The sequence below is a fragment of the Dreissena polymorpha genome, chromosome 1, assembly GCF_020536995.1.
Source record: "Dreissena polymorpha isolate Duluth1 chromosome 1, UMN_Dpol_1.0, whole genome shotgun sequence".
Classification (NCBI taxonomy): Eukaryota; Metazoa; Mollusca; class Bivalvia; order Myida; family Dreissenidae; genus Dreissena; species Dreissena polymorpha.
The window spans coordinates 52399521-52463610 of record NC_068355.1 but is presented as its reverse complement, the minus strand read 5'-3'; the positions used below and the strand labels follow the sequence as shown (position 1 = coordinate 52463610).

Here is a 64090-nt window from a genome sequence, read left to right as displayed (position 1 = left end):
ATTTGAAACATGTACTTTATACATGTACACTAGAGTTTCAGGAACAGAAATTCAAGTAAGAAAGTACAAAGTAAACATATCATATATTTGCGCCCGTGTTATTATTAAATATAAGATTTACAACAGTCATTTCGTTTAATATATTGAAGTTTGAAAAGAAATGTTAATAAATCTTTCGAAAGAACCATATTTTGAAAGGAACATTCCACAATTTACGAGGATTTCATAACTAAATGACCGCCATGTTTTCAAACAGTTAGTGACGTTTTATTCATTCTTTTGCAATCAAACAATGAAATAAAGAGCATGATTAATCTGTTTTTACCAAGTTTGCAATGTCTGTAAATGTGTACAACAATATGAGTGAATGTATTTAACAAAGAAAAAAAAAATTACGGCATGATCAATTCCAATAACAAGAATATCAATTTTGTGTTGCTTATCGACACATTGTAAATAAAACTCGAAACGAAACTTACTTGAAGTAAACTAACTTAACAACTAAATTTGCAAAATATAACTACTTTTTTAAGCAATTGTTTTCCATATGTAATTAGTAACCATCCAATATTTCAGTCAAGGCCAAGAACAAAGAAGTCGCACTTTTAATCGATTCAGAAATTGGCAGTTGCTCCCGCTGCATTTCACACACATGTTCTAGGACGGGTATGAAGTCATCTTTACACCCAAACTGCGGTTTCTTTACAATGTATTTCTCTTGAATACGATCAATGGGTTCCAATTCGCAAGGAAGCCGAAATGAAAAATTTCGGGTTACATACGCCTCAGGCTGGTAGTATATTACCATCGGTATCCCATTTGGTGCTTCCACATGTCTTTGCTGCCAAATCCGATGAGAATTCCATAGATGGGTGAAAGAGTTCAGATCACGTTGTATTAATGGTATGAAACAGAATCTCAAGCATTCTAAATGCACAGGATCATCAATCCGAAGCAAGCCGCTGTCCACCATATCCTTAAAATAGTTCCTCCAGTAAAACTAACTCTTAAATTCACCCAAAAATGTTCAATTCTTTGATTGCCAGTGGATCTCCCATTCATGTAACTGTTCAATCCAGAAATGTTATCTCTGTCATTAAACCTAAACGCTATCTGCATAGCCCGTACCCAAACGTTTTCTGTCCCTGCATCGCCACGAACCAGACTTGGAACGCGACCAATCCGTTTCAAAACGTTAACAAAGAAGCCCGCGATAATTCGAGGGTCGTTATTCGAATAACATGCCTCCAGCCATTATATGCATCTGGAAAATCCATCAACCACCCCGTGTATAGCAATTCCAAAAGGCTTTAGCTTATCATACCCATTAATGTGTATAGTAAAATTAGGACCTTTATTGGTATAGACTCTGCGTCGCAGTCAATGTGCAGACCTGAAAGCGCCACCCTCAGGATCAATTACCTTCAATACACATCTTGTTGTTTCTTGGGTAACTTTGACATTTGTGATTGTGTTGACCAGTTTCCATATAGTTTTATAACCACATTCAGCCATCCCTCTTTCATATACTGAACGAATCGCTCGTATAACGTCTGGAAGAGGAGACGACGCGTTGCGTCTTTTGAGCCCTAACCTACGCAGTAGCCGTTTCAGTTGACCCTAATTGAGAGCAGTGTTGTGAAGGAAAAGCAAAAATCCACATATATCCGGACGCGTATAGCCCTGTATGTGATAACGCGAAATCAAAACATCCCTTTCTTGATTTGAAAGTACAGCTAACGATGAGTAAACATATATCAGTGCCATTGACACACAAATCTGCAATATAAAAAAGTTGTGAGTCGTTAAACACACGTTTTGCATGTATTAGTAGAAGAGAAATATCTAAATGAATCAATTGAGATTTAAGCTCTCTAAATGCTCATATAACCCAACGAACACATTAATATTTATTTTTTGCAAACAGTGTATGTTATTTTTACCTTTATATCAAGCATTCCTGCTGTAAAAATGGACTGTCTGAGGTTTTGCGTGATTCGAAAGAATATACCAGAAACTCAAAATCTGTACGACGCCGGAACCAATGTTGCAATAAAGTGATGATGTCAAAATTCTACGACGACATGATATGAAAAAGGTGTCATGGCGTAAAAAATAACTCATCGTGTCGACTAAAACTATGATGGCAATTCATTTTCACAAGAGCATGACGCCAAAAAGTATGTAGATTTGTCGACTTAGATCATGTCGACCAAATCTATTTTCGGGAAAAGCCGGAAACATTTACGTAAAGACTTCAACTTAATGTCGTTATGACGAGTAGAATTAAGGTGGGAAAAGCTATAAAACTATGTCGACATACCATGTTATTTCACAGTAAGTCGACATAAATTATTCCGGCATGACCACATTATTGTGGTGTACCATATACGTTTCCGTAGGTACGCGTTGACCAATCTAGACGTATTTACATGCTTACAGTGGAAATTGGCAGTTCTTAAAAGTTACTGTTGCAAATTTGTATACTTAAGTAGATCTATTCACCTTTGTAAAGACGCGTTAGAGTTGTGACTAAGTTTTGTGCGTTGTGTATGCGATTGGAAAAAACAAGTTAATGTATATTTTACATTTTGAACATTTATTTTTTTATTCATTGAACAGTTTTAATTGGACAATGCACAAGATGAACATATGAGATTTCTCCACCTTCAAAATTAACATTGTTGAAAATTGAAACATCAAACCTTGTTTATTTGAACGAATATAATTTGACATGTATGTATAATCTATAATTGCAACATGGAACATATCAGCTGAATACTCAACACGTGCAACATTTCTGGTGATAAATATTATTGGCGGCCTTTCCCTTCCATAATCAGATAGGTACAATATATCGGCATGGTTTGATTTTATCATTAACACAATCTTAGGCCCTCACAATAGACATTTTGATCCAGGATAAATGATAAACCTAATGACTTCGAGTTAAACAAGAACTTCATATTAAATATTTACATTTTACTGTACAGAACTTCATTGTTATCAATTAATAATAGTTGCAAGCATTATTTCGCAAAAATGTTTTCGTAAAGTTTGACTTAAATATAGCAAAGTTAGTATTATGAGTATATAAGGTAATAAGTAATATAAACCAGGTTTTCTTGGAAAAAAATAACACAATAAATTGCAATTATTCATACAAGTAATGAATGTGTGAACTTGCCTAATATACATTAAATGTAAATGTGACATTGCGGGGTTATGTTTATTGATAAGATATTGCATTTAACAGTATTTGTATACAGTATTTTAACATTACGACAATTTATGCATGCACTCTGGCTAAAAATTACCAATAAATGTATGATTATTGATACAGCAAACCATCATTAGTCATGTCCAGGCCATACAGCCAAGGGGGTAATGAAGCTTTCCAAAGCGGGATAAAACATAGAGTCACTAATTAATGAGTGTAGTATGATCAGCAAAAAGCTGATATAATGCATAATTAATTACAAAAAAATTCATATGAATGCTGTGACAGGATGCAAACAACTTTCACTATGACTATTGACATATTCTGGCCATGAGCACGTTCTTATTCAGCTTGCAGTGACCCTTACAAAAAAACTGGCTGTCAATATATATATATATATATGAGCCGAGCTCTATGAAAAAAGGGGTTTAATGCATGTGCCTTAGGTTTCTTTCAAGATTAGCCTGTGCAGTCCGCAAAGGATAATGATGGGCCACACTTTCCGCTGTTATGGTATTTTCTGTTTAAATACATACTCTACTTAGCAAAAATCCAGTTTAGGCAGAAAGTGTTTTCACTGATTAGCCTGTGGGGACTGCATAGGCTAATCTGGGACCACACTTTACTCACATGCATTAAACCCCCTTTTCACAGAGCATGGCTCGTATATTTGTGGCCTCTGTTTACTGTTTACTTCAGAAAGGCTATCTTTTCTATAATCGCTTAAGAATTCATTCATAAGAAATTTGTAACGCTAGGTTGTGTGTGTAGAGGGTAATAATACCTTCTTTTTTAAATAATCTTAGTCGATTTGTTAGCTCTTATTGAATCATGCACCCACTTAAATGTTCAATATTTTCTTTGCTTAGGTCGTCATTCCTATATCACTAAATTTTTGTATCGGTGGGTTGTTATTTATGGTTTCTTGTTAGATAAAGTGGCTGTGTGCGATACTTGTGGTGAAGATAAGTTTGTTTATTTTTATAGAAGGATTGGCATTCCCTATTCAGGTGTGAAAGACGTTTAATGAGATATGTAGATGGCGTAGACAAAAATTTGGTTATGTGTTTCTTGATCAACCAGGCATGAAGTCAGTGTCCCATAAATTCTTATTGCAGTATTGATCTTTTAGGAAACGCATTTATATACACATTTATTATAATAACGCAACGACCTACATTGCAATAACTTTCAATATTTTTTTCTTTCACCATAAATGGTAAACAGTTTTGATCTCTTTATCAAGGTCTTTTTACAGGCATTAACATTTTATAAAAACAAACTACAACAACACTTGAATATATTATTGTAATGGAATAACATGCCGACAATTTATAAATGTATTAAGTTATTACATTATGTTTATTATTAGATTCACTATGTACATAATATAAATTGCATTTTTATTATAAGCGCATTAATTGTATATGCTCTTTTTCATATTAATGTTTCATATTTTAACTAATGTACCTTTTTCTTCTTTTTACTGTTCTTTTTAAAATCCCATTTATACAGAGTAAAATTAATATTGTTTGAAATAGTCATTTAAAATAATGTTAGCTGTAATATGTATACAGGTGTCTCTGCATATCAGCCTTGAAAAAATTAAAGCCAATATAGGTATGCAGGCTAAGTAGGTACTGTTTAACTCCATCCCACTCAGAAGCAAAGTGAAATGGCTATGTGCAAACAGCATAACACCAGAACAAGTTCAGGTTGTATGCTGTTTGCTGCTCAGCGGTATCTAAGGGTTGGAAATGAAGCCTTATAAACTTGAATCTAGTAAGAAAGTCTTAATTAAATTGAACTTTCAAAGGGATAACAATTGCGTCAAAAACGTATCTAAGTGGTAACGTTTTATGTATTTCGCCACCATTAAGTCACATGAGGGTCAAGCCTCTTTGGATCTCACCTCTTGAGACTTGGGAGAAGGATTACCCATAACAATCCCACCACCATTCATACACAATATGATTTAACCTTTGAAACCTATCAACATTGGTCGTTATTAATGGAGCATACTATTATAAAGAAATCAAAAATTCTATTCAGAAAGAAATTTGGGCTAATAAACTTGGTGCTTAACGAATCATTATCAAACCATTTGATATATGATTTATTCAATAAGCACTGTCACACTTTATGAGGTAAACAAGATAATTCATTACAGCAAATGCCATCCTGTTTAAGTAACTACCTTCTCGCATTTACTTGCTTTAAACACAGTGTGATAAGTCAACGTTTTAATACTCTTTTCCGTAGTGACTCATTCCTTTTTCAGATTTTCCTGCAAAATATTGCATTCTTAAGCAATTTTTTACATAATGGGACACATTTTACTGTCAACAAAAAAAAATTCGTAGAGCAGTCATGTATTCAGAAATGGGAGAACTTTACAACTGAAGATTGCGATTTTTGAAACCCTGTTGCTTAAGTTTTATAAAATATGAGTAAATAACAAGTTGAAATTAAAATGAAATATTATAAACTTCATAATCTCAATAAATTCATAAATACAGAAAATATTTCAGTCAAATGGATTTCTAGATATCTATTGAAATTATTTATGTTAAATTGCTTTCTAGTTACAGTTCTCGCTCAACAAATATCTATTTATAAATCCTAATATTTCCTTCTTCATGTTTAGTATAGTGCATAATATGATAATCTTATTACAGAATAACTCTTTTGATGTATACCTTTGTTGATGTACTGGTTCGAGTCCCAGGAAACGACGAAGGATTTGGTTTGTCAACAACTTAAATTGTCGCGCGCGAACCAGGTCCCTAGTTTCAAGGTCAATGTCACAATCCAATTTCATTTGTCAAGTTTAGCTATCTTAAGAGCATGAATGCATTTGTATGGAACAGGCACAACCGTAATTATTATATATAAAATGGTACATAACATGTTCCTTGTTTAAAATCTTTTGCTAGAAAATGTATAGTCCATTATCTTCTAACCCTGTTACATTCTTTGATTTGATTCTCAACAATATAGATTAACAAACGCAAAGCGCTATGACCTTTTTGAACATAACTATAAGGGAGCGATATAACAGTGTTTCGTACACTATTATTTATCATGTATACCGACGCGGTTGATTCAACAATACAATACCAGCCAAACTGTAATAATAGGTACAAAATATACGGACATTATTTATAAAATATAAAACATTAATTAAGTGTATTACATAAAATATATAAACTATAATTTAGTTATGGCATCTCTTGCTTGATTCTATTTCGAAATACATTCTCAGTAACACAAAATAAAAAAGAAAAAAAAGAGTAGATTTTGTAAAATTAAATGTATCGGCACAGTCCAGGTCATGTCATAACATGTTTAACAAGTAAAACTAGTTGTGCACTCACTTTCCAACCACCAAGTTCCGATTTCGGCGAAACAATGGTATAAGCAACAAACGTTTTGGGATTGAGACATAAGCACAATATAATTTTAAAGCTACAGTGCGTTTTAAAAATTTCGCATTTATCGAATAACAATCTATCTAGATTTTTGTGTATTCGACAATGCAGAATACAGAAAAGTCGCGCAATAAACTGATGTCATTTTGTTCATTTTCATGACGTAAATTGATGTTTCAGTGTTGTTTCCAGCCAATTTTATTTTCGAATACATTGCAGTTATTTACGTTTACCAAGGGTTTTCCCTTTAACATGATACACATTTGATTTTTTTTTTATTATTTGAACACCATTGAACAACTCGTTACAGGCAAATCTTTTAATTGCGATGATAAGTCATTGAAACTGTTCAATACTTGTTATTATGAACGTATTGTTCATATGGTTGCTGATTCCGGAAGTGAAACGGATTTGTTGGTTTCGGCCACGTGGTAATTTTACAACAACCAAATTCCATTTGTTTGTACACGCGAAGCTCACTTAAGTGAACCGGGTTCGATCGCCGTTCCGGGAAGCATGTGTGTTAAGTAGGTGTTCACAATATCGTACAGGTGGGGTTTTCTATTGCTAACCCGGTCACCCCACTCCAACAAAACAAGACTACACTTTAATCGAAAATCCTTCAACTAAGCAACTAGATAGCCGGAATTTGCAGATATAATTGAAAAAAAATGCCACCCAACTCTTGTGAGTCTAGTAATTAATTAGGTAGGAATTACGGGACACATTCCGGACATTTATGTAATGCAGCTTTATGCATTGGAGTACCACATTAAAATTCGAAATACACACACCATGGCGACACTATAATCTTCTTAAATGATAACGTTCAAATTCGGGGATTTTGGAACGTTGATAATAGACATCTATTTGATCTTGATTAGTTTATAAGAAAGTAAACCGTTAGCTGACTCGAGTGGTTGAATATATGCATGCGTTGGATAAAGAAACAAATTACTCTCGACATAGATTTTTTCACCATAGTAGAAATCAATTAACTATAAAGGCAACTCATTAACGACCATGTTATTAATGTATTTTTTTTCTATCTAAGTGGTTGCTGTAGTACTATTATGTCAACATTAATATTGCAATTTCATTTGTTTGTAATATATTATACACTATTTATAGAAATCGCCAGTTTGTCAACTGGTGAAAAGGTGTCTTTAATATGTGATACTCAAGAACTTTTAACATGTTTGTTCCTTTTACATCAGGAAGTCTCAATCTACTTAGCGTTTAAATTCCGTTAGGTCGTGGTCTTTACAGACCAAGTTTTTGTGAGATCATACATTCTTAAAAAGATGATTGGATTTTTGGTAAACGTTTTTGTTTGTGATTTACATTTACCAATTATTGTATTTAAACTCTCACAATGTTTTTGTTATATTTAGTTACTTCTGTTTTTATTTGAAACAAACGTACTCTATGTTTAGAATAAGATCGTAGTGGAGATACTATTCTCACATCAGATTCCCCGATTTTGAATAGACACAGGATACAAATAAAATTGTGTATATATTAATTTACAAAATTCCTTAAATGACCATTAAACAAATATATTTTTCTTTTTAACTGCACAGAAATGTAACGTCATGTAATAATCACAATAGTTTTCTAATTATCGTTAGTTACAGGTATAGAAACATCTCAGTGTCTTTGATACACCCAGCCCTCGAAAAATATGTTAAGTCGGTAAGTCAATAGCTGATTACTTAAATAACTTGAACTTAAAACTTAGTTTTCGTCCATAAAATAAAACTGTGTCAGATGTTGAATTCAAGAATAGTAATCTTAACCTGGGCATCACACAAAGGCTGACAACAAAACCGACTTGTAGGTGAGTAGTATAGCTCTAACTAATTGGTGAATATTCAAGCTATACACGGTCATTTTTATGCCTGTTTTCTGCCAGCGATAGAAAATCAAAGCGGGCTTTATAAAAACAAACGTGGACCAGCCTGAGAAATTAAACGTTTTTATATTTGCCTAGCTAGATATTTGGGATGGTGGCCTTATAGAAATTTATCGCGCAAGGTATACACGAGTTGAGCAGTGGCATAAAAAACATCTAGACATGATAAAGTTTAATAAATAACACTCAATATGTAAGCACGCTATGAAAAGATAATGCCACACACAGCGTTTTTTTGATGGAAAATTGGTAAATGGATCAGAAAAACTATTCATTGTATGCTGTTATTGCGCACGTAGACTCTTTAATCTTTGTTGGTTTATACTTGTTCACTCTTGATCATTTTCAAAATAACAGAAGAAATCACAATCCTACGTTTGCTTTTACATCAGCGTAAACTATGATGACTTTGAATTTGTATTTTTATATTGAACAATCACGAAGTAGTCCAAGCTTAATTACTCACTCGTGTGCATGTTTTAGATAGTTTTATGTTTATTTGATAAAACAATAGACAATAAGCCACGAGTATACATGAGATGTCACATACAATATACATAAAACAAAGTCACTGGTCATTTAAATTATTAATATAAAAAATAAACCGGTACATTTAAAAACAAGTATTGGGTATTTAAGAGAAGACAATAAACAGCGAGAGGCTGTGCATATATATATATATATACAGAAATCCTACCATTATCGTAATATGTATTGTAAGTATTTCTTATTTCCCATGCTTTATAAATAAACATAGCTAATTTTTTAACAATATTATTATTTTGAGAGGTCAATTAATAAATAAACTTTAACATATTTGGTCTTACGTAATAACATGGCTTTACATAAGCTTCTTTCATCAGTATATAATGTACAATCCATAACAAAGTTGTTTTTATCTTCTTAAACATAGCATAACGGACATTTTCTTTCTTCATAAGGAATAGCTATTGTTTTTGCCATCTACCCGTTTTAACTTCAAGCAAATGTGCAGAGACTCTTAATCTAGAGACAGCCATTCTGTACTTTGGAATATTAACATCAATTTAATATGATTTAAATTTAAAATCGGATATTAATATGTATGTTTTTCTCTAGTTGATTCACTCAATTTGGTTTTCCAAATGTTTTAAAGTTTGTCTACATCCCCTACCCTTTGATACAGCCACACATCGTTAAAACCATAATTACCTAATAGACGTTTTACCATGTAGACCAAAGATCTGTTATAGGGGTATGTTTCTAATTCTTTACTTTCTAATTATTTACTCCTCTGCACGAGCTGAACCAAAAATGAATAAACTTTTAAAAATAATATTTACGTTATAAAAACGCACTAATTTTCAAATCAAAAGCCAAACGTAACCATGGTAGACATGCTGAGACAGAGAGTCGCGCGCAAGAACATGGTCAATTGGCTGAAGGTCACAATTCAGTACATAGGTCAAGTTTAGGTATTTTTCACAGCATTGATGCATTTTCATTTAATTTGCAATAAGTGATAAGCTTATGAACAAGGCCACCAGGAACTATGGATATTTAAGGGTGTTATTCTCGGTAAAAAATAATTCAATCTTGACTATTATGATTTGACAAACACACGTTACAAAGCTACGACGTCATTATGCAATAACAACTGTAGTTTATTTTTTAGCTCGACTATTATGTATGAAATATATATATAGTGGAGCTATCCTACTCACTCCGGCGTCGGCGTTAGCGTTCCCGTTAGCATAAGCGTTAGCGTGCAAATGTTAAAGTTTGCGTACCACTCCAAATATTTTAATTGTCCCTTGACATATTGCTTTCATATTTTGCAAACTTCTTTACCAACATGACCCCAATCTATAAACAAGAGCAGACAACCGTATCAAGCATTTTGTAAGAATTATGGCCCTTTTTTGTCCTAGTAACTGAATATTTTGTTAAATTTTGTGTTTAGATCCACTTGACTTCTAAAGTATCAAAGCTATTGCTTTTAAACTTCAAATATTTTCTTACAATCATGAGGGTACTGTTCCTGCCAAGTTCAGTGACCTTGACCTTTGAATGACCTTGACTGTCAAGGTAAAGAGTAAATTTTAGTTAAATTGCCATAACATCTTTATTGATGATCATATTTTATTAATACGTTGACAAACAACACTTACCTGAATACCAAAATGGACTCCACCCAAACAATACCCCACGCCCCAGAATCCCTGCCCCCCCCCCCTCTCCCTTCCCCCCAAATTTTCCTTTTTTATTTTTGAAAGATCATCTAATAAATGACCACAGCCCACATTATAAACCCCTCTCAAGCATTCTTGATTGGACCTTCTGTAAAAAACACTGAACATGTCATTTTAAAGGACTTTTCTGCTATACAATATATAATCGTCTTTGTAATAAGCACTTTTTTACTGATATTAATTAAGAAATAATTAGTGTACGTTATAGTTTGTTGTCGAATTACCCACGGCCGGAAGTTTAGATGCGTAGGGATTAAATCATGTGTGCGAAGCACGAGTGATTTTAAACCACGCGTCTAAACTTCCTGCCGTGGGTTATTCGACAGCAAACTATAACGTTTACGAATTATTTCGATTCTAACTCGGTTTTTACTAAAGCTTTATACAATATATCTTATTTTTCTTGTGTACTATGTTATTTGAAGTTCCCTCGTAAATACGCCCATAGTTTGTTGTCGAATAACCCACGGCCGGAAGTCTTCTCATTTTATATGAAATTTAGCACGTATCGTGTTAGAATTTTAAATACTCTTATGCAATAAAATTTTGTCATGCAAAATTAATGTTCACTGTCTCTGTATCTCTCTTTTCAATAAATCTTTAAAGCAGTGTGAATTATTTTACTTTAAAGAGACACCATTTTTGCGGATGCTTAATAGAACTCACCCTAGCTCCATGTCTCCCATATGTTTGTTGTTGTTTTGTCCGTTCATAACTTCAAACCGTTTACGATGTTTACTTTAAAGATATACATATCTCATTAAGAAGAGAGCAGTACTCATAAAGGCTTCTCTAGACTTAACAACTTTTGTATTATCTATGTTTGTTTGTTTTTATTTGGTCGCGTTAGCGGCCGACTAAATTTACAGACCATGTTTTGCCAATCTTTATGTGCTTAGAAGCCTTAGCTACGCTAAAAACCGTAACTCACTATGCTAGGAACGATTACCGCTGCGTGTCTGCACTGCAGACGACGAATGCTTATGAGCGTCTGCTCTACTACTCAGTGAGTGTATTTACCAGCTTGTAAGACGACATTAGCCAGTCTAGTGTTTATCATTGAAATCTATACATATTGGCTGCTTTCATGAAAAACGGGGTAAAATGCATGTCAAATAAGATTAGCCTGTGCACACTGATTAGCCTGTGCAATGCGCACAAGCTTATCAATAACGACAACAGCAAACAACTTCAGTGCCTTCAGCGCTTTGATTATACTTTGGGTTTTGCCTGGATGATGACGCAATGACTATACACAATTGAAACTTTATATGCAGAATTGTGTCACTGAAGAGAAATACGGTCCAAAAGAAAACGTAACCCTTTTGATTAATCTGTATGTTACATTTACATGTTTGTTAGCGTCAAATTCCATATTGTTATGCGTTTTTTCTTTCTTTCTTAAACTTTATAACATAAAGCTATAACCTAACTCTGGTTTTATCTCATTCTCTTTTTAGCCATTACAATTGATATTACTTGAAGATATACCCCAGTAGTTTATGACACATTCAGCATAGTACAATTGCAATTAACGTTGGCATTAAAAAAAACAAAAACAAAAACACAGGTATGATATCAATTAATTATCCAACGTATTTCATCTTGTAAAACACAGTATTTCGTGAGAGAAGATTCTGAGTATTATAATGAACGAAGAAAAGGTTTTAAGGTGAAAAGGAATTAAATACATTATACCGTTTATGTAATTTAAAACAAAGTAGACTCCACTACAAAATTATCATCTACTTCAAACATGATTTTGTGTAAATCAGTATTTACACATGCATGAAAACACTTAACGCCTAATATAGATATAAAAGTAAACAATGCCGGTGTAAATCTAGTAATAACATGCAAGTGGGTGTATTTCTATGAACAATAACTAAACAACATATTGTATAAGCTTCACAAAACTTGCACATCGAGTAATGTGCATGACCTTTATGGGGGGTTTGTCCTGACCCGAGGACAAACCAAGAGGATGCAGTTAGGGTTAATGTCTAATATACCGTTAATATATATTTTGTTAACTTTCAACTACATTTTCATTTTTAACAGTAACATCCTGTATTGGTGACGAATATCAATAGAGTACGTTCACAAAAATACATAATGTTTTTATTTATCGCTGTTTTATTTTTTATATACACTGTGTTTTCCCCGCCTTTAAAGATGTTTTAATCATTATTATTAGTGTATGTTGTTAATAATCAAATCAGATTGAAACGCCAAAAGCATCAGACACCCTTTTTGATGGTATCGTCAAGGCACTACTTGTGCATCATAAATGCGCTCATACATAATACGCCAAGATGAACAATATATTATTTATTTTAAATCAGTTCCGAGCCCTCATGACGTAGCAATTTATATCTAACTCGGATCGACGTGTGCTATGAAATTACAACAACAGAGAAACAGCCATGTATTTTGTATAAACCAAAACCTTTGAAGGATTTGCTAAATACTGCTAAATAGTTTCGTCCTGCAGTCCTTCAGACCTTTGTTCCGTCAGAGAACGTATCATACGCAGGGTTTTCAACAAACTTTATAGTGTTCCGGTTGGACTCCTCGGCTGTATTCACGTTAGCACCCATTTGGATGTTATCATCAAGACCTTGCGTCTGGTCGTTGCGTTTAAGTTGACGGGACCTATAGAGTTATTGAAAAAGGCATTACGTAAAGCAAATGAACTAAATTATATCATATACATAAACTTGTTATCGATAATATTGAATAACCAGTAAAAACATAATTACATGTAGTCGATACAAAAACAAAACGAAATCAGAATGAGAGAAAAATGTGCATATGGGCGTTTTATATAGCACAGTAAACCCATACAAATTCTGGTCATTTAAGAATGTATAATGTTTAAACCGACCGTTCTAAAGGCTCACCTGTAACATCTGTAGCTGACAACGACAATAACGATAAGTAAGACAACTCCGACGACTGCACCAATAATCGGCACATAACCTATACAAACAACGCGCTCTTTATTATAAAACGGAATAAGCTGACGAAAAATAGTACAAAATACAATAACAATTTTTGAATCCGGTAAAATGTACGTTATTACTGAAACTTGAAATAATGGATCATATCTTAAACTCGACATTTTTGTTCATGGTTTAAGACACGGCAGAAATTAAAAATACTTTTTCATCAGAACTAAAGAAAAAGAAACAACAACAACATACCATTGGAATCTTTCTTCTTTTCGGTTTGAGAATTACTTTTACCTTGCTGTATGTTCAGGGTCGTACTTTTGGGAGACAATGTGTTTGAAGAAAGATATGAAGTCGTTGGTGCCCTATGAGCAGTATGAGTGACTGGCAATGCTTTACTAGATGAGTCTAAGGGGGATATTGTTGTAGAAGACGAATATTGATTTGACGACTTCGCAACGTTTGTTGTCAAAACTTCTGCAGGAGAAGCTTTTGATGTCAACGAATTTGTAATATTTGTCGTGTTAGGATGTAAAATCGTTGTAGTTTCGATTGGGGATTCCGAGGATTGTGAGAGGGCTTGCTTTGTTGCGTTCATTAAAAGTGTGCTTAACGTAGGTGTTAGAGTGAACCGCGAGTGTGCTTGTGTTGTTTTAGACTGTGCAGCCATCGAAGATGAATTTGAGAACGGTGGCTGCGTTTCTTGTTTAACTGATGTATCAGGTTTGTTTTCGGTGGTCGAATCCGGCAATGTTGGTGTAAGAGATGATTTAAATGACTTTGTAGTTAGTGTTATATAATTGACCGGTGTAGTTGTAGTTGATGATGATTTGGTTCGAGATGGATCTAACGTGGAATTAAATGCTTCGGATGTCGTATCGTTTTGCATAGAAGTCTTCCTGGTTGTGGAGGAAGTTGTTGTCTGAATTTCTGTTAATGGTAAACGCGTTGTAGTTGTTGAAAGAAGTGGCAAGCACTTATAACTTCCATTTGTATTTTCACAAAACGTATCACTGTTGCAAGTGCCTTTTTGCAGACATTCATCAACATCTTTCTCACAACTGATTCCCGTCCAACTTTTGTGGCATTGACACTTAGCGCCTGAAATCGTCTCTATACATGTTCCATCATTATAACATGTGACGTAACTACATTGATCAACATACGTGGTGCATCTGCTTCCAGTGAAGGATTGTGTACATACACAAGAAAAAGAACCAGGTAAGTTTATACATGTTGCACCGTTTTCACAAATATTTTTATGTTCACATTCATCAACATCGACATCACATGTATTACCAGTCCAAGCGGAAGGACAATGACAACGAAACCCACCGCCCGCAAACTCGCACGTTCCACCGTTCGCACACTGCTTGCATTCTTTAATATCAACATCACACAAGTTGCCTGTCCAACCCGAAGTACATGAACAACTAAAATTACCGTTATAGTTCTGGCATGTTCCATTATTTGAACAAGGAGATGACAAGCATTCGTCTATATCTGTTTCACACACTTTCCCTGTCCACCATTTATGACAGAGACATTTAAAATCAAGATGTGACTCTTCACAGGTTCCATCATTATAACAAGTAACGGTGTTGCATTGATCAATATAGTTTGAACATGTCTTGCCAGCGAAGTACCTGCTACATTCACATGAAAATGAACCAATAGTGTTATGGCAGGTACCATTGTTTTCACAAACAACGGACTGTTCACACTCATTTACATCAAATTCACACCTATCTCCTTTCCATGCCAGTGGACAGTTACACAGAAATCCGCCATCACAATCGTTGCAAGTTCCGCCATTAGTGCATTGCGGTTGTTGGCATTCATCAATATTTACATCGCAACGTTCACCTGTCCATCCAGAGGGACAAGAGCAATTAAAACCTCCGTCATAGTTCTTACAAATAGCATTATGCAAACATGGTGATGTCAGACACTCGTTTACATCGTTTTCACATAATCTACCAGCAAATCCCGTTTCAACAAAACACTGACAGTAGAAACTTCCGTTGGTATTGAAGCAAACACCACCATTTTTGCAAGGTTCAGTGAAACATTCATTAACATCATTTTCACAACTGTAACCTATCCATTCTTTCGAACAATTACATACATAGCTTCCAAATGTGTTCATACATGTACCGTTATTATCACATATATGAAAGTCAGTTTCGCATTCATCGACGTCACGATCGCAAACGCGTCCCTTATATCCTTGAGGACATGAACAGTTCAAGAAACCATCTGCGTTCGAACAATTGCCACCATTTAGACAAGGCATGCTTGTACATTCGTCAACATCACGTGAACAATTTGATCCCTCCCAACCGGAGAAACATGTGCAGTTATATCCACCATCATAATTTTGGCAGATTCCATTGATACACACGTCTTTTCTTTCACACTCGTCGACGTCAATGCTGCAGTTAACTCCGGTCCAGTTGTTCCAGCAAATGCAGTCGTATCCGCCCTGTGTGTTATTACATACCCCATAATGCTGGCATGGATTAGGGGCACATTCGTCAATATCCTCGGAGCAGTTCTTCCCTTTCCACCCTTTTAAACAATCACATATATAACTTCCATTGGTGTTAGTGCACGTTGAGTTATTGATACACACTTTTTGGTTACATTCATCAATATCAGATTCACATTTTGCACCTGTCCAGCTACTAAGACAACTACATTGATAGCCCCCTGGTGAATTGTTGCACATTCCATTTCCATTACAAGGTGATGCAACATTACATTCATCAATATCTACATCACACTTAAATCCTGTCCAGCCACTGTAACAAGTGCATGAAAAGTTCCCGGGAATATTTGAACATTCACCATTGTTGTTGCAGGGCGTCGAAACATTACATTCATTTATATCAGTTTCGCAACCAATACCCGCCCAGCCACTATAACACTCGCACGAATAGTTACCGGGCATGTTTGAGCATTTTCCATGGTCACTACAAAGCGTAATTTCTGTACATTCATCAACATCTGTATTGCACACCATTCCAGTCCAACCAATGTAACACCTACAAGTGAAGTTTCCGGGCAAATTTAAACACACACCATGTCCATTGCAGCGTAAAGATAGATTACATTCATTCAAATCCGTGTTACACTCAAATCCCTCCCATCCTGGTTCACAATCACATGTATAACTTCCATTTGTATTTGCGCAGCTTCCGTGTGCACAAACTGTTGAATTTGAATCACATTCATCAATATCTTTTTGACAATGTTTACCCGACCACCCAGAAGGACACAAGCAACTATAATCACCATCAATGTTCATGCATGTCCCACCATTTTTACAAAGATCTTTCCTTTCGCATTCGTTCACATCTATTTCACATTTAATACCACTCCAACCTCGTCGACACATGCATTTGTAACTGCCTGCAGTGTTATAGCAATTACCATGGAGACACACATCATGATGACTACATTCGTCCATATCCTCATCACAAATTGTTCCTGCCCAACCGGTATTGCATGAACAATTAAAACCTCCTTGTTCATTCGCACATATGCCTTGTACGCTGCATGCTGAAATATTCTGGCATTCATCAACGTCTTCTGAGCAGTTGAAACCTTTCCACGCACTATTACACAAACATATGTAGCTGCCGTTAATATTAGAACATTCTCCATGCACGCAATGATTTGGGCCATTTTCACATTCGTTAATATCCGCAGTGCAATTCGGACCTTTCCACCCTGAATCACATGAGCAATTATAACCTCCGTATACGTTCGAACATTTGCCATGTTTGCATGGATTTGAATCCGCTTGGCATTCATCAATGTCTTCACTGCAGTTCTTCCCTTTCCAACCATATTGACATACGCAGCTATAGTCTCCGATCATGTTATTGCATGTACCGTGAAGACAAGGGTTTCCTTCGCAATTCGTGAACACAACATCGCAGTTTTGACCATGCCAACCGTAATTACATTCACAAATATAACTTCCATCGGTGTTTCTACATTTTCCATTCCCGCATATATTTGAATACTGGAAACACTCATCGATATCCAATCTACAGTGATCATGCGGATTCCAACCAGGTAGGCAAGCGCACTGAATTCCTTGATTCACTGTATAGCAGGTACCACTATTATAACACGGTGTGTGTGCAATGGCACAAAAATCAATTTCTTGATTACAACTTTGACCTTCAAAACCTTTATGGCAGGTACATTCAAAACTTCCTTGTGTATTATTACATGCACCATTTACACAGAATTTCGGTTTATTTGCCTCACTACACTCGTCAATATCACGACGACAACGACTCTGTGGATCCAAACCAGGGGGACATTCACACAGAATAGTGTTATTCTCAAAATGACACGTGCCTCCATTTGCACATGTGGTGTTAGAATCTACACATGGGTTACGTGTTATTTCACAATGTGTACCGGTATAAAATCGATAGCACATACATGTCGATGTATTAGTACACAGACCATGGTTACCACACACCACCCCATCAATTGAACAAGGGTCATCCTCCATCTCGCCATAACGCAACATGCTTTTACATTCATAACTTCCGAACGTGTTGAAACACGTGTCTCCATCGCACATATTTTGATTATCAGAATCATCGTTGCATTCATTAATGTCAATGCAGTCGTTTCCAGTAAAACCCGGCTTACATGTATATTTGTAGGAGCCCGGTATATTAGAACATGATATGACATTCACAAGTGGCGCGGTTTCACATTCGTTGATGTCATAAGAACACGTGGAACCGATCCAGCCATCTTGACAAGCGCAATAGAAGGATCCGATTGTATTTGTACACGTTGCACCATTTTGGCAAAGTGAATTGTTCGAGCATTCATCAGTATCCGCACATCCATGTTTCGCGGCTGAAAATCCTTGAAACAAAACAATTTGATTATTTTTTATTCATATTAGCTTGATCCATAAATAGTACGCCGACTTATAAATGATACATTAATAACATGTTAAAACACAAACAACGAACACAATAAAACCAGATTAAACTTATTACATTGAGGGTGAAGTATATTATACTCGTGAACGTTCCATACAATTATACTTTTGCAACATTTAACCAAGTTGAAACAGGTTATTTTCATGAAAGCATTAATTGTTTCATATCACGTAAATCGGCAAATTGTTTTTGTTTTGAAATTGTGTATTTTATTTTAACAAACTTATCTTTTCATTAAACCGAGTCAAAGTAAATCATAGTTTTTGCCAGGAAAATTGAGTGTAAATATGGTTGTTTTACCTGACATACAAACTGTTTTTCCGCTGCTACTACAAGTTGTATAATTTTCATTCGAATTCGACGCAACACAACTATATTCACAGTGTGTACCGTACTTTCCATGTCCACACCAACCAAGAACATCTACGCCTAGCCTTTAAGTATAAAGGACATGAAAGTATGCATTTAATACAGTTAAGGTTTATCTTTATTTGTATTATCATGTATAGTATATGCGAGTGTTCACACGCTTCGAATGAAATACCAGCATATGATAGCAGTTTCTCAATGACTTATTTGATAATATATGGAATAATATTTGAATTGAATGTCTTAATATAATATTTCTCTACAGATTTAACTATTTGAATGTTATTAGTAAAAAGTAGACGTAACGTTGTATATTGTTTGTATAACAATGTTTTTTTTAATATCTATAACAACGAATTGAACATATCACCTGACACCTGGTGTCTTGTCAGGTAAAAGTACCAGACTATTAATGTTGTCATCTCCACCTTTCATGCTTAGGTTCACCGCGATTCGGTTTAGTTGCCAATTGAATACCGGTTGATGTACATAATCAACCGTCACGTCCAAAAACTGGAATACATATGTATGCAGATATAGATTATGCTGCAAAATTAAAAACTTGTTTTACTAAATCACTGTGAATTAACAAAAACTGTCACGTGACCACAAAAGTCAACGTCAGTAGTCATTTTTTGACAACAGCCGCGCAAGGTAGGTTTTTTTTCCCAATATCTTTGCTGATCATCCTCTTACTTTTATACGACCTAGTGCAGGCAATATGGCATGCATATAGCTTTCGATCGGTATATCACGTGTTTTGTGTGTTGCTCTGGTTTTGAGAACACTTCGACACAAATCTCCATTTAAGAAGCAAACGTAAGTAGTAAAATTACAAAGAGTCAGTGTTCTCGAACATTAACGATCACAGAACTGTCTATACTTTACCGGACGAACATATATTACATATGTCTATGCATACAAAACACAAATATCTACTGGATAATAAATGTATGTTTAAAGAGTGAAAACAAAAATGGCAAACGTAAGTAGTACGTTTAGGATTGGCAAACGTCAGTAGCAAAAATATGCAAACGGCAGTAGACAAATATATGCAGGCGTTTCATTTAATAAAACACATGTGAAACAATATAATTTATGCTAATTTAGATTTAAATTAGATATAACAAGTTAAGATTGATGTCATAATGAACGATATATATAAATTCTGCAACAACAACAATGAACAAATTTTAATAAAATAATATACAGCCTTTTTGATTTGTGACTTATACTATTTAACTTGTTTGAACATTTTCTTTATAAAATTTGAGTATCATTTAAAGGGTTTCTATGATGATTTATGTGTATCGTCAAAAGTGCTAAGGTGTTTGTTGTTTCTTTCAGCTTAGCCTCAACGTTATGCTTTTGTCGACGTAAACAACATCTGCCTCACCAGCCGCTCGAAAGGGAAGCACACTCAAGTTTTTGTTTCAATACAGTTTAAGGTTCTAGTATACAATTTGTTTACTCACATGTAGCCATACATTTCACACATGTGTGCGCATTTGTTGATTGACATCTACTTAGAAGATAACTGCAACGATAACTCTGCCTTTTGTCGTTTTATCAAAAGCAACTATAAATAAAAGTATATAATCAATTAAAAATACTTCATTTTATAAGCTCGGCTGTTTATGGAGAAAACCCGAGATTTTGTCACAGCCAGCTCGTCGTCCACCGTCCGCCTTGCTAAAACCTTAACATTGGTTCTAAAATCAAAGTGCTCCCACCTACAACTTTGAAACTTCATATGTAGCCGCACCTTGATAAGTTCTACACGCCACACCCATTTTTGGGTCACTAGGTCGAAGGTCAACTGACAAGCTTTTATTTATTTAAAACTGCACACACAGCCGAGCGTTGGCACCGTTATGCGGTGCTCTTGTTAACATGTGGAAACTTTATTGAATTGCTGAATTAAAAAAACAACAACATGGAAATTGTAAATTAAAAGTCTATTGAGATATCAATGTATATAATTAGTATATTTTAATGAAATTCACTGAAAGCTGTCGCATAAATGAATTTATGATAAAGACTATTTAATTTCGTTCAAAAATAGGCTTTTAAAGGATGTGAGCAGAAGCAATCCATCAACACCATACTAGATTATACATATAGTTATTTGCATACTATCTACTTATATTAAATATGTTTGAAACACATATATACCCCGGTATATATTTTACATTTCAGAATGACACTAAAGAAAAGTTCGTTGTCGTTTCGGAAACACAGGAAATGTCGATCTGCTAAGCCGATTCAATGCGTACTTGTACAACAGTGTACAGTACCATCGCCAGGAAGATTATCAGTCTTCAAATGCAAAGGAAAGCTAACCCCTTGCAAATCGCCTGCTTCTCAAGCTTTTCGCTCACCATTGTATAAAGCAATACGGCTGTCCAATAGAAATTTATTTCCGTGTGAAGCATTAAACGATGAAGATATTAATTGGTACAAACACATTGAAGATCATATTGCGCATGTAAAGGACGTTGAAACGAGTGATCCGCAAAAAAATGATATTGCCTCAAGTTTCTATAAGGATAACATTTTTTTAGATTGTTATTCCCGTTATCATAAAAAATACTATGTTTTGTTATTTATTACATTTATAAACAAGTCAAGTTTTTTTAGATTTCTTTAAGAGCGCCTTTTAGCATATGCATTTTACTACAATATTTCCGTGAACTGTTGGGAACTATTTCCGAAACATAAAGCTCTTTTTAAAGATTGTCTTCTTTGTCTAGATAGAAAACAAGTGTCGTGGTAGAATTGCAAACACAGATATATGTTTCGGTGTAAATGTGCAGGAACATGCATTATCATTTAATTAACCTTTTATGAATATTCTATCTGATTTACGAAATATTCTCACTGTGTCGACTGTGTAGCTTCTTTATTTGGAAAGTAAATAAAACAACTAAAATTTCTCCCGTTTACTTATTTCCTTTTTTGAACAAATAATTTTTACTCACACACACGCACACGCGCACACACACTACTTGAGTGCAGCTCTCCGAATAAACCGTATTGAAAAAACTCAAGGTAACATAAAATTTGAAAGCAAAAGACTTTATTAATTCTGAACATTATACAAATTAACAGTCAATAAATATATTTTAACATGGAAACACGCATGTTATTAGTTGAATATCACAACATAATTTTGAAATAAAATGTAGAAACAAATCACAGATATTCAGAATGAAAAAATCACCAATAAGACATACATATTGCAACAACATTTCACAAATAAAAAAACACAAACAACTTAACTTCGCTATCGAGTTATTACTTTATTGTTCAACCCGCAAAAATAATTGAACTGTTATATAACCAAGCACAATTCACGTATTTGACAAAGTATCTCAAGTAAATCTATCGCCTTTGAAGTTTAGAGGTATAGGATTGGAGGAATAATTGCGTTGCATCAAAATACAAAGGTACAATGCGTCCGAACATCATGTAAATTTAAACAAATGAATGATCTTCCAAAGCGTTTGAAAAAGTGACACAGGAAACTTTGCATGAATGCATTGAGATATTGGGGTTAATACATATATTCGTAATAATGTAAAGTTCTATTATCACCAAACAATTACTGTTAATGCCATCAACATGTTATATCAAAAATCAAATTGAGATAAAGAAAAAAATCAAACAAACAAATTCAAAGAATTGACAACCCTATCGGATATTATTTATCATTAAGGAGGGGGGGGGGGACAAACCTGGAGTTATCAAGTTTAACTGGACAGAAACTAGCATTTATCACCGCAGTATCATGATTCACTTGAGCGTAAGGTTCATTGAGTCATTGTCGACCTGAAATGGCCCAAAAGTCAGCCGGGGGTGACTAGAAGCCGATTTATGTCACCCTGGGGTAACGGTGACTTCAAGTCGATTCATGTCACCCTGGGGTGACTTCAAGCCGACGCTAGTCGACTCCGGGTGACTAGAATCGGCTTGAAGTCACCCGAGGGTAACAAGAATCGGCTTCTAGTCACCCCGGGTGACGTTTGGGCCATTTCAGGTCGCCAATAACCCAATGAGCTATAGTAAGTTTCATGAAATGTAATACACAAGTTCTAAAACATCTCTAGGCAGAAAACTGTGACAGAAGGACGGACGGACAACGCTAAAATAGTGTCGTTCCGCATTTGGAGGGAAAAACGATATCTCCGCTTTCGGACGGAAAACAAAACTAAACAATGTGAGATCATATTAACTGTAAAATGTACTTCCGGTAACAATGAATAATAAACATTGACAAGAAAACAGAACTAAGTAACAAAATTAGCGTGCAGCATAATTATTATCTTAATAATATGCACATTTAATTGGCATGTTTTTTTGCCTTGTGTTTTGGCAGACTGCATCTGTGTCTGTAAGACTTCCCACATTTGTCACATGTTTGCATTTTTAAATCACTATATATGAATGTGCATGTGCGCCTGTAAGTCCACCCTTTCTTTCAATTCAGCCCCACACACATCACGCCTGAATCTTACGGATGAGTCTTCTCTTCTTCGGTGTTTCGTCAGATCTGTCTTTGTGGCAAAAGCTCATAACAGGTTGGACAAACATGCTGTCTCGTGTCCCCATGAACACTGCACCTTAAAATAAGTTCAAAAAGACACTATAACACTCGTTCTAATTTGAAAGGAGCATGTACATTTTTATTCGCCAAAAGATATGCATTTCCGACTAAATTTGAATCGTGTAAACTCCAAGCCACAAATAGCTTAACATTTGTTTTTTTTTAAATGCTTTAATTTTATTTGCATTAATACGTTTGACAAAAGATAAAACAAACCGATAACATTTCTAAAGAATTTAAACATAAAGCGGGGTTCAAGCTCACGACGTCGGGTTCAAATGAAGAAATATTAAATAACCGATTTCTACGCAACTGTTAATGTTATACAGAATATTAAACAGTATAGAGTAACAACCAGAATAATAGAGTTTACAATTTCCTCTTAAAATGCCTCGACACTTTCAGAAAAAAAAATCTCATTATAAACATTAATTATTATATAATCGTATATTCTTCATTTCAGAGTTGTTGGGGCCCTATAGTGACACTGTCCATTTAATTAAAGGAATTTTAAACGATTTAGTGTGAATATGAATATGTCCGGAAGCTTATTAAAAAGTGCCGGTTAATGCTTCTTGCTATTTACTAAACAAATACTTACATGTGTCTGGTGAGGTCCTTTTTCGTACTAAATTGCTTCTCACAGCAAGAATACTTTGACAAGCCGCGGTTCCTGTCCTCGTGCCGTTTTAGCCCCCACGTGGTTTTGAGGGCGTCTCCGAAAAAACGACACACATGTGACATATCTGTAAACAGGTTTAATATACCGAATAAACACTATGCATTGTGTTCGGAAACTAAACACAGCTCATGTATAATGTAAACAAATAATTCGAAGATATAAACTTTGGATAGTTTTCAAAAATGTAATGTTTGCGGGATAATTATTTATTATTACAATTAGCAATTCAAAATGAATAAGATTTTAAATTTTAAAATAGTCATAGTAAAATGTAATGTAACCATTTAAAGGGATCTTTTCACAGTTTGGTAAATTGACAAAATTGAAAAAAGTTGTTTTAGATTCGCAAATTTTCGTTATAGTTATGATATTTGTGAGGAAACAGTATTACTGAACATTTACCATAGTCCAATATAACCATTATATGTATCTTTTGACGATTTGAAAACCTAAAAATTATAAAGCGTTGCAACGCGAAACGATTGAATAATTTGGAGAGTTCTGTTGTTGTCGTTTAAATTTACGAAACTACGAAGATTGCTTATATAATGTATAAAATACTTACACTGTGTATACCCGGCGGAATAGCCGAGAGGGCTAATGCGTTTTTACTTCAGACTAACTCCAGGACTCCGGGGGTTACTGGTTCGAGCCCTGGTACCGGCTACTTTTTTTCCTTTTTTAAATTTTATTCTTGATTTTTTACTGGAGCTTTTAAGATCGATTGTTTACATTAATCAATATAAAGCATTTTATGACAAACTTCAAAATATGCCAAAATCTGTGAAAAGGCCCCTTTAACGGCATATCTTTATAACTTATAACAGCGGGGAACTCTTGGGGAAATTTACATGTACAACACGCACACGCTTTTCGTTCTCGCACCATATCATTTGCCATATTCGGTCATGAACGTCGAATTTCTAAGGAACTTTTTCACTTTTCGTACGTATTAATTTATACAGCACAGTTGCAGTGCTAACGTTTGCGTGGTTATAAATACTATCAAGCTTCTAAATCTATTTTTTAACATTAATATAATACTTGCTAAAGTAAATGTCATTATATAAGTAAACATAGTAGTGGTAGTCCCTAAAAGGTCGAAGGAAAACCCTTCATATATTAGTCTAATACCGTTTGCATATTTTTGCTACTGACGTTTGCCTTTCCTAAACGTACTACTGACGTTTGCCATATTTGTTTTCACTCTTTAAACATGTATTTATTATCCGGTAGATATTTTTGTTTGTTTATGCATACACATATGTAATATATGTTCGTCCGGTAAAGCATAGACAGTTCTGTGATCGTTAATTTTCGAGAACACTGACTTTTTGTAATTTTACTACTGACGTTTGCTTCTTAAATGGAAATCTGTTTCGATGTGTTCTCGAAAACCAGAGCAACACACAAAACGCGTGATATACCGATCGAAAGCTATATGCATGCCATATTGCCTGCACTAGGTCGTATGAAAGTCATAGGATGATCAGCAAAGATATTAGAAAAAAAAACTACCTTGCGCGGCTGTTTGTTGTCAAAAATGACTACTGAGGTTGACTTTTGTGGTCACGTGACAGTTTTTGTTCATTCACAGTGTAAATAAAAATAAGAACTATTTGACACTTTGTTTCAATTATCCAGTGCCACTGATAGTATGCATAACTTTCAGATGTATAGATATAGATATTGATATTGATACAATTAAACAAACATAATTATCAGCATGTTAACTTAAGCATCGCTATAATATTGTTCGTTTTAATCAACCGGAAAGTTTGCCCTTTTAGAACAACATGACATATTTTAACTTGCGTCGTTCGGATTTACGATCTTGTTGAAGAATATCTATGTATGTTTTTAAATCTCCCACAACACGTATATACCTATATGTACAAAAACTTACGATGGGTATTTCGATTACGCTAATGGCAAAAATGGACCGTGATATCTCTTGTATCGAATTTCTGCGTGGCAGTAGTTGACTGTTCTCTAAAGACAATTGAATGGGGGTCTCCAGGCTAGAACAGTGTCTGTAGAAATATTTATTAGCCAATGAGGATATATAGTAAGGTCAATATTTCATATTAAATCAAATTTAATGTGTCTTTAATTGTGTGAAAAACTTGATTTATGTTTGCTTTCTTGAATTTCAATTGTGTAAATTAAAGATCAACAAGCTATGTTTTGTAAAACACCCCCCCCCCCCGACATTTTACTATTTGTTCAATACCCCACATATGGACATTAACAAAGGATTAAATAAATATATGGCTTATGATTTGTAAACACCAAGTCTATCATCAGCAAGCAAACTCGTTGAATTGATATCCCCCGCTAAATAAACTTTGTTTATGGATCGGTGCAAATCCTTGATATACAGTACAATCGTTAAGTGTATGGTAATAATTAATAGGTAATAACAGTTTAATACCTTTAGGGTGATTGTTTTTATGAATTTTTATTCTCCTCATTGATATCTACACACCCGTAAAGTTTCATGTTGAAATCGTGTATGGTAACTGGGATATAGTCTTGAGAAGTGACATCATACAAAAACACAAAAACAACAAAGGGCAATAACTCTTAGTTAAGAAATTGCAGTGTTATGGTTCGTGTGCATAGCAGTTCTTCCAATTGATTTGTACACCCCCATGAAGTTTCATGTTGAAATGTTATATCATATCTGAGATATAGGCCTAAAAAGTTCCATCATAAAAAAACAACAACGGGCAATAAAGTGGATGGTTATGGTTCTTAAGCATGGAACTTCTCCTCTTTTATAGCAATACACCTATGCAGTGTCATGTTGAAATCTTGCATGGTATTTGAAATACAGCCCTAAAAAAATTCATCATACAAAACAAAAACACACAAAGGGCAATATCTCTTATGAAAGAAAGTGTAGGTATATGGTTCTTGCACATGGCATTTCTCCTAATTGATAAATAAATAAATAAATATATATATATATATATATAAATATATATATATATATATATATATATATATATACATATATATATATATATATATATATATATATATATATATATATATATATATATATATATATATATATATATATATATATAAATATATATATATATATATAAATATATATATATATATATATATATATATATATATACACGTTTCATGTAGATATTTTATATAATTTCCGAGATATAGCCCTAAAATGTCTTGTGACAGACGGACGGACAGTCGGATCGAAAAATTGACGGACTGACAGACTGACTGACTGACGGACAGACGGATAGGCGAACGGACGGACAAAGCCAATTCTATATCCCTCCGCATGTGGCGGGAGATAATAAATGCATTACGGATTTACAGCTGCCAGTACCTTAATCTGTCCAAAACTCGGATAATTGAGTAGTGTCCTAATGGTGGCAAGATCACCTACTAAAGTGTGCTTTAGGGATGTTTTTGCACGTGTTTACGGTACATTAAATAATAACTGGAACTAACTATTGTTCCCTTGCATTGTTCTTGCTATTAGCCCTTGTGAACCTGATCTTTGACATGTTGACCACACAATCCATAGGCTACTAACATTCCTCCAAAATAATAATTATATCAATGTGTACGTCAAATTTTTATGTACCGGTAGATATTGTTCGGAAACAAATGGTCTACTGGCCGATTTATCTAGCTAGCAACCGACTTTAAACCGACAGGTACTCAGCAATATATCCCTCTCTTTTGAAGGGTGAGGGGCATAATATTTACACCCAATTGTGATAGAATAGAAACAATCGAATGCCATTTTAAATAGTAATACTTCATGATTACTAACACAGGTTTACATATTTAACTTATAAAACGAACATTGAGCATGTTTTATGAAGAACACATAATTGAATGGCATGAATTAATAATGCGTTTTCTAACACTGACACATGTGATGTTTCATTTTAGGGAATTGACTCATAACACACAAAGTATGCCACAAATTGTAGAAATGTGTTCAGTAGTTGATATAAGTCGTGCGAATTCAAACGCCGGATTTGCCTTTTACTTCAGCAAATGTAATAATACAATTTGTATACAATATGTAACATAGGATCTTAAACGATGTTTAACGCTATCTGATTTTGGTATGGTCCTACCCAATGCCAGAGCAGAAATTTATTCTGATGTCCACGCTGCAGTTGCCACAGCGTATATCTTCCATTGTGACTACACTGAATAGAACAGTCGTCGTTTTTTGCTGAAAAAATGCGTTTTGTACTGAATATATTAAGAACAATTAACTTTTGTTTTTGAACTTGACATTTTATAGTTTAAAAAAATGTATATTAAACTATTAATATATAATTGGTTGCTGATTTCACTGATGTATACACTGAACGAGATTTATAAAGCACATGAATGTGTTTCGTCTCCATATTTATTATAAAATGAAAGTGCTCTGGTTTCTATATGTAGAATAATATCAGCTCAATACCGAAAACACGAAAACATTTGTTGTTTGATTTCATCAATATTTTCCATTAAAAGCTACATTAACAACTTAAGCAAAAAAGCTGTTTGAGAACTATAATAAAAACACTTATAATTTAATTTCTCCATTTGGTGTGTTAATATGCTGTGTCCTGCACCACGAATAGATGTATTCCTGTATTGAACATTTACTTTACACAATTTATATTTCTTATGTTTATAGTGTAATGGTAAATAGAGGTGCGGGAATAAGTTCGTCAAGGAAAAGTAGTTTACCAAGACTCCCAAAGGAGACAAATTCAATACAGGGCTGGAGACGGACACGTCCTTGTCAGGCGCATGATAGCGGTGTTGTAGCAACCAGGATACAACCTTCAGGGGACTGACTTGCCTGTGACTACAGTTGGCACCAAGTCGAACCGCTATATGGTACGTCCCATAATCAAGGCTTGAAACCAAAACGAGAAATTATTATATCATTAATAATAATGGCGGGCTTTTTCTTATTCATGGCAAAGTCACTATCATACGGACACAGTCCATATGCGTGTTTGGATATTCAATTATTAAATAATTTAGTTTATAAATCGACATATGCGAGGGATATATCGCTGACACTTCCATTAAGTAAACACTTAAGCGTTTGCTTTCTTATTGATGTCTTCAAGTCATAATCGCATGAATAAACTGGGTCTTCACTTAAACAGTTATTATGTTGTGTATGTCTTTGTCCAATTGTGATGAAAAACTTGACACTAAATAGAAACTTCAGACTGATTTATAAGCAGTTTTGGCCAATAGCCTTACACTACAAATAAAATATGTCATGTACATATGCATGCTGATAAACGATAAACAACAACCGCACGTAACCAAAAACATGTGTTAATCATAATTCAAGAAAGAAACCCACATCATTTGAAGATGAAGGTTATCTGGTTGATTGTAAAGTCCATAACACTGCCAGTGATGTTTTTAAGCAACATGTAAAGGTATTGTTATTATATTTAGTATCATTTGTAAACCTAAAAGCGGAGAGAGTGTCAAATGTGTAGACATGTACTTACGATGGTTGGAATGAGAAGTCTTGTATATCCAATCTCATGTCTGTTGAGTTCTGACAAACCGTTTTGGCAAAGAAGTCATACAATATAATCGTGTACGCTCTAATATTGTGGTTTTGTGTGCCGTTGTTTATCATTGAAAGAGCAATTTCTGAAACATTTAAAGTATTGCCTTTTTATTTAAAGTAACTGGACAATAGAATAAGGTTTGATTTGTTGAAAATATAAACGATTGAGTTTTGTTTAACATGTGACGAACATCCGATCTCAGATGGCCGCATGTTTCAAGCTTACATTTGTAAGTGACGTTGCCAAATATACGTATAGCATATAACAAGCTCAATGAAAAAACACAAAACAACAACAACAATGAACAATGCTTAATCAACGAAAACTTGAATACAAATTACAATGACGTAATTGATCTAAGACGCTTTCTCCATGTATGTATATTTACTAAACCACTTGTCTTGATATTGTCTGATTCAAAGTAACTCACCATTATTGCTGAATTTATTAACGACCTTGTCATGATGTGGACATGTTTTATATCCATTACATTGGAAGTTACAGTTTGGTCCGTAATAGCCCTCCATACACCAAACTCTTACCCCTATGGTCAAACTGGAAGTGAACACACTAGTTTTTTGTTTTTGACTGATCGATATAAGCTATTAATACAGTTATAATCATAAGATTTATAGCAAAAATGAAACCCCAGAAATATTTTCAGACGAGAAAGTATTATTAATATGTGTTTATCACAATTGACGGATCGCATATGCAATACAGAGCAACATCGCATAAGTGTAAATAAATAGTAATAACACAACATGGCCATTCAAATTGAAAAATAATACAATATTTTGATTTAAATGCATTAACTGAATTATATTATATTAACCAGTGCACCATAATGACAACTTCTTAAGGCATGATAAAAAATAGCAAATATAATACTCAGCTATAGAATTATAAATACGTTTTTTTAATTGCGTGCTTTTTTCATTTATACTTTGGCTCTACTTTATTTACACTTTACATTAACATAAAACATGAGCAACACACACACGTGGCTTACCTGACCAGGGTCTTTTCGTCTATCATTGTATCGAATATATTTTGTTTGGACAATGTGTATGTTTGTGCGATGTCTGCATTGAATTTTGTAGTAAAGTGGGATATTACGTCATACGTGTTCTTGAGGTTTATATTTCGAACTTCTATGATAATTGTCATATTGTCCTAAAAAAAAAGAAAAACAATGAAACATTTTAATCTTCTATTACAAATCATGATTATGAAAATACACTTTAGAGAAAATGCCACAACTGTCACATTAAAAAATAAACACTACTTTGTATAAAGCATTATTAATTTTATGAAATTGACAAGTTATGACTACCTCTGTCCTGATCGCCCATTGTCCTTGAACGGCCAATGTTCTGTTATATGAAGCTGCAAAGGTGTTTGTCAACAGAGGGACCGTGGATATTTGAGGACCAATGCAACTTCCGTCGTCGGTTCTATAACGGTAAGGACAACAATTGTACCTTGTGACGAAATCGTATTTTATATATTTTGCGAAAGACGCCGATTGCTAAAACCGAAGTAAAATATACAAATAAGCTCTCATAATTGTTTGTATGATTTTTAAAAGTTAATTAAATAATAAACTTAGATGCGATACTTTTTACCAGTGTGTTCATAACAATTATCTGGGAATTTATATCACTTATCAGCGTTTTCATAACAATTGTTAATTTTAGCGTAACACTCGCACTTAAAAACAAACACGAAATTGAAGATAAGAGTAATCTTTAATGTGTGTACGTGTAATCTTAACAATTGTTTTAACTGCGGTAGATTGAACGATGGGGCAATATGCCAAAGCAGTTTAAACAATGTTTTTAATATTGTAATTGAAAGTAAACAAATTAAGATATATCGATTGACAATATCTTTGTTTAAGGCGTGCTGAATGTTTAAGCCATCCAAAGTTTACTGTCGTAATAATTCACATGAATTTGTTCGAGTCCGCACGAGTGGAATAAAAACGATGATGATATAATAGTGAACATTGTGCATACACTACAGTTAAAATTAAAGAAACCTTTGACGATATCCATTTTTTCACTTTGCACTCCTGCGGATGGGGGCAGTAATAACACTATTTATAACACTATTATAATATGACCAGTATTCAATAATTTACGATAAAAATAAGTATACGGTTGAAATGTTTGGAGAGTTTCTTTTGTTGTCGTTACGATTTGGTACAACACGTAGATCGATGCCATATGATGTACAAAGTGTCATACACATCTTACTTAAAATCTGTCTTTTTTAAAGAATATAGTGAAAGCATCGTAATTTTTAGTATTATTAATTACAATCAGTTAACTCCGAAAGCTTAAGAGCCCTAATGTATTTTTATTTAGGTCTGTTCTTAGTATAACTATGGGCTATATTTGTAACATTTATGTAATGGAAAATAATACAAACTCATGCATGTTATTAAAAGTGAAATAAATGGAAAATTCATATTAGTAATAACCCTGTCCAGCAAAACACAAAGGCGGTCAGACAATGCGTCGTGCAGGTTAACTGAGGTGCAGTCGATCTCATATCGCAGCATTTCCGGGCACCATTTGTATCATTTCCCCTAAAGGAGATGCCACGCGGGTTGTCGTACTGTAAAACCTCCAATTCGAAGTTTACACGACCAGCAATGCCCTTTGAAACATAGAGATTTGTAAATAGAAGGTGTTTTGCTGTCGGCATAGTTTATTTACCGTTCACATTTGTTTTATATTTTTAAAGTGGCATAATTAGGGAAGTTATTTAATTAGATAGTGTACAATAACACATTTACTTATTCCAGTTGTAAGCAGACGAATGATGAACAGAACCGCTTATTTTGACTCGATTCGTATACTGACAACAGATCGTTTCATGGTTTTGCTTCACAAAAACTTCTTTAAAGTTTATGGATTATTGCTTTGCTGAAATCGCTTGTAATAAAAATACTCTTTGGTTAGATGTATCACGTAGTCTATTGTGTAAAATACATTAGTTTATATCATTTCATTTAAATGCATAGAAAGGCAATTATTCATACACGCATCTTTATGTTAAAGCAAATTAAATGTTTATTTGCTTTTTGTAGCAGAATAGGCATATAACATTTTATAGGGTAACGTTATATAGCTTTGAAGTGGTAACGCAACATAGCTGAAATATGAAACAAAAACTTTTTAAAAATAAAAAAAATCTTATTGCTATACATTCAATAAAGAAAGTCAAAAGGCAAAATGTAACTAAACGTTTTATAAAACCCATATCTACTACTGCTGCAAATAGACTAAATAAAATCAATTGACGAACATGATAAATATACAGAACAGTACCTTTGTAGAATTGAATGAAAGTATTAAAATCACGAACATTGATTTCCACATCTTTTCGTTCTGTTTGTGAGTAAACCAATGATTTTATCTTTTAACACAATTAAAGAGCGATGTTATAACTATAAATACCTTTTGAAAGATGTCATACACTGTTTTGAATTCGATATCTTATCGACGGCATTTCCTGTGTTGTTAATTATTTTAGATTACAAAGTTGGTGACACTGATTAGCTACAATATAAAACTCGTCAACACCTGCTATGGGACAGCTGATAGCCGCAAACATTTCATTAATGAAGGGACGAGATAGTTATCCCAAATATAGCTAAATCATATCAAATCAAATGCGTACTCTTATAATTAAAGGGGCCTTTTCAAGTTTTGGTAAATTGACAAAATTAAAAAAAGTTGTTTCAGATTCGCAAATTTTCGTTTTAGTCATAATATTTGTGAGGAAATAGTAATACTGAACATTTACCATGTTCTAAAATAGCCATTATATGCATCTTTTGACGATTTAAAAACCTGAAAATTATAAGCGTTACAATGCGGAACGTTTGAATAATTTGGAGAGTTCTGTTGTTGTCGTTATATTTTGTGAAACTACGAGGATTGCTTATATAAAGTATAAAATACACACTTCATTGTATGAGCACGGATGGCCGTGTGGTCTAAGTCGGTAGACTTTTACTCCAGGACTCCAGGGGTCAGTGGTTCGAGCCCTTTTTGTAAATCGTATTCTTGATTTTTTTCTGGAGCTTTTTAGATCAAATGTTTACATTCATCAATATAAAGCATTTAAAGACAAACTTCAATACATGCCAAAATCTGTGAAAAGGCCCTTTTAAGTGGCCGTCTCGAAGCGATCGCTTAAACGTTTAGAGGGATAGGTTTAAATCTTGTTATTAAACAAAACAATCGGTTATATTTATTATAGCTATTTAACTATCAAGTTAACTCTGTGGTTACAATTGAGGTTCATTGTTGAAAATAGATAGCGATATCTGAAATATGTCGAGTACCGGGGTATTCAGCTTTTAGATAGTCTTGACCAAATGTTAAGTTCAGCCACAAAATTAAGAACTGGGTCAGAGTTAAAAAAAAAACACCACTTAAAAAAGCCAATTATAACAAATATTATGCTGCGCTATGCTATAAGTCCGTGATCCGAATTTTACCGTCCGAAATTAAGGTATTCGAACAACTAACTTATATGAGACATCTAAATAGCTGGAAAGCGTATTGAGACCCTTAAACATGTCTTAAATGAATGTTTTGTAATGTATTAACCAGGATTTTTTTTAATTTAGATATTATGTCAATATTAGTTTAATAAATTTGAAATAATAATGTTGTTTTTTTTCAAATCTGTGACGCGGCAGCTATAACAAATATTATTGGTGATATTTATGAATTCTCGCGATTATGCTCATATTCAATGTATGGGTTTATTGTTAGCATGGGAACAAGACAATTGAGCCAATTTTTTTTAATCAACAAACCGGATCAATTGTATTGATCTGCCATTGGAGCGCAATGATAGGGCAATATGTTCATGCAAAGCCTATGCTACGTATAAGTTTAAAAATTTGGATCATTATAATCCAAGAAGCCAAACGGAAATAAATTATTAATCGGATGGATATTTAAACCCTCTAAAATAACTGTTGTTGAATGACCTAAGCGCATTAGATCCCTATAGGAAGACCGCATGTAAATAAGTTTCTGAGAATGCGATAGGAAAGGTAAACTGTAAGTAGTTCTTGTGGCTGATACAGACACGCATAACGTATCAAGTACTCCCTGAAACGTAACAGAAACTCAACATCCTGAAAACAAACGCATGTCCACCCAATACGGATGATACAAGTAATGGTTCATTCTAATCTGACCATTCCTGTTGGTGACTAAATATGGACAGGAATTAGTATTCAAAGGACAATGACTCCAAGAAAAGAAACATTGGCGCGGAACGAACTGTCAAAAACGTGCGTGTCAACATCATCTACGGTCACACATGAATAAATAATGTTGCTATAACATCGGCTGACCCATTGGTACCATTTACTAGGAATCAATTAAAACCATTATGAAAGTAATTTATTGAAATCTGATAAAGGTCTCATTAGCAAATAAACTAGTTACTGAGAATTAAGCGGCAAGTTATGGAAGCGTATATGGTACACCCTGATGCTGTGATAATGTCAACATTCTATGACGGCATGATATGAAAAAGGTGTCATTGCGTAAAAAATAACTCATCGTGTTGACTAAAACTATAATGGCAAGTCATTTTCACGAGAGCATGACGCCAAAATTATGTTGACTTGTCTACTTAGGATAACATTTCAAGACTAAAAGAACCCGCATGTTGGCATAACAGCCTAAATCTCTGACGATAATTTATCCTTTAGCCGTCCTATAAATTTAACTATTTCTGTGTTGTTTACTGAATGACGACATATATCTTGAGGACTTGCAAGCTACGTAATGTTGACATGTCGATATAACTGAAGAAGGGATTGCTTTTTGTATTATTTTCTGCGTCCCGATGACAGTTTTTATATAATATCTAGACGAGTCGATACAATTTAAGTGGACAAAATGCGTTTTTTTAATGTTTGAATAATATCTGCGTGGATCACTGGATGTCGACATGACTCACAAAGACATGGATATAACATACGCATACGTCGATAAATATATGACGATATACATCGACAACATTATATGGGTGAGATTAGCATTTTTTTTCGGGAAAAGCCGGAAACATTTACGTCAAGATTTTAACTTAATGTCATCATGGCGATTAAAATTAAGTGGGAAAACCTACAAAACTATGACGACATACCATGTTATTTCACAGTAAGTCGATATAAACTAATCCGGCATGACCATATTATTGGATTCTACCATATACGCTTTGATAGGAAATTACTATAATAGGTTCATGTTTGTGAATGATGATGTGTCTTTATTATGCTAACACCGCCTTAGATCACCTCTTGTACGGAAACGTATATGGTACTCCCCGATAACTATGGAACTCGACAAATACAGGATTTCAACAAGAAGTACAATGTATACCACTGTCCGCACAGTTTCGCTATTTTCATAAGAGTGATTAATGATTCGGTTTACCCACATGCACATAATCAATTTCATATTTCCAAACATTATTGAACTAAATCTCCGTGATTTCAGTTACATTGGCCTTGACAGACTTCAACAAAATCAGTAGATAATAACAATGCACAACACAAAATTATAATTATGCATTTTGGTATCTATACGCAAGTTTCAGGTATTATCCTAATTGTTTAGGCACTATGTGTCTGGTGAAGAACATTAATGGGAAATATGAACGACAAATGTATGAAGTTGAATTTCTGACCCAATTTTGTGTAGCTGTTTTTGTGTGTTCGTGTTTAGGAATTTGTATTACTTTTCTCGTTCTAGCTCTTGTTTGTTTTATTGTTTATGTAAAAGTTTGTATCGATTATTTGTGTCATGTGTTAACTATATTTTATTGGTATAGAGTTGTTGATAAAGTCGCTTTTTATGTACAATATGATAATTAAAGCTTCAAATACCATTCTTGCTTCTTAAATATAATTTAAGTCTTAAACGCTCGACTTTAGATTCGAGACCATTACTCAAATTATTACACGAATATGCTGTAGACATTTATTTCGTACACATGTTAATGCATATAAACATACCAGAAGAATACAATCTCGTACAGCTTAATTTATACAATTGAAATATTGTATTAACATCATTAAAGCTGTACAAGAAGATAAAAAAATCGTGATTACACTGAACAATTTCGTGAAATTGTGAATAATCATATGATAGGAATATCGAGAAGAAATTTAAAGGACCGTCATCCAAGCTTGCAGCAAATAATATGCGACTCGATCGCTGTAAACTCAGCGTATGCTGAAGATTATGATAAAGTCTTCAATTAGTTTTTAACAAGGCGGTATAAATGATAAATTGAAGTATGTTGATGCTCAAAAGTATTGAACGCAAACGTTCTCATCGTGAATGGTGGTTTTTAACCCCTAACGGCTTGTTTCAGATTGTCTAGCAGCCTGCTAACAGTCATTGACAAAATATTGGTAATCTTGGTACTGTTTATAAATGCAATGCAAATGTGCAATTTATTTGCCGCAAACAAGCCTTTACATTTGATTTTTTTATAATTTAATTAAATGGAAACGGATATTATACAAGTGCATTCAAAATCAGAACACAATGTTGAACGCCTATTGTTTGAGCACTCAACTTTATTATGAAAAAATCATGTCCAAAAAACATGGAATCTGTTTGGTGATCTTAAACTGAAACTTAAATAACTGTGCATGTATACAATTGTAAAAAGGCCTTATTCGTAATTTCAGGAATGTTTACAAAAAAGAACCCAGCATGGTTGACTGATACATAATTATTGTTTTACAAATAAATACTTTTTTAGGGTTGATAAGAAACGATGCCTCAATCAAAAGGTTATTGGAAATCAATTAACACTTGCTTTTCGTCACCATAAACAACATGCAAAAAAATGTTTGGATCAAAGTTACTTGAAATCATTTTGTACAAGTACATTGTTTAACTGTTTATCACAATGAATAGGGGTTAGAGGCCTCATGCGATATTTGTTTTTTTTTTTATAAAATGCGCTCTCTATAAAATAAACTCACTTTATGGCAGCGTATATAAACCTATTGTTTTGAGAAAAACAATATGAAAGTGTTTGAAATAATAATGCAACGAACAGTAATTCGTATAATGGTACCATAAAATGCAAAATATCCGTTTCTGCTTGGTTCATCTTTCAGGCAGGTAATTACATGTTTCGTTCTTGTTATGGTCATCGTTGGTGAATCATTTTCCTGGGTAATTTTTCATTTGATACATAACAAAAGCCACATTTTTATATGAATATTTGCCGTTCGTATGACAGCTTTTTGAGGTCTTAATTTGATTCGATCTTTAAAATACTTATTTTAGGCCCTAAGAAAAACATTGTCCTAATGGTAAAGTAGCAATTGTAAAAAATACTTCATAAATGCAACATCAATTGTTTAATAATCAATGTCCAGAATATTAAATCAATTGCTTACTTATAATTTCAAACTTTAACTCCCTTTAATCTCACCCCTTAACAAGTAGATAATGACGAGCTATAAAACGTTTGGATAGTTATCTAATTTGTATGGCAATTGTTATTAAATTATATTTACACTTTACATCTTTTTTAACATCTTTCGATAAAGTGAATGATAACAAATTTTAGCGAAATGTGTGTATTGTAAAGGGTAAATTAAGAAGCCGAGTAACGCGCATGCGGCGCAGCGTCTGAACCTTTCTTTCTTATATAGCATTTGAAATGAATGTAAATGCTTTAAAATGAAACCACAGGGGAAATCTGCTTAGCGTAAAAACATCTATTTACATTGTAGCTGCCAATGTTGACGTCATTTGTTACAAATTCAAGGTAGCACGTTCACAGAAAAGGTAGTTTACAAATCTACATATAGTTATGTCAGTCATTAATTTATGTCAAGAAGACTCGGAAAGCCAACACAAGCATTTACTATTCTGAAAACAAGATGGTCGACGTTGCGTAGTTGATATGGTGTCCGCCTAGCGACTGGCAGGTCACGGGTTTGATCCCTCCTTTCTATACGTTCTTTAGACCTTTCTCATAGACACCAAGTACTTGTTTCAGGCCCAGAAAACAGACTCGGGAGCGTTTCAAATAAGCTTCAGGCTTTTGATGCAATTGAGCTATAATAAATAGGTTTAAACCAAAACAAGATGGAAATACACTGTTGTATGTATGCCCTTCTATTTCTTTCTTTGAAATTTCTTATTTTTAAGTTGAATGATAACGCTTAATATAAATTTCTGCATAATGCTATCAACGATTGTTTTTTCATATGACATTCTTGGTATTTCTACTCAACCAAGTACGACGGTTATATAGTCCACATTTAAACAGAAAACAATCTCAAAGCATGCAAGCAAAGATGTTATTCTTGCCGCAATAAATGTCATCGTACTGATAATTCATCCATAATTGCAAGCAATTCATACTCGCATGTCCACGAGGTTCACCAGGGGGCCGTTTCTTAGAACAACGTATACGTTCAAAAAGCATACGTAAGTGCAAAACTTAAAGCTAGTAGCGTTTCTATAAACTTCGTAAAGTTACGTTTACCGTAAGTTTGCACGTAAAGTTACGGTTGCTCAAAGGCTCGCGTAACTCAGTTATTTTACGTAAATATCGCGGCGTATGCAACGATTGTTCGGAGAACCGCACGTTTGCATCGAATTTATAGGGAATAATAGTGCCAATAAATATTTTAGCCTACGAAATCTACGAGCGCAACATCATTTTAGTTAATTTAAACCTTATCTATATTTAGATCTTACTATATGGCAGGGAATGGGAACCCTGCGTTGATTGTGCAGGATCTATTGTGTACGATTGTGGATTGGAGTTTTGCTAAAAGAGGAATTTTTACATGTTCGAATCGATTGTTGTTATGATTTGTTCGATTTTCCTTTTGACAATTCATTCAACTTTCGTTTTGGACAAGGCTTTACCCATCACAAGAAAAGTTGAACTCAACGAATGTGACGTTTGCTGAGTGATAGAATTGATTCATTGTAAACATGGGTAAAAGTTTATTTTTTTTGTAAAGAATTATGTATTAGCATTGTATAATCTACGTGTTTGTTAACAGTTGCATTGATATAATACTGCTGTGTCCATGAATGACAATTATACAGTAATCTGTGCTTATATTGATTGATATGCCAACATTGCTTCTAATCAATGTGTATATGGTTGTCATTTTCTTGTTGATTGGCACATTTACAGTTTAAGCAGAAGGTCAGCGTCAAGATCCATTTCTTTGGAAAGAATATCATGCATTTATCATTTTGTCAAAACTGCGTAAAATATACTTTACTGTAGAGGCTGTTGGATACAACCAGTCGACAGATTCTCTCAGTCGAGCTAGATTGGTCTTTGTCCGCTCTGATACTTATTTGGTTAGATTGGTCTTTGTCGGCTCTGATACTACTTGAAAGTTCCCTGGGTACTCTTTAGTATACTACAATATACCCTGGATACAGAAAATATACTAAAACGACCCAGGAATACGTTGGCTAAATCTGCCGTTGTTGACTCTATTTTCAAATAAATTATTATTATGTTTATATTCTGTGAAAAAGCCTCAGCGATGATATTAATTATTATCGAAACTCATACTCAAAAAAGCATACTGAGTTAGGTTTTGTTCAAAGAGGATTTTGTTTGGTATTCAGAAGTGCGTTTTATGACAGATTTTAGGCGGAATAAATCTCTGGTACAGTCTTAATATTGGCCAAGTGCATTTTAGTGCACATGTATTTAGTATTTTTCGTACCCAGGGTACATTGTAGTGTACTTAAGAGTACCTCAGGTACTTTAAAAAAGTACCGGTCCAACAATGACCAGTCGAGCCCCAGTTGTTTAGGCGCTGCAATATTATCTGGAAGTAAAGGTCAAGGCTCACACACTTGGCTAACTCGGCAATGGTTATTGTTGAAAAATTTATCCACAAACAGTTAATTAATATTACTTTTAATTTTCTAATACATTCCCCAAATACTGTCACCGGTAATTACTTTTTTTTTAATCCTACAGAATAATAACAACTTAAACTTAAGTTATCTAAATATTCATAATGGCTAATTTTAAAGAAGGTTTGAAAAGTTTTGACTGTTTAGGTAAATTTACTGAAAACATGTATTGAAACGTACCAAATATGTCATTTTATACAAAACCTGTAAAAACACTAGGACTTTTAAACCAATGAGATTTGTTTTTTGGTAAGTTACACATGTAAAATACATACAGTTTCATTTTTTATTATCAGATTTCATCTGTAATCAATATTGATATCATATTAATGGCAAAACTTTGTTGTTTCTGTATGCTTTACAATCATTTTTCTAAGTTTTTAGTTTTTTTACAAAGGAAATTTAGAACACAAACCATGGAGACAATATAAAATCAATTCATTTTGTTTTATATATGGTATCATCAACATTCAAAATCTGTTATTTTATTATTATAAATGCAGGTGCCATGAAAAAGGTGTCAAATTTTAATCAAGGTAATTGTTAATCTTTACTGTCTAAAATATTTAATTACTAATTTTAAGATTATTTTGTTTGTAACCTATAAACCATATGGACACATTAAATGCATTCTGATTGATATGTTCAAATAAAAATTGTTATGTCATAAGAATGTATTTTTAATTAGAACCTTTTTTCTTTATAGGTTATCACACAGATTGACAAAAAACTATCAACAATCAATTTTATTTTCAACTATCTTTGAACACATTTCTTTAAACTCTATACTGTGTTTTTGTACATACAGTAATGTCCATTTATACCATTTAAAGTTCTATAATAACGCTGTAAACATTGCAAAACCCACTTTATTGTATCTTATATTGTGAAAAGCAATGCTGCAAATTTTCTCTATTTTTAACATTCACTTATTTTATACAATTTTTTGTTCGGAAAGATTATAATAAGATATACTGTCTTCATTATTATAAGTAAATGTATTTTTTAATGTTTTAAATGCATTAACTTGTACAAATAATTAAATAAGATATACAATAGACAATTTTGTGTTGTGTAAAGCATTTACTACCATTGCAATCAAATGATTTAAACAATTCCATTTTTTTGTCTCTTCACTTTGAACACCATATTTACGCATAATATTAACATTAATTTATTTGTCAAAAACATAAATTATAAGACAATATAAATTCAAAAGAAGTTGTTTGTTTTGCGCTGAATAAATCTTCTTGCGGACAAGTATGGTAGCAGTGTATGTGTTCAAAAATCAATTGACAAAAAAATAATAGATTTGAAATGAAAAAAACAAATTTAACATATTCTCATAATTATGTATGTTTCCAAAACACATGAAAAACAATTGAATAACACAATTTTTACAGCTTTTTTTAGAAATTGTAACAAAAATTTAATTTCAAGTATATGGACACATAATTTTAATAGCATAAGTATTAGGAACTTGCAAGAATAAAATGTGTCATCATGACATGATTCAACCTACAGTACAGTATGATTCAAGTAAAATATAATTTTCTGAAAATAGGAACATTTAAAAATGGTTTGCTTTCTCCCTGTGTTTTGTTCACAGCGATTTTTTGTCCAATTGGGAAAAGTACCCGTACCGGTCCAATTGGGAAAAATTGAGTCGTGAAAGCCTGAAAATTGGGAAAAATCGAGACGTGAAACCCTCAAATTGGGGAAATGGTGAATTTGATTTTATGCTCCCAAATACTTTAAAATTGATAACTAAGTGTTTTCAAGCTGTCAATATTATATTTATACCTAGGTTCAAACCATAGAGCTGCATAGGGAAACTAACAAAATGTTGCATTTTCCACAATAAAAAATATTATTTTTTTTTACCTTAAATTGGGAATTTTTGGACAGCAATTGGGAAATTTGTAGTTTTTTCGTAATTGGGAAAGTGCCGTTTACCGGTACTTTATAAAGAAGGAAAAAAATCGCTGGTTCATATGTACATTTAGTCAGATGTGTAGAACTGTTTCATGAATTTAAAATGATGCATTCGTTTCCATTAGTGAATGGCATTATGTATAATTATATTATGAGTGACTAACCTTTTTCACAAATATTTAAGTCATGTTGGTAAAGCATGTAAAGTGATTCAGGTTATGTAAGTGCCCGATTGTGACCCCATACCAATGACCCAGGATAGATCCCAATTTCTCACATTTTGTATTTAGAACTAACCACATCTGGTATATAGTTTAGCAATCCATTCATTTTTTTAAATATTGAACAAAAAATATTATATGTGTAGCAGCATACTTTATGATTATTGCAAATGCCATCCATGAATATCACCGTATTTCCGTAATACAGTTGTCTGTAATTGTCTCAAAATGAAATGAAGCATTCATGGACAATGTTGTCGCTAATTTATCACAGAACAAAAGATTCTCATTTTAAATGAATTTATGAGTAAAAATCTGTTGTTGTTTTTTTTAAATATTTGGCACACAAGTATAAATATAAACATGGTAAAAACATGATGTTGATTGTTATAAAACTATCTAGAAATGCGACAAGTGAATACAAGTTACAGAGATCTTTGTTAATACAAATGTACTTCTAAAACAATACTGTACTGTACATTCCAAATTATTATTATTAATCAGTAAATGAATATTATAAAAATACTTCCTTTTTTACAGAGGATAAATATTTAGTCTACCGAAAGTTTGTTAGAGAAAGCAAATGAAATCAGCTTAATGAATTTCTTCAAATGTTCTCTATAAGGTCCGCGCAATCACAAGACTTCTGTGTAGAGATTATTCTAGCATAGCAACTAAGTTTTACCCTACGTTCGGTTTATAGAAACGCACTTACGCATTCAGAAAAACATACGTAACTTTAAACGTACGTAAATTTCAGGTGGCCGTTTCTGGTACAATGCGTAACTTTACGGACGAAAATTGACGTACGTATAAAGTTCAAAATTTCAATTTCAAACTGGAATTGATGGAGCAAACTGGAAAACATGGATGGATAAAACTGAGAATACAGGCATGTGTATTGTAGCTTACACATCTGAATTTACAGAAACATAATCAAGGAGATTCCTGACAGGAATTCAATTTACTGGAAGGGTATCTTTGATTATGTTTAGTGCGTCACTGAATTACAAATTGAATGTCCTATCATGAGAAGAACATCAGCAATGTCCTCTGTAAAGAAGGTAGTATTTTTATAATTTCATTTACTGATTAATAATTTGGAATGTACAGTACAGTATGGTTTTAGAAGTATATTTGTATTAACAAAGGTCTCTGTAAGTTGTACTCACTTGTCGCATTTCTAGATAGTTTTATAACAATCAACATCATGTTTTTACCATGTTTATATTTATACTTGTGTGCCATATATTTAAAAAAAAAACAACAACAGATTTTTACTCATAAATTCATTTAAAATGAGAATTTTTTTTTCTGTGATAAATTAGCGACAACATAGTCCATGAATGCTTCATTTCATTTGAGACATTATTGCATTTGCAATAATCATAAAGTATGCTGCTACACATATTATATTTTTTGTTCAATATTTTGAAAATGCATGGATTGCTAAAATATATACCAGTTGTGGTTAGTTCTAAATACAAAATGTGAGAAATTGGGATCTATCCAGGGTCATTGGTATGTGAGGCGGAAAACTACAACGGGCGAGGCATGGTCAGGGGTGATAACCCCAAAAAAGGGTTAGGGTAAGGGTTAGGATTAGGGGTCGGGTTAGGGTTAGGGTTGGGTTTAGGCTAACCCAAACCCTAACCCGACCCCTAACACTAACCCAAACCCTAACCCTAACCCTCTAACCCCCCTTGCGCAATACCATACCATGCCTCGCCCGTTGTAGTTTTCCGCCTCCCCATTGGTATGGGGTCATTGGTATGACAATCGGGCACTTACATAACCTGAATCACTTTACATGCTTTACCAACATGACTTAAATATTTGTGAAAAAGGTCAGTCACTCATAATATAATTATACATAATGCCATTCACTAATGGAAACTAATGCATCAATTTAAATTCATGAAACAGTTCTACACATCTGACTAAATGTACATATGAACAAAACACAGGGAGAAAGCAAACCATTTTTAAATGTTCCTATTTTCAGGAAATTATATTTTACTTGAAACATAGTGTACTGTAGGTTGAATCATGTCATGATGACACAATTTATTCTTGCAAGTTCCTAATACTTATGTTATTAAAATTATGTGTCCATATACTTAATAATTAAATTTATGTTACAATTTCTAAAAAAAGCTGTAAAAATTGTGTTATTCAATTGTTTTTCATGTGTTTTGGAAAGATACATAATTATGAAAATATGTTAAATCTGTTTTTTCTTCAGTTCAAATCTATTAGATTTTTTTCAATTGATTTTTTAACACATACACTGCTACCATACTTGTCCACAAAAAGCTTTATTTAGCGCAAAACAAACAACTTCTTTTGAATTTATATTGTCTTATAATTTATGTTTTTGACAAATAAATTAATGTTAATATTATGCGTAAATATGGTGTTCAAAGTGAAGAAACAAAAAAATGGAATTGTTTAAATCACTTGATTTCAATGGTAGTAAATGCTTTACACAACACACAAATTGTCTATTGTATATCTTATTTATTTATGTGTACAAGTTAATGCATTTAAAACATTAAAAAAATACATTTACTTATAATAATGAAGACAGTATATCTTATTATAATCTTTCCGAACAAAACAAATTGTATAAAATAAGTGAATGTTAAAAAAATAGAGAAAATTTGCAGCATTGCTTTTCACAATATAAGATACAATAAAGTGGGTTTTGCAATGTTTACAGTGTTATTATAGAACTTTAAATGGTATAAATGGACATTACTGTATGTACAAAAACACAGTATAGAGTTTAAAGAAATGTGTTCAAAGATAGTTGAAAATAAAATTGATTGTTGATAGTTTTTTGTCAATCTGTGTGATAACCTATAAAGAGCAAAGGTTCTAATTTAAAATAACTTCTTATGACATAACAATTTTTATTTGAACATATCAATCAAAATGCATTTAATGTGTCCATATGGTTTAAAGGAAACAAAAATAATAATCTTAAAATTAGCAATTAAATATTTTAGACAGTAAAGATTAACAATTACCTTGATTAAAATTTGACACCTTTTTCATGGCAACTGCATTTATACTAATAAAATAAAAGATTTTGAATGTTGATTATACCATATATAAAACAAAATGAATTGATTTTATATTGTCTCCATGGTTTGTGTTCTAAATTTCCTTTGTAAAAAAACTAAAAACTAAGAAAAATGATTGAAAAGCATACAGAAACAACAAAGTTTTGCCATTTATATGATATCAATTTTGATTACAGATGAAATCTGATAATAAAAAATAAAACTGTATGCATTTTACATGTGTAACGTACCAAAAACAAATCTCATTGGTTTAAAAGTCCTAGTATTTGAACAGGTTTTGTATAAAATCCAAAACTTTGGTACATTTCAATACATGTTTTCAGTAAATTTACTTCAACAGTCAAAACTTTTCAAACCTTATTTAAAATTAGCCATTATGAATAAGTTTAAGTTATTATTATTCTGTATGATTTAAAAAAAGTAATTACCGGTGACAGTATTTGGGGAATGTATTAGACAATTAAAAATAATATTAATTAACTGATTCTGGATAATTTTTTCAACAATAACCATTGCCGAGTTAGCCAAGTGTGTGAGCCTTGACCTTTACTTCCAGATAATAATTTCAGCGCCTAAACTGGGGCTCGACTGGTCATTGTTGGCCCGGTACTTCTTTAAAGTACCTGAGGTACTCTTAAGTACACTACAATGTACCCTGCGTACGAAAACTACTAAATACATGTGCACTAAAATGCACTAGGCCAATATTAAGACTGTACCAGAGATTTATTCGGCCTAAAATCTGTCATAAAACGCACTTCTGAATATCAAACAAAATCCTCTTTGAACAAAACCTAACTCAGTATGCTTATTTGAGTATGAGTTTCGATAATAATTAATATCATCGCTGAAGCCCTTTCACAGAATATAAACATAAAAATAATTTATATGAAAATAGAGTCAACAACGGCAGATTTAGCCAAAGTATTCCTGGGTCGTTTTAGTATATTTTCTGTATCCAGGGTATATTGTAGTATACTAAAGAGTACCCAGGGAACTTTCAAGTAGTATCAGAGCCGACAAAGACCAATCTAACCAAATAAGTATCAGAGCGGACAAAGACCAATCTAACTCAACTGAGAGAATCTGTCGACTGGTTGTATCCAACAGTCTCTACAGTAAAGTATATTTTACGCAGTTTTGACAAAATGATAAATGCATGATATTCTTTTCAAAGAAATGGATCTTGACGCTGACCTACTGCTTAAACAGTAAATGCGCCAATCAACAATAAAGTGACAAACATATACACATTGATTAGAAGCGATGTTGGCATATCAATCAATATTAGCACAGATTACTGTATAATTGTCATTCATGGACACAGCGGTATTATATCAATGCAACTGTTAACAAACACGTAGATTATACAATGCTAATACATAATTCATTACAAAAAAGTTAACTATTACCCATGTTTACAATGAATCAATTCTATCACTCAACTAACGTCACATTCGTTGAGTTCAACTTGTCTTGTGATGGGTAAAGCCTTGTCCAAAACGAAAGTTGAATGAATTGTCAAAAGGAAAATCGAACAAATCATAACAACAATCGATTCGAACATGTAAAAATTCCTCTTTTAGCAAAATTCCAATCCACAATCGTACACCGTACACAATAGATCCTGCACAATCAACGCAGGATTTCCGTTACAGTATCTTCCCATGCCCTGCCATATAGTAAGATCTAAATATAGATAAGGTTTAAATTAACTAAAATGATGTTGCGCTCGTAGATTTCGTAGGCTAAAATATTTATTGGCACTATTATTCCCTATAAATTCGATGCAAACGTGCGGTTCTCCGAAAAATCGTTGCATACTCCGCAGTATTTACGTAAAAAAACTGAGTTACGCGAGCCTTTGAGCAACCGTAACTTTACGTGCAAACTTACGGTAAACGTAACTTTACGTAGTTTATAGAAACGCTACTAGCTTTAAGTTTTGCACTTACGTATGCTTTTTGAACGTACGTTGTTCTAAGAAACGGCCCCCAGGTGCCCATTTAGCCCATGTCATATTTATGTTTGGACCAACTTTGGTGACCCATTCCCACTGGTCGCGAACACGTGTTCCTCCGATCCAAATGCTTGAACCTATATCGGCATCTTTTAAGACAGTTTTCAATGACTCGTACTCTTCAATGCTGTTAATTACGGCAAGACCTTCATGATTTGCTTCGCTAAATTCTATGGCTTCCTTCAAACTACGTAGCAATGTGTACCCTATGTAACCAATGGCCTTTCTCAAAGTACAAACCTAGATAAGTATAAAAGGACAAGTTATTGTGTTATTTAAAAAATCACAATATAGCCATGTTATTATCAAATATTAAAAACATGAACAAATAGCTATCTTTCTTTGATAAATCCCCGATTTAATTAGTACAATGAGTTTATTATAAATATGTTATAAAGCTAATGTTCTCTGTAAAAATAAATCATACGGCTTTCGGCAGAAACAGTTTTTTAATAAATATCTACCAACATATAATTGTTTTATAGTTGGTAGCAGCTTTTGAAGTTGTTTACGATACCTTTTCAAACGACAATGCATTTTGCTCAATGATGTCAGTCGAAAATATTACCGATGAGCAGAATGTGCAGTTTTTCTCAAATTCAGTATATAACAATCCATGACAATCGTCCGTGCAATGCCTCATGCAAGTTGTCATATCCGCATTCATGACTGTTGTTAGCAATGTACCGCAAGTCATGTCCTTCCTCATTTCGAATCTATTGCATTTAGAGCAAATGCTCTGTAGACCGTTGGTAAAATGACTCACAAATATAATAAGTAGGCAGTCAACAATTAGTTCTTTCAAACACAATTTAACATCCATATTGGTTACAAAATCTTCAAAAGTGCAAGTTCTTACAGTTCTTAAGTTTCACAATCCTGGTGAGAAGAAATTCTTACAAACTCTGTAATAATGCGCAGGGAAAATCAAAGAGGCTTTGATGTTTGCATTTTCTAATTTCCGTGTTATCATTATTTATTTAATGCTTTCCGGTGGTTTATACAGAAACATCAGTGAATTAAAACTGATAATTTAACTGTTTCAAACAATGGAAATTATCGGTGAAAATTATCGATAATTTTCACTGTTTACTGTGAAATGACGTCATTTTTTTGACGAAATGACGTCATTATTCCAGCGAAATTCTTTAGTTGAACTCTTTAACAATAGATAGATAGATAGATTTATTTCGGCATAGGAAGCATATACACAGTTCACAACATAACATAGAATAAAATAATAAGCAATTATTAAAAACTATATCATGTACAATAAACTGTGACATGCTCACCAAACCAAGGATAACACAAAAAAGAGCAAGCCCTTATTTCCATTGTGGTCCTTATTATTGGTGGCATGACAAAAAGAGGCAGACCTTAAACATAACTATGTTGACCTTAAACATAACTATGTTCATAGTAAAATAATTATTTAATGAAATAAAAAATATATATCACCGTTCAAAAGAGATCAAACTAATTATCACAGTAGTGCTCAGAAAATATGACAGGAGCTGGAAACTGAGGTCAATTGATAATGTTATCAATTATTGCAACACATAGATATTTTGACAGTTGTAATTTGATGATATGAGGTATCATGAATTATCTAAATTAAATAAATTGCTAAAATGTATGTTATGAAGTATGAACTTATAATTATTAAAAATAAAAACCTAAGCCGAAGTTAATATCTGCTTATTAAAAGTGAAAAGATACATATATTTAAAAAATTAAATATTATTCATTAACAATGCATATAAACGGTGAAAAAAAGCATAAAATAAAAAGAAAATTTGTTGGATTTGGTGGAATATCGATTTTAATTCACTCGTGATCATAGAAACTATATATTTTCACTCGTGGCTGATTATTTTCTATGATCACTCGTGAATTAAAATCGATAATCCACCGAATCCAACAAATATCCTCTATTTATTACTGTTGAATCATTGTGACCAATGTATTCTCGCATGTACGGTCGTCTACCAATTACTAAAAATCCTTACCTGTCGAATGAGCTGTTATGGGAGCATTTCAGTTATTAATTATTCATAACGTCTGTAGTAACTGACCAACGGTCATAATGTACCTTCGTACAAACAAATGAATTTTAAATTGCTTTACATTCAAAAGCGAGCACGCAATCTTTGCCCGCAAACCACAACTGTGGTCGAGTACAATAGTTTTGATTCTAAACCAAACATTTATGTATCTGCATTCCAATCTGTGTTCTAAATTAATACAAGTAACGTTTAGCTTAGACGCACAGAATGTTTCGACGTACGATCGTTGATAAACAATCATACATAGTCCAGTGAGGTCCGCTTCCCCATTCACCCCACCTAGCCGATGAGACGGCCGTATGCTTTCTATTGTTGAGTAGCCAGAAACTATTGGCCATCCATACGTTTCGCGCCCAATCGTGAACGCTTTATTTGCCAGTAATACATATGTGAAATTAGCACTTCGCATGTAACCGTGCAGTTTTCTTGACCCTGACACTACGTGAATCGGTATTCATTACTTGCATTTCATATAAAGACTCATCAATATGCTTAAATACTTAATTAACATTCTATTGGAATGTTGTTAATATTGTTGTTCTGGAACTAAACTTAAATATATTTTGTTTTGTTAGTAAACATTTATGTCAAGTGTTTTCATATTTATATACAGTATGGCAATTGCTGTCCAAAAAATATGTGCTTGTTTGAAAATAACTTGAAATATTTTAATGATAGATTTTTTCTAGATTGTGTGTCCATATTCTATATATTTCATGTGCTTTAACATACAAGAAATATATTTAAAAATAGTATTAGTTTGTCGCATTCTTTATTGACTATTTTTCACTACCGACTTCCTAGGACTTGTTCATGCTGCAGAAACGTTTCTAACATTTGGGACATACGAATTTAGTTGAAAATTCCATGCAGTACCATAACCTACATCATTACAGAATGTATTTGAAAACAATAACGGCAAAGAAATGGTGAAATAGGAAGAACATATTTCATACATGATTTATAAAATTTGTTCACAGTATTTATTTTACTGTTCAGTAAAATGTTTCATAGAGTCTTAAATAATATTTTGTGGTAATATTATAACCACAGAAGATGATTGTATGGGATTGTATACTGAGGTTCGTTGATTATTATGCTATATATTTGTTTAAAAAATTGTATATAAATTTATCATTCTTATAAATAATAAATTGGTGTTTATTGACATTTATTTATTATTAATATATTTTTGTGTATCTTCTAGAGCTAAATATTTTCTGTTGATGTCAGTAGCTGACGACTTTGTGATAAATAATTGTGATTCAGCTGAATTCTAATCATGAGCAAGTCGATTTATAGCGCACCATTTTTTAACATAACTCTAAGCTATCATGTTTGAATAATATTAATGCAAACAATAAATAAATATAAAAAATGAAAATATATTCAAAGAAGCTCGTGTTATAAGAAATAAGATTCTTAATAATTCTGTTCAATAATTTTCATTACCGCCTTGATAGTTAATTAGTATTTGTATTCGTAAATGTAGTATGATAAATCCAACAAAAACACATATTTTTCTTCTCTTTTTATCAACGTTTCGGCTTACAAGGCGCCTTCATCAGGATAACACAAATAATAACAGAAAGCGGATTTTACGTCATTGACTTAACGTACATTATATTGCGGGAAAATGTACGTCAATAAAATGAACGTCAATTAAATGAAGCTTAACTTTCGAATTCAACGATTTTTTTTATTATTCGAAAATGTGTATTTTATGCTATGTAATTATACCTACATGTAGTAAGGTGACAGAAAATAATGTGTATACTTTAGTATGAGGACGATGTACTTGTGTATAAGTCTGAATGAACTGTCTGTCCAAAAAAGTCTATCGCAGCAATAGATATAACTTGTCTTAAGTTCGTGTTGACATTGAAGATACACTGTTAATTGTCATATCTTTCCTCGCCACTATTCACGCTCACCCGATGTGAATTGTAGAGTTTTTTCTTTTCATTTTAAAATATGTGTACCGATGAAAATAACTAAATATTTTTAAATATATAAGCAAATCATTATATACAGTGAGTTACGTTGGTGGGAGATATTAACGAAAACTAAATGAGGTAGAATTTCTGAACAAGTTTAATGATCGGTCCACAACACCAAGTAACAATTATGTTTGCCATATAACGGGAGTAATGTCTTGTAACTATTAGTCCTAAAAACACGTTATGAATATCTAATCTTATCAAAATTAACTCTGAAACGAGGTACACACCTATAGCCTATTATTAAGACCATTGTTTAGATTGCATGTATCTCACTTCCACTACGGAAGCGATATTTTTTTTATTTGACATGCTGATTAATCTTTGTTTTGTATACTTTTAATCCTGAATGGAACGTACTTGGTAGATAGTTTAAAATGACTGATTAAGTATCCATTTTGTTAAAGATTTTTTACCATCTTTCGCAATGTTCCTATCTGTAGTCGATCGCTCCAATAACTGATCCTGTTGGCCCATAGTACTATTATTCCTTTTAAGAAAAAGTGTAAGAGTGGACATCGTAAATTAGTCATGAACGGAGTAGGATTAAAATAACAAGACATGTGTAACTGTCATTGATGTCCCATAGCGCATGTTTTGACACAGACAAGTCTTTCTGATAAATTTTACAGTGGACAAAACGAAAAAGGACAATAAGTCGCGTCATATGTGTACGTGTTAAATATTAAAAAAGTAAAACAGTCTTTAACATATAGGCCCAAGACAATGGTTATTGTAAAATGTACTTATATGCAAAGAGATATAGCTGTCAAATTTCAAGTGTACGCCTCCTAAACAATGAAAGGAATATCTGTTAAAAGATGAAATCAATGCGTTTACCCATTAGAAAGGATTTTTGCAAAAACGTAACAAAAATGCTCTAAGAATGAAAAAAGTAGTTTTAGAGTGAAATATACTTCATCGTTTTTCATAAAAAAAAGGTTAAAATTAATGCCTTGAAATTAGTATGCTATTAAATATACGGAAATATGTTTTCATTAGAATATAGTTTAAGGCATCTAGTGTCAACTTTAACGAGACCTTTTCAAACACAATGACAATCTACTTAGAGATGCCAGTCGCAAATATCACCGATACAAATAAAGCGCACGTGAGAATGGTCTTTATTATGAATTATGAAACAATAACACGAAATCGTCAGCACAATTTTACATGCAGATTGTCCGATCAGTGATTTCTTATAGATGTTGACAAGGCATAACCAGACATGTCCTTACTCATGTCGAATTTTATTTATGTGCAATTTTTTTTCTCCAGGATACGGTGCGTCTACTGACCCATACAGCAATAAGCATCACGTCAAAAAGCGTAAGAATTTGCTTTTGTTGCAAAGTCGTTTTATGTGGTATTTGTTTTCTTATTAAGTCCAACACTAAACGAAAGTTTTGAATAGTACCAATGAACTTATATTCGAAACCCATTACTATAAAAATGAATGATTTGTGAGGGCAGTGAGGCAGCGGCAAAGTAGTTTCATTTCGTTTCCGAAAAAAAAAATTTGAACGTGTTTTCTTTCTTAGTGCTATCTTATGGACATATCTAGCTATGCGTACCTCAACACTTCATTGTTTATGCAGCTTGAATTATTGTCAGTCAGTTTGTTATTAGATAAACACAGGCAATGCACTTAAAGTTGGTATTGCTGTTGTTCTGAGTTGTTGCTCGTTATGTTATCTTATTGTTGTTTTGTTATGAAACAAATCGTCATTGTTTGTGTTTATGTTCCTGTTGTTGCCTGTGTATTCGTTTTTGGTGTTTAAGTCGTTTTTTTCCGTCTCGTTGTTGTTGTTTGCTTGCTCGTGTACTTGCATTGCGTGTGCGTGTTTAGATAACACTCATTATATTAGTTTTCTTGTTCTTGCTCTTGTTGTTTCATTTATTGTCTATGTAACATTTTGTATCGTTATTTTTGTATAGCAATTTTTGAGGATGTTAATATTGATGTGTTTTATTTGTATATAGCGGTTGATGATTGCTCTTTTGTGAAAAGTATGATACTTAAAGCGTCAATTACAGTGCTGCTTCGGTAACGTGTATATATAGTGTATTAACATGATAAATGCCTGACAACATGATACACACAATCTTGATAACACCGTACAATTCGGTTAAACTGTGAAAAATCATATGATATGAGATTATCGAGAGGAAATTTAATGGACCGTCATTCAATTTTTCAGCAAACATAATATGCATTCAGATCACTGTACACTCGGCTGACAATGAACATGTTCATAAGGTGTTCAATTTGTGGTTCGCAAGGCGTTCTAAGTGATATGAATAATTCATTTACGTCCAAAATACAAACTGCATTTGTGAATGGTGATGTTTAACGCCCATCGTAATGTTGCATACTGTAAATCAAAATGCTAATAGTTATTCACATCATATTGGTTATCTTGAAAATGTTCATAAATGCCTCTCAGTTTATTGTGTTAAATTAGATGTAAACACAGAAAATTCTTGTATTATCCACGTTTTTATAATCCAAACATATTGGTCGGAAATAACAGTTTTTTCTTCAAGTCTTGGTTTGTAGCTGGAATTTATTGTATAGGTGATATATAAAAAACTGGAACCTTTATCTCTCTTGGTGAATTAAATAGAATGTACAATTTGATCATAAATTTCATTCATTATACAGGGGTGAAAAGAGCAATTGATAAATTTTGTGAAAAAATAGAGTGTATCTTGCCTTACCGAGCAAATTATCAAACGCTTTTTGCCCCCATTATTTCATTTTATACTGGAAAAAGAATCCAGTGCAAGAAGACTATACACCATTCTAAATAAAAATAATGAACAACCACCAGTTAAAGAAAAATGGTGTAAACAACTCAATACCATAATTAATGAAAAAGAATGGAAATGCTTATTTGAGCTACCCTTTTTAATAACCAGTGATGATAAGGTTCAGTGGTTTCGATAGATTAATTGACATGATATTGGGAATAAATAATCTTTTTAATAAAATGAAAATTACTGATGACCGATTATGTTCATTTTGCAAACAAAGTAAGGAAAATTTAGAACATTTATTCTGGGAATGTCAGATATCTTAAGCAATTATTAATTAAATGTTACCAGAATAATCTTTTCCTTTCATTAACATGACAATCTTTCTACTTGGCTATTCAATTAAGTCTGCTAGAGCCATAAATAATTTTATTTTGTTTATTAAGTTATACTTGTGCAAGTGTAAAATGAATAAATGCATTTCAAGCATTACAGAAGCAAAGTTAGGTTCCTTTGACAGTGAATGGAAACAGTTTAATGATATTGTCTCACAAACTTAGAATTCAGATTTGATGAACATTGTAGTTTTAAGCACTTTTTACACATACTATTTAAAGCGTACAGTTACTCAAATAAAATGTAGGACAAATGTGTTATATACTATAACTGTATGCACCTTGTATTGTTTCTCTATGCCTTTTCATCTGTTATTACAATGTACACATTCTTTGTTGTCTTTTCACACTGGAAGATGTGTTTTTTTTTCTTTTTATGTACTTTGTATATGATATTCAACACCCAACTTCATATAATTGTAATTTTTTAAGCTCACTAATTTGTATGCGTTGTCTGTTGTTGACTACTACTATATATAACTTTAAATATGAGTTAGTTGAATTACATGCTTTTTTGGTGTTTCGATTTGAAAATTATCATATCGCCATGGGGTAATGGATAAGGCGTCCGCATAGCGACCGGATGGCCACGGATTCGATACTCACTGTGGGAGCGTTCTTTAGATCACCACCTAAGACATCAAGTACTGGTTCTAGGCCGAAGAAACGGACTCGACAGCGTTTATATAAGCCTGAGGCTTCAATGCAATCAAGATACAATAAAAAGGTTTAAACTAGACGAAATCATCATTGTTAAAATTCATATTGTACGTGTACTGGTTTGCATTTTCGAAATAAAATGTGGTGAAAAAAATATTAAAATGTTTGTAGATGTATTTCTTGCAACACGCGTTTCTTGTGCATTTCTTATAAATGTAACGTGTGTATCGCATACTCGTTTTTGACGTTCAGCGGTATTTCATGCACATAGGCTTTTGTAATGTGCCATACGTTATGTTTTAATAACTTAATAGAAGCAAATTATTACATGTACTTTGACAAACACTTTAACACGTGCACTCACTGCAACTTAATGTATATGGTGTAGCTTTGATCACGATTCATATTAAAATGAACAAAAGCAAACGATTTGTCGATTTGTTGTTGTCTTTTTGTCAAATTTGACAACAGCTGTAACACGACAGCTCGATTCTTCTTCTTTGAAATAATAATGAACGTTTTCTGTCAAGCAACTATGATAATAACCAGAATGACATTTTTTTTAATTTGAATAACTGTAAAAATTATGAAGTATATGAGAACGAACTTAAACATGTAAAGTTATTAATTAGAAGAAGACATGTTACCATGAAAAGAATTTTAATGTGGACTGATTATTGTAGCCTAATTTTATTAATTTTGCAAGCAATTTTTACTTAAGAAGTTAGCTTAACACCAACTCGCAGCACAGCCTTTATAATAAGCAATACAGAAATGTCTACATGTCTAGTAGATTGTGTCGAAAATAGTATGTATGTTTATTGCATATCACTGAATAAATAGTGTTTAACCCAAATCACAGAACAATACCTTCATCGAGACTGAATTTGTTCAACGGAAACCATTTTTCTAGTTTTAGAATCATTGACTTTGGCCAACAGTACCGAATGCAATGACATACTTAGTATGCATGTTGTGCAATAACTTTAGAGCTCAAAACCTCCATCAAACAAATGTTACTTAGTGGAAACTATTTTTCTACGTTTAGTAACAGTAACCTTGACCCCGATAGCCGAAAATGCAATCCTTACATATATCTGTATGTACGCTTCCTACACTAACACTTAAAGAGAAAAATACCTCCATCAAATCTAAACTTTTAAGCGAACACTCTGATTCTATTTGAAGTAACATATACCTTGATTCAATTGGCCCCAACTGTAATCTCTCGCTAAATCAGCATGTCACCGTCGTACAAACAAAATTACAAACTTATTCAACACAAACTTTCTACATGTTTAGCAAAGTGACCTTGCCCTTGACACAACTGGTCCAAAATGCAAACTCATGCTAGGTCAACATATCAGCTAATGATAGTTGTAGTTGCTTGCAAACGTTTACTAAATTTTCTGTATACATTTTGGATAATAATTCTGCGTAATTGCAGGTCAACGTTATTGGCATAGTTTAGTGACATAGCATGATGATCCCGAAGACATTTGTGAAGAATCAATTGAATATATGTAGCGGTTACCGAGATATATAGTTGTTGCATACATACTCGTCTCTAAAGTTCAGCTTGTTCACACATTTTAATTGAACTTTTCAATGAATACACGGGTAAAAAATTCCGTCTAAAAGGCTTTACAAGGTTATAGGTCTTGGTTAGTGACTATTTATAAAGACCGTGAACACATTTGAAACATTTTATTTCTATATCTGAAGTGGATACAGAGATATGGTTAAGTTGCACCTTTGGATGTGTAGAAAGCTCGGACTTTTAAGAGAAAAACCTATAGTTGAAAAGCATGCAAATATTTGTAAATACAGTTATCCAAAGTAAATTTCGATTCAAAACATAATCATGAATTTTATGGTTTATTGTTTCTAAGAAGAATACAATCACCAGAGTCTCAGTGCAAGAACATAAATCCCTCTGTTCAGAATCCACCTACCAGCATGAGTAAAAGATGTGCACACTTGGTTCCGCTTATCGAACACTTTCTGTTGTATTCCAGCAAATTGAAGACAAATTGCAATCGTAGATATTGCATTTTTGGCCAAACCATTTCAAGGGCAATAACTCCACTCCGATAATGTCCGAGCACTACATACACACCCAATGGTGGCACTGATCAATTCTTAAAGTATCTCCAAACGCCATGCCTGGGGTTAAGACCAAAAATAGAGGATACTACAAAACAGGTGAAAACCTTCAAAGAGCCATGACACCAGCCGAAATACCGACAAGTTAAACGTATGGAAAACTATCTTGGGATTAGAGAGAACATCACCATGTACACATGTACAACGACGGGAAACGTTGTTCCGGTCAACTCAATGTGTCGGTCTTTTCACGACATGCGAAAAAAAAACATAATAATGTGTTATTTTTTTAACTTCTTCCTGTCATTTGATTGTAAAATCGATATCCACTTATATATAAAAAATACAGCGTGCGTCATTACAACATAACTTCTTTAGAAACTGGGCAACATCAATCATTCTGTTAATGCTTATTTGGTTCCTACATGACAATATAAGAGAGATTACATTTAAAAGAACTAGTAGACTATCGTGCTTTGACATAGATTAGAGAGTATATTTTTTGTAAATGTTATTGCTTATCATTCTACGTACGCAGGAAGCTTGAACAAATACATATATATTCAACTAATTTAGGATTCGTTCTGCATTTGATCTAAAGAACTCTAGATTTAACATGTCAATAATCTATTTTTTAATTTTAGTCCTAATGTATTCAAAAATGTGTCCATGTATGTAGACGGGTAATAGTTCTTCGATGGGTTTTTTTAAACGTTGAAATTATTATTCGTTTCACTAACTCAGTACATAAAATATATCATGTTTCTAATATTTCTTTCATGTGTTTGTAGGAAGACCAGTGAAGAGTCCTGACTTTGTGAGTGACTGGTTATATCTCTCGGTGCATAAAAGGAGGCACTTGCTGAAGGTCCCTCACGGACTTGGGGAGGTGCCCGTATTAGTGCAGATTCAGGCCAAACCTCCTCCTGGACCCAATAAGGACTTTGTTTTCAATGGAATGGGTGAGTGCTTAAGTTATAATAAAATTGTATTATTTATTATTTTGTTTAAAAAGACAAACATTCGACGAAGATATACTAAGCAACCTGGTTAAATTGGTATTCGCATTGATGTAATTGAAATAGATCAGCTATAGGACTAATATAAAATACAAGAACAATACGAAAATGCATGAACAATCAGAAATCCTGTTTATATCCAATAGAATATGATTTATATCTTTTACTAACAGGTGAAATTCCGCGTGATGATGACATTGAGGAACCTTATGGAGCCTTTCCTTACTTGAACGACAAGGAATATGTCCTGGTAACAACAATGTCTGGCGGAAATGATCATCCTGGAAAAGCAATTTTAACAAGAACGCAGCATAATTAATGTTTTTTTAAATTGAATAAATTTAAATGTAAGTTATAAAAACATTCCGTGACATTTCGAAAAAAGACATTACTGAATTTAGAGTGATTACTTATATTATGGCAAAAGCTTATTTACATCACCTCAGGAATATTGAAGTAAATTGAGTATTCTCTAAAAATGTTATGCACACAAAATACGGTGTTGTTAATTTTCTTGTTTCCCATTCTAATATAAATGTATGGCCTGACATGGCCTATATTGCAGTTACTCTTTTCAAAATGCGTTTAATTCCAGCAATGATTGACCACTTAAGCGTACGATGGTAGAACATGCAACATTTCTATTCAATGTTAAAAAAACTGATCTGGTATATGAGGTTTATTCTTTTTTGTATTTCCCTATATCCACCGAAACAGTTACCGTTGCCTTTATGAGTCACCTAAACCCATACAAAGACTGACTAATTTAATCAACACGATATTGTTTTGTTAACAAGTGATGTTGTTGTTTTCAGTGAATAATAGGTATTTTGTTGGCCCGAAATCTCAGAATGAAACGATTGCTATGTTCAAATATTGGCATGGAAACCAACGTCTCTGCCTGAACCTGATTTTCATGTTGGAAACATATCAGTCCAGTCAGGTTGCTCAAAAGGTACGTAACAGTTGGCAGTTTTAACATGCATGAATGCTAAGTCTAATGCATATTGGATAGGAAAAACATAACTTAGGAGTGCTTTGTCTTTAAATTGTCTTGAATATGTCTTTCATTTAAAAATGGGCTTGTTTTCGTTGAGTTGTTTGTATTTTCTTGTACTGTAACGTTAATGTGTGGCCTGCCTTTTAGTAAAAGATCTGCAGAGGATACGAAGAATTTCCCTTCGTAAATTTTTCTTTAAGTTGTTGTTTTTTTACATTTATCTAGAACTACACTTTTTTTTATCGTAAAACAACAAACACGCAAAGTTCAACATATCCAAAAGTAACGTTCACATAGCTTATATTTGAAGACAAAAACAGCATTATACATTATGCAGATTTTAAGGGAACTTTGTGCAACGCACTTATTTTTTTTTGCTTATACATCGTTTGTAGCTGTCAGTCCGCATCGATGAATTCCTGACTAATAAAAGATGTGGAATAAGGCAACATTAATGTGATAAATTCGCCCTATTTACACACTTTAAAGACCTTTTATTACATATTATTAGAACCATTGTCAGTTGTATTGGCATATATCATCAAATACCAGTCTCTAAAATACGCTTTTATGCGCGTTGCAAATAATAAATACGCATGCACATAGCAAAAAATAATAATATGTAATTGATACTTGTTTGTTCGTTTATAATTTTATTATAACTTATTTTATGAGTATTGGTAATATTTGTTAATAATCTTCCATTTGAAATCCAAAGGAGAAGATTGTTTTTTGGAAATAAATCACGACTTTGGAACATATCCCAGCATTGTTGTCGTGCGGACAAGACTTGATGATTATAGACTGACAAACCATTCATTGATGTCTGACGCCATTGGTAATCTGTTATACATTAATGGACATTTATTGTGCAGTTTATGTTTCATAGTTTCTTAGTGAAGTTTAACAATTGAAATGAACATTTCAAACCCTTGAAAATACATTAATAATCAATTTTGACATGAGATCAGAACTGATAGAGTGTTATGTATATATTTATGACACAATTAACTTCAATTTCCAACAATAAATACAATAATATATTCTTTATAATAATTTAACAAGTAATTATTTGTATCTATACTATTCCATATTCACACAATTTAATGTTATTTTTCAGGTTCCGAATTCATTTTTTACAATTATCAATCTTTAGATCACGGAATTCTTATGTATGGATTCAACGAGACAACATTCCGAATATGGACGGAAATAAAGATGTTTGAATACCACAGTAAGGAATTTAAAGACAGTATCGCCCCTTGAAAGTTATGACTTCAACTTAAAGAAAATTCTTATAAGACAATTATATACTTATACACATGACCATGCATACATTTACACCGACATGTAAACGTTGTTCCGGCCAAATTAATGTGTCAGTCTTTTCACTATACGCGGAAGACTTTTTTTTATAGTTTTATGTTACTGCTTCCTGATTCAGTCCATTGATTTTTAATCGCCACCCACTTCTAAATCGGAAGTTAGGTAAACATCAATCATTTGGTAAATGATTAATTGTCGTCATTTTACACTAAAAGAGAGATAACCCTGTGAACGATGTAGATAAACTTGAAAACTACCGTGCTTTGAAGAAAGATAAGAAAGTTTATTTTTTATTGTTCATGTTACTGCTTTTCATTCTACGTCCGCGAAAAGCTCACAGAAATACATATATATTCCGATCATTTAGGATTCATTCTCAATTTGATCTGAAGAACTTAGATTGAACATGGATAGACTTAAATGTATCATTTTAATCCTTATGTATTCAAAAATGTGTTCAGGTATGTAAAAGAGAAATAATTATTCAATGATTCAATCGTTTATTTTACTTTTACTTAAAAAGTTGAAAGAATAATGTGTTTGGCTTTCTATGTACATTGCATATTAAAATGTTCGAACGTTTCTTTCATATGGTTGAAGGAAGGCCAATGAGGAGCCCTGACTTTGTGAGTGACTGGTTATATCTCTCAGTGGCCAAAGGTAGGGATTTGCTCAAGGTTCCTCACGGACTTGGAGTGGTGCCCGTGTTAGTTCAAGTCGCGGCCAAACCTCCTTCTGGACCCAATAAGGACTTTGTTTTTAATGGCATTGGTAGGTGCTTCAGTTATTATAAAGTGTTATTATATAGCATTGTGTGTAACAAAACGAACATTTGACGACAATGAAAACCTAATACCATTGTTATTCACATTGATGTAATTGAAATATAGCAGCTTTAAGGCTTAAGTAAAATATAACAAACAGAAAACATGTGTAAAAACTCAGGAATCCTGTTTATATTCAAGAGGATATTATTTATGGCTTTTATTAACAGGTGAAATTCCTCGAGATGATGATTTTGATGAACCTTATGGAGCCGTTTCTTACTTGTACGACAAGGAATTTGTCTTGGTAACAACAATGTCGCGTGGAAATGATCATCCTGGAAAGGCAATATTAACAAGTATGCAGCATTATGAATGTTTCAAAAATAATATAATTTGGATTTAAATGTATAAGACCATTTCGTGGCATGTCTAAGAAGTGTGTTGAAATTTCTCTGAAAATGTTATGAAACCATACAATCATTATATAAAAACGACGCGGTTAATTTTCTTGCTTCCAATTTCTATATAAATGCATATAATATAACAGTACTGACAATATGAGGTCTGTTCAACCTTATAAGTGGATATAGTTGTAACCGCAAGTAGAAGAACATGCCCGAGTTGGACAATTTATTTTTAAATTTCATCTAAGAATTTAATATAAATGCATGGCTTGACAAAGAGCCTATATTGCAATTTCTTTAGTTAACAAACGTCTAATCCTATCAATGTTTGACGACTAAGGCGTAAGGACGTAAAACTTGCAACTTTCGTATTCGATAAAAAAAGGAATCTGGTATAAGAGGTTTATTCGTTATTGCATGTTCCTATATCAACTGCCACATTTTACGGTGCTTTTATGAGGACTAGAGTCACATAGACCTATACAAAGGACTAATTTAATCAATGCGTAATTGCTCTTTTAAAACAGGCTGTTGAACTTTTCAGTGAATAATAGGTATTTTGTTGGCCCGAACTCTCAGACAAGTGACGATTGCTATGTTCAAATATTGGCATGGAAACCAACGTCTCTGCCTGAGCCCGATTTTCATGTTGATAACATATCAGTCAAGTCAGGTTGTTCAAAAGGTAGGTTAAAGATTATATTTTAACATACATGAATATAAAATAACACAAAAATATAATGCACAGCCCTCGCAACACAGGGTTTGTCTTTAAAATTTTCTTGAAAGTGTCTGTCAATTTAAAGTGGTTTGTTTCCCTTGCGTTTCGTTGTATGTTCCTCTATTATAACGGTTATGGGTGGCTTGTCTTTAATAAAATACCAGCGGATGGTACACATTTCCCTCCGTAAATTTTTTGTTTATTTCTTGTTGCTTTTCTATATTAATATAGAACTGCACATTTTTAACGTCAAACAACAAAAAAGCAAATTAAAAAATATCCAATAGTAACTTAAACATAACTAAAGCCACACGCAAATGTATACCTTTTACTTTGATGTAGAATTTTTGAACCGCACTAAATTTGTTATACTTATACAGCGTTTGTAGTTTTCTGTCCGCATCTAGTATTCCCTATGTGTGGTAAAATACAACATTTGTGTGGAGAACTTGATGACATGTTTTAAAGGCCTGTTATTTCACATTTTAATTATCCATGTTAGTCGGATTAGCATATAACATACCATACCGTTCTCTACAATACGCATGCATGCACTTGTAAAAATCTCCTACACATGCATAAATCGAATAAAATGTCATAGATTATTGTTTTGTTTTTTTTTAACAATT

The 64090-nt window shown here is 33.0% G+C and overlaps 1 protein-coding gene across 1 annotated transcript; it reads right to left on the bottom strand.

Moving 5' to 3' along the window:
* Positions 1-12276: 12276 nt before the first annotated feature.
* Positions 12277-33461, bottom strand: LOC127880798 (neurogenic locus notch homolog protein 2-like). Its single transcript, XM_052428235.1, has 14 exons — positions 33335-33461; positions 32482-32660; positions 31330-31450; positions 31006-31169; positions 30424-30548; positions 29928-30075; positions 29137-29308; positions 28527-28627; positions 26300-26426; positions 19476-19618; positions 19037-19170; positions 14004-18656; positions 13701-13779; positions 12277-13452 (listed from the first exon to the last, which is right to left on the bottom strand). The coding sequence occupies exons 1-14, from the start codon at positions 33383-33385 to the stop codon at positions 13296-13298; spliced, it is 6354 nt and encodes a 2117-aa protein (XP_052284195.1). The 5' UTR covers positions 33386-33461; the 3' UTR covers positions 12277-13295.
* Positions 33462-64090: the final 30629 nt, after the last annotated feature.

What these genes read in the sequence shown, in the direction of transcription:
- LOC127880798 (XM_052428235.1), bottom strand. Translation starts at nt 33,385, where the DNA reads ATGTGGAAATCAATGTTCGTGATTTTAATACTTTCATTCAATTCTACA. An exon ending in AATGGGCGATCAGGACAGAG is followed by an intron (nt 31,170 to 31,329) that starts GTAGTCATAACT and finishes CTTTTTTTTTAG; the next exon opens with GACAATATGACAATTATCAT. An exon ending in AAAGAAGAAAGATTCCAATG is followed by an intron (nt 13,780 to 14,003) that starts GTATGTTGTTGT and finishes TTGTTTGTATAG; the next exon opens with GTTATGTGCCGATTATTGGT.